Source organism: Coregonus lavaretus (assembly GCF_964263955.1).
Source record: "Coregonus lavaretus genome assembly, chromosome: 8".
Classification (NCBI taxonomy): domain Eukaryota; kingdom Metazoa; phylum Chordata; class Actinopteri; order Salmoniformes; family Salmonidae; genus Coregonus; species Coregonus lavaretus.
Genome location: NC_139995.1, coordinates 27,650,275 through 27,722,363, shown reverse-complemented (window position 1 = coordinate 27,722,363; position 72,089 = coordinate 27,650,275). Strand labels below are relative to the sequence as shown.

Below are 72,089 nucleotides of genomic sequence, written 5' to 3'. Positions count from 1 at the left end.
CTAACTTCATTTACTTGCATTTGATGGGTTGTGGTAAGATAGCCACCACTAATGGATAAATTGGGGACATAGGATATAGGAATAAAAATTGGTTTTAATTATTCATGATTTTTATTCGGAGTTTATTTGGATTTATTTGGAGTTATTAGGTTTATATTAATAATTACAGGGGGGAAGCCTTAGGCTATACAGTCTAAAATAAGATAGTTCACGAGGAAGGTGATTACACCGATTGATATAGGGGTAAAATAGTAATCCTTTAATTAAAGTAGGGTTAGAAAGTAGGGTTAGAAAAACTAATGGCAGAAGTTAGTACACCTTTCTCACATACGGATTCAGCAAAAAGACACTCACCTTACGAGAAGAAAAAGTACAGCTTAGGGAGGTTTATCCTCAGCTTTCAGTGATTATCCAGCAGCAGTGGCGGCTCCTGAAAAAATTCTCAGGAGGGGCAATTTTTCTGATGATTTAGGTGACCTACACACATTTAAAAAAAGATATGTCCAGCAACAACATGAAGACAGGGGCAGCATATAAGTCAATACCAGAAGCATTTATTGACTGATCTCAAAAGTGTTGGCTTACCAGGGTTGGTGGAGCCCTCAGTTTCATCTTTGCCTCGCAAAGCTAACTCAAACACTCCGCAAAACTTCACACACTGGATTAGCCGGCTGAGGATGTGGCGGTTCTTGCTAATGTCGTAGTAAATATATTTGTTATAGTGAATATGGAATATGATATGTTGAGTAATATGTTGTGCTAAGATCTATTTAGGTCAGGAGCTGGTTATAAGTTCTGTTCCTATCCAATAACAATGGACAAAAGGGTCCTATCTTGTCAGCCTTGTCAGCAGGTGGCCAAGGACAACACCCACGCCATAGGCCTCTCATTTCTTCCAACTCACGAGTTCTTGCTCTGAGGACACACACACACACAAACACACACACACACACATCATCACTGTTAAACACACACACACACACACACATCATCACTGTTAAACACACACACACACACACACACAAAAATCCCCTCTCTTAGGCTGAACATTTGAAGACAGAGAACCCGACTCAGAGCCAATGCAACAGTGACAGTAGCCTGCAGGGGACCTCGCCCAACTCATCAGGACCAATCAGAAGATCAGAACTACTAGATTGAACCTACTTCATTTATTGCATAAAATGTCTGCACACAATGTTTCGGGGCTCTCTTCAGATAATAATAATAATAATAATAATAATAATAATAATATGCCATTTAGCAGACGCTTTTATCCAAAGCGACTTACAGTCATGCGTGCATACATTTTTGTGTATGGGTGGTCCCGGGGATCGAACCCACTACCTTGGCGTTACAAGCACCATGCTCTACCAGCTGAGCTACAGAAAGTGGATACTCATGGATGCGCATTGCAATTGTAAAATGTCAACACAATTGGAGACACCACGTCGTTTTTGGAGACATGTTATTGACAGTAAACTATTGTAGATGCGACTGCTAACTAACTAAAACATTTTAGCTGGCTAGCTAATCATCTTAGCTAAATGTGGGGCAAACAATTCAGTTATTTACCGTTAATTTGAGGGATTGGGGTGAAAGAAATCGAGTTACATAGTGATACTTTACGATATACTGTATTGACAATATCGCAATATTTTAGCGCTAGTTGGCTGTACCTGCACCAAAACACCATTATTGTTCCTTCATAGCTTGTTCTCAATCTTTTCACATTGGGAGCCAATTTTTTTTTCAGCACTTTTATTTCCATGACTGATCAAAACTCGTTCTCATGGCTTTCTGATCCCTCTGCAACAGACATATGGTGCGCAATAAAATCACAGTATCGAATCGCAATACGTATAGAATCATGAGACTCGCAATGCTGATGCATATATCTTATCGTGAGGTTCCTGGCAATTCCCAGCCCAAGTTCATTTGCCACAACAAATCTCTTCGCTAGCAAACGCGATGTCTTCTCCAAAACGGCAATGTGTCTCCAGCAATGTTTACTTTTTTGACGTTCTATGGCATCTCCACTTTCCAAGCATATATGACCACATGTAATATTTTGGTAAGTGATGCAAATAGTGAACTATGTAGGGCCAGGATGTAAAATATATGTAGCTGCAGCAATTTCTCTTATCTGATATGGTAAGTAATGGGGCTTAATTTATAGCTCCCTAAGAGTTTGACGAACGGGTCCGTGAACGCGATTCCAGATATATTTACCTCTGAATAAACTGCCTTTATTACACCATATCCACATCCAGTAAACTTGTGATTATCAACACTAACCTCATCGTTGTGGCGGCGGACAGCTAGCCTGTATCCCTCGTCATCCAGTTGAGTGAGTGGCAATGTCTTTTTTCGTTCGTACCAATTTTTGGAAAATCCTCGGGTGTAGGACTTTCCGCCTTTAGTAGAAACCTGTTGAATTATTAAATTTGGTCTGGGAGGTCCTAATTGTTTCGTTGCCAATTTATCTTCATTTGTTCGCCGACAAAAAGGAACTTCTTTCAAACAATCCACTCTTTTCTCAGTTACGTTCATGGTTACGTAACGTATGACGAAAGCGCGTAAGTGCAAGCCCACAGACACCCATTGAGATTGTATTGAAGGCTCTGAAATTTGAAAAAAATAGATTTTACATGGGAGTCTATGACAGAAGTTCTGGGCGATTTTCAATCTGACTGAAATCGCCCCAAAAGGGGGTGGAGCCATTTGAAGCACGACTTTAGCCTGATTCGACATTTAGTGGCAGTGTGGCACTGTGGCAGATCAGACGTATAGATTACAACACTGATAACTACTGTTGCCGTGATATAATTGATTAGAAAAAAAATCCCTTCCTTTTCCCGTTTGGCAGTGCGTCGCCCATATCGCCCTATTGAACAGGCCGTCCCTGTCCAGCAGGGTGATTGTTGATTCAGAGATGAAGACGAATAATAGATAGAGGACAAGCAGAAACGACGATGAAGATGAATCCAAAACTCCAGAAGGAAGAAAATTAGATGTCTGGAAGAGAAGAGTGAATTTAAAGAAGACGAGGAGGATGAAGATGAGAGTGATGATGAAGAGGTCATGCATGGGTGGATATGACTCTGTGATCAGAAGGAAGTTGGCAAGAGGAAAAAGAAGGATACACGAGATTTGATCTCTGATGGAAGTTGAAGATGAAGAAATCGATGAAGATTTGGAGATTAAGGGTGCTTTATGTTCAAGAGGATTTTATCCTACAATGACTAGCAAAGAAGAAATAGAGATATAGACCGATGCTTATCATGCCTGGATAAAGCAAATAGTTTAGAAGTAACACAGCTGAAGATACAGAAGAGGAGAAACTGCTGAGAGGATCCCAAGAATTGGAGAAGAAGAAAGAACAGGACGAAGAAACTCTGAAAACTCAATCATACAACGGGTGGAGAAGATAAGTTTTGGTTATGAAGAATCAGAGTGAACCAAATCAACAATCACTGTTACAGCTTCAACTGAACAATATCAAATGCAATTGTATCAGCCACCAAGGGGGGTACCAGATGTTCCATATCCACAACCAGTTTTTGGACAGACACAGAATTGAAGAGGACGAGAAGAAATAGGAGGAGGAAGATTTCAGCTACACTTCCAGCAACTTTCAGAAGACTGTTATAATTGTGGACAGATTGGGTCCTTTACCTGTGATGAAAATGAGTCGGGAGAAAACAACAGAGGAAGATGAAGGAGCAAGTGAAGATCACCTGTTAGTGTCTAGAAGATCCGGAAGGGGGGTGCATTGCTGAGAGCATCGATTAGAGAAGAAGAGAAAATAGCTAACAGTTGAAACAACCGACCATTAGAAGTGATAAGTGAATAGTGGGAAAACTTATCTGGGTTCAGCCTAAAGAGGTTAAACATCTCACTAATTGATAACTAATTAGGATAGGGATTTGAGGTAGTAAAACAGTTAATTACTCTTAAGGTACTAATATTAGAAGATACTGTTATTGCAGTGTTGGGAAGAGATGCATTGTTTAAATTGAATTGTACAATAAGATGTACACTAGACGACTGTCTATTAGACAATCTGTCTGAAAAGTTAAAAGGGGTGACTGTTTATTCTGGGTGACCTTCTTACACTAAGAGATTTCAGGCTAGGCTAAAAGGTGTTTAGTCGTTTTGCCAAGTCTGTGTGTAATGAGTCAGAAGCAGGTGGGGAACTTTCCCAATCACATATTCTAAACATTTGGTGGTAAGGGATTTTGTGAATAAATCAGGGGGAAAAAGTTTTAAATGTTATGAGAGAAAAGATTAGATTAAAATAAGTTAGGAGTAGATTAGGGTTGAAGGAACTCTGAGACAGTAAGCTAAGTTTCAAAGTTAGTAGTAAGACAGAGAGAGAAGTGGTGAATGACATTTTTAGAAGTTTAGTGGGAAGATATGGTAGGAGGTTAGATCTGTTAGGGGCAGATGCATTGAGAAAGTATGTGTTGCTGAATGATAAGAAAAGATTGAGGGTGATTGAGTATCTATAGTTACAGTTCCCAGCAGGGAGATCAAGGTAATTATAGGGGTATTTTGTGTAATCAAAAGTTTGAAAGTCAGGGATGAGAGAAAGGACTGAGATTTGGGGAAAAAGTGACACTAGTGGTGATAGATGGAAGTACAAGCAAAGACAACTTTTTTCTTTGGGGAAAAAAACTAGGAGTAACTAAGGACATTAATACTTCAGTCTATTATAACAACAGTGAGAAGCAATTTAACTCTTTCAACATTGATAGGTATTAAAGCCATAAATATATCGCATTTGATTATAAGGGAACCAATACAGCACCAATTTTAGGGGAAAGAATACTTATTGGGTTTAGGATGGGGACGTTCCTCCCATATGGAGAGATAATTATGGAGAATAAGTATTGTTATCAGGACCAGATGTAGAAGCGGTGTCCCCTAGTCAAAGGAGGGATAGTTTGTACAACGATATGAAGTGGAAGAGGTTAGGAGTGACTGTTCACTTATTTTGCGTAATGTTACAGAGAAAGGTCAGGGAGAATATATGTATGTTTATTTAGGGCAAGCATTAGAACTTGTTCTGGTTAAGAATTATTGGTTAAAGGGCTATGTAATTCGTAAAGTGATGCCTATAATGGAAGATTTGAAATCGGTTGAAGCTTCCGCAGTCACCGAAGGAGTTCAGGAAGAGTAGATTACAGTAGTCACTCCAACAGTAGATAATACACAGAGGATAATGGGAACTGTTGCACTAGAAGTAATTAGGGTTGATACAGCAACTGAGTCAACTACTTTAATGATAACTTTGGAAGGGATTAATGATACGATGGCAATAGCAAATGTAGGGAGACATCGACAACAACTTTTCTGAAATTAAATGGGGAATTTTAGACTCATGGGTTATGTTACGGATGGAGAGTGCTGTCAAGGATAGTATGAATAGGGTTAAAATAGGAGAACAGATAATAGTAGAGAGAATATAGATTCATCATGGAGATACAGGATGAGGTCTTTGATTTTAATGACAGACAGGGAGAGGTATCTGATCAGTACCGCTCGTTCTTCTGTTGTGGAAATTAGAGATAGATTAACTCATTCTGTAAGATCAGTGAGGAATCTTGAGGGTCCATGTCTGTTGAGAATTCCAGCACCAAACATGTTAGACGGTCGCGCGGCCTCTATCAGGTATGGGTCAGTCTTATGCTTTGTCATGACTGTGGTATTGGCAACAGTCATTGACAGATAAAATAATGTCGTTGTCAGAACAGTGGTTTAAGCCTAGGTTTAAGTGTTCTTGGTTAAATGAATTACCCTATGGGAATTGTTAAATGGGAAAGGAAAATCAGGTAACAATGGAACTCTGAAGTATTCAGGTGAAACATTGAGGGCTAAAAGTTGTTTTTGTTCTAATAAAACATATGAGGTAAAGGGTATGTTTATGGGAATATCAGATTGTGATGATTATATGATGACTTTGAATAAGCATGAACATAAGGTTAGAGATGACAAATATAATGTAATTTTTATGTACCAGTAAGTAGGAACAGCAGGACTTTGATGGTTGAACGATTAGCTTTTGACTGACAATGTAACTATTGGGAATTTTAGAGATATTTAGAGGGTTTGGGGTGATAAAGCATATATATATTCTTACATTAGGGATGGACAGGATTTGGTTACATGTCAACGTTGAAGCTTCCATATGAGGCTTTTACTATTAAAAGAGGAGTAGCACCGAACACAGATCAATTTGAAACTAGAGTTCAAAATAGGATGAAAAGGGACATGTCATAGGCTTCAAGCCTATCATTGAAGGATAAGTCTAAGGGAGAAGGGGGGACTTTATTCATGGTATGGTGTAACATTTGGGAAGATCATATTGATAAATATTAGTTATACTTTGAGTCCAGATAGTTCAGATAATATCACTGGGGTTATAGATGCATTGAAGGATTGGGGAATCTGAGAAGACTTGGTTGCAAAATCAGTTAGGCCAGTAGGGGCAGTGATGGGTCAGATTTTAGTTTCAGCTTTGATAACACTGTGTCATGTTTGTAATTTGTTACTGACCTTTGAGAAAGCTATGATATTGAGATAGGTTGGAGAGTGATTCCTGGAGACAACACTCAGATGCCGGTGTTGACTGTTCCTGATCTGGATAAAGATGGACAAGTGGAACTGATGGATAAATATCATTTTTGATTATTTGATCGTTTTTCAATTTTTTTATTATTATTATTATTTTTTTTTTCAATATTAGGGTGATGTTGGTATGATTTATGAATCAAAGGGGGGAATAGGTTTATGTGATTCATGCATCATTTATATATCATTGTTATATTCCTAGTGGATATTGATGTTTAATTTGAAAGGGTTGTTTTGCAAAAGATACTGTTTGGTCGTTTCTTTTCTTTTCATTCCAGAAGCATTTGGGAGAACATATGGAGATTGAAATACTCAAACAAAGACAATATGAAGGGACAATATGACTGGAGGAGATGAAACAAGGAGGGTGTGGCCGATTCCATCATCAACAATCCATTGGAAGAGGAGACTACAGGGAGAGGAAGTGTAGTGGACTACATTCCAGTGTTTGCAATGAAATATAGACATGTGTAATACATAATTGTGTCATATTCTCAGGGATTAATTTTGTAGAATGATGTTTGATGTTATTGAATACATGTGAGGAGCTTAGATGTTTTTGTTTATTTCGTGAATGTTTAGGGACAGAAGGTCTAGGCAGGGAGAGTTCCACTTGTACGGTCCAATGGGTTGACCAGCGTTGCAAGTGGATGTTTATGGATAGGATTTTGTTTGCAGGGGCTTACATGTGTATTTAATTGCATCATAGTTTCAAATGCATTTACATGGTTAATGAGGTTATCTGGAGTACCGACGGTGGTTGCCTGGGGCAGAGGGACCGTGAGAGAATTTTACTGTCTTGATTGATATGGATGGAAGGTTGCCGGACAGTTTTTCGCTCTTACACTCCATAGAGATTTGTTCATATTTCATAGTAATGTATTCACACTTCATAAACAGTTATTTCATAAGAAAGGTATTTACACTCTAGAGAAGAATGTTTTTGGTTTAATGTTAAAGATACTCAATAAGATAAATTGTTACTAGTCATAATCCTATTCTGTTTGTTTTCGAGACGTTTAGTTCGTCTCGAAGGGGGGAATATAGTATCTGAAGATTATGCCTTTGTTAAATGTTTTTCATGAAGAAATGGAATGTTGGTTGTGTTAGTAGCAAGAGGGAATGTTTTGGGTGTAACGCCACATCCAGCAGACCGGAAGTGTCTTGGAGACTGGGGATTGGCCAGAAGAGGTCAGCTTCGTTGTTTATAAATAGGGGGGTTAAACGAAGAAGAAGTCAGAACGGCCATGGCAATCGGGGGAGCCGTTCTCCGGGTGTCATGTCACCTGTCATTTATGCTGTAACCTCGTGATTTTAATAAAAGCCTCTAACACGATGCAGCATAAAACGGACTCTTTGTTGACAGCAATAATGGCCACCATTCATCCGATACGACACTTGCTAGGCCTAATTTATCCAATAAGAAGGAAAGCAACCAATGGTACACAGAAACAAACTAATCTGTAGTTTTGCTTCACTGTTTCATCAACCATACACTCTGTACACAAACCATTCACATGCTTGCTAACCAAATATAATGACGAGTTCAATGTACAATGTCCTAGACGCAACCGAGCAAACACCACCTCTTCCTTCCTAATCTGACCCTTGGTCCACGAACCTTTCTTAGGAGGGCATATAAATGCCCCCACTTGCGCTCTGAGTCCCACCTCTTCTGCCACACATCTATCATAATGGCTCTAATCTTACATTAGGCCTCACCTCTACCCAATAATAATAATATGAAATGCCATTTAGCAGACGCTTTTATCCAAAGCGATTTACAGTCATGTGTGCATACATTTTTACGTATGGGTGGTCCCGGGGCTCGAACCCACTACGCTGGCGTTACAAGCGCCATGCTCTACCAATTGAGCTACAGAGGACCACAATGGAGCAATGACTATAAATTATATCTCGTTTTAAAGACCTTTTGGCTACCTGATCTACTATTTCATTCCCACTCACTCCCGAATGGGCTGGGACCCAGCAGAATCTCACTCACTACTACAGCCTTTCGATTCTCGCGGAGTTTCCAAACAGCCATTGCTGTATATATGGGGCTCGTCAGTAGTTACCACAGCCACAAAGTCATAAACCCCGCCACTTTCAACAATTGATCTTAAAATAAAAGGTGATTTTAAACTGTCGTGGTAAATATATTATGTTAAAGCTTGGTCTGACTAAAATCTTGTGCATAACCCATCTTGTGTTGGGGCCTTGGGACTTAATACAATGCACAAAGACTTCTAGCTTGTTGGCCTTATCAGCAGGTGGCCATGGGGAACACCCACGCCATAGGTCTCTCAAGTCCTCCCAAACTCACGAGTTATTGCCCTGAGGACATACCCACACCCCCCCACACACACACACATCATCATTGTTAAGCACACACACATACACACACACACACATACACACACACACACATACACACACACATACACATACACACACACACACATACACACACACATACACACACATACACTTACACACACATACACACACATACACACACATCATCATTGTTAAGCACACACACACAAACAACCCCTTCTCTTAGGCTGGAGACAGAGAACCCGACTCAGAGCCAATGAAATGGAGATGACCTCGACCAACTCATCAGGACCAATGGGGAGATCAGAACTACTAGAATCAACCTACTTTATTTTATTGTATAAAATGTCAGCACACAATGTTTAGGGGCGCGCTCTCAGATATCTCCCTACGAGGTTGACGAACGCGTCCGTGCACGCTATTTTCAGATATCTTTACCTCTGAATAAACTGCCTTATATTATACAATCATCCACCTTGTCCGAAAGTCTCTACTTGGTCTCCGTTCTCCAGTAAACTTGTTTTATCAACAAACTTGGTAGCAAGAGGATGGTTTTCTAACTCTGAATTCGGTCCATACAAGTTGATAGAGACAGGAGACAAGTAAGAGACGGATCTGAAAGGACGGGTGACCTGTCCGCAGGAGCAGCCGGGAATCCAGCTCGCCTCAGGAAACTGATCTAGACGGCCGTCAATACAAAGGTAAGCAGAACCTGTTAAAACAAAATCTGCATATTGTATTGTAGGATAAACCCAAATTTTGATCAGTAGTACTGGGCGTGAGTATGGATTACTGTGAAATTTATAACATATCTATTATGACTCAAAGGCACATATGTAAAGATATCTGAATTCTTTAGGTTTTTACTGTTGAAATGTGACTCTCTAGAGAGGAGTCTAGTTACAGTGGTTCACAAGAGATGGACCGACTTTTATTTCCTGTTGAATTGTGATTCTCTAGTGAGGAGTCTATTTACAGAGGTTTGGTTCACTAGAAATGAACCCTTTTATTTTTTGCTGTTGATATCTGAAATCTTAGGTTTTTACTGTTGAAATGTGACTCTAAGAGAAGAAGTCTAGTTACAGTGTTTTTTTTTTCCTGTTGAAATGTGGCTTTCTAGTGAGAAGCCTATTACAGTTTTTGGTCCACAAGCGATGGACCATTTTATTTGATCCACAAGAGAAGGATCTGGTGACTTGATAAAAAGATTCAGATAGTCGGGTTGAGTTAATTCCGTGAGAATCCAAGTCCAGAAAAGGTTCTCCCGACTAGACGCCAGTTGAATGGTTTAAACGACTGGGAGTCTCCTTGAGGAGAATCAAAAAAATAAAAATAAAAATACAAGTTCAGATAGTCGGGCAATTTGGTTGACGTGGCACTCAACTATATGTACTGTGAGGAACTCAAACTGAATTCGTGTGTTGATGCTGATATGTAATAAAAAATGTAATTGTTGAAATGATAACCTGAATGTTGTGTAAGATTGGCCGTTTCATGAGACTAACTAGTTGATAACTTTTAAGAGGACCACCGAGTCCTATTTTGCCTGTTATGTAGCCGCTGCGCTAAAAGCTGACTTGAACTTTTTCCCTCTTGTGGAGTTGGTATTTCCTTAGTTCCTAAAATTAGATTGATAATTATTTTGGAAGCGCTCGAGTTTGTTAATATATTGTTCCAAAAGGGCGATTCTGATACCTTTTGGGAAAATATATAATAACTCGAATACCTGAAAAACAATAATAACTTTTGCCAAATAATTCCTAGAATTAAATTGATAATTGTTTTAGGAGCGCTCGAGTTTGCTAATATATTCTTCCAAAAGGGCGATTCTGATACCTTTTGGGAAAATATATAATAATTCGAATAATTGAAAAACAATAATAACTTTTGCTAAATAATTCCTAAAATTAAACTGATAATTATTTTGGGAGCGCTTGAGTTTGTTAATATATTGTTCCAAAAGGGCGGTTCTGATACCTTTTGGGAAAATATATAATAACTCGAATAACTGAAAAACAATAATAACTTTTGCTAAATAATTCCCAAAATTAAATTGATAATTATTTTAGGAGCGCTTGGGTTTGTTAATGTATTCTTCCAAAAGGGCGATTCTGATACCTTTTGGGAAAGTATATAATAGCTCGAGTACCTGAAAGACAATAATAACTTTTGCAAAATAATTCCTGGGATTAAATTGATGATTATTTTGGGAGCGCTCGAGTTTGTTAAATGTATTGTTCCAAAAGGGCGATTCTGATACCTTTTGGGAAGATATATAACAACTCGAATAACTGAAAAACAATAGTACCTTTTGCAAAATAATTCCTAATAATAAATTATTGAAAAAATTCTTTGTGTACGAGGGTGGGACATCAGAGATAAATCTCAGTCAGCGCCAAGAATACATTGCTGGATTCGGCCAGTGACGGGCTAAGAGCACCAAGATAGTCTAAAAAAACTGTATAACCATGGCAACCACTACCGTCCCAAAACTCAAGTTTAATGAATATCTAGATCAAAAAATACAGGATAGAGCGGGAGGGAAAGAACAGTATAAGACAGTAAAGAAAGTGTGGGAGGGAGTGAAACTCAAATGGACACAGGCAGGTTACTTTAGCGGGGGTGCCCCGTCTAAAGGGCAACTCACCTTTATGAAGAAAGGACTAGAGGTGGCAGTTGAGAAAGCTGAGGAAGAGCTGAGAATAGGGACATGGGCAATAGTGGAGAGCAGGAGGGTGCAACCAAAGAAAACAGATACGATGTGTGTGGCCACTGAAGCAGCTTCCCCAGAGGCCAGTACCAGCACCACTCCTGGCCCCACCTCACTATACAGCCTAACAGGCACCATGACTTTTGGCCCACAACCACGACCATGGCCTCAGCAGGGCACCCCATTAGGTCCTCCAAGAGGAGGGAACTACCTGTGTTACAATTGTGGAGGAGCTGGACATTTTAGGCGTGATTGTAAGGAACACCCACAATTTAACCATCAACCCCAATGGAGGGGAAGAGGCAGAGGTACACCACAATGGAGAGGTAGAGGAAGGGGAGGACCCCCACAATACCAGACTCAATGGAGACGGCCAAGGCCACAAGGTAATGGGGGGGCCTGTTACAATTGTCATCAATATGGACACTCTGTCAGATGGTGTCCATTACCACCTAGTCCGCAACAACTACACTGGCTGGCAAACAGGGGTAGAGGTTATGCCTTCAGATCAAGAGGAGGCCCAAGACCGATGTACCAGCCACATGCTGCCCTACCAGCATATAACCACCCACAACAAGACCCAAACCAACAGCCTAACCAGCAGCCAGCTCCTACCTTCCAGGGCATGTCAGACGAATATCCTCCCTGGCCCTGAAGCTGCCCACCACCACAGAACGGGAATGGGGGTCAGCATTTTCCACTTCATACTGAACCAACTGTCATGTGTGAAGTGGAGGGAGTTACCCACCAATTTTTGGTAGATACAGGATGTACGTACTCTGCCATAAGATCTCGTCAACCACTCTCTTCGGAATCAATACAGGTGGTGGGGGTATCAGGAACACCCGAAGCACAAAACAAGACCATACCATTGCTCTTCCAATGGGGCCCTTCCAATTTGAAGCATCAATTCCTATATTGTCCCAACTGTCCAATCAACCTATTGGGAAGGGACCTATTGTGCAAACTGAAATGTTCAATCTACCTTACCGAAAAGGGTGTGGAGGTTTCCATTGATCCCATTACCTCCACACCAGTTCATCCAGTTAGGGTGCTGATGCTACCCATCATCCCAACCCCAGTGCTCTCCCTGACCCAAGAAATATACTGGTTGAAGTGCATCGAATCCGGCCAAGGAACCCCTGAGGTTCAATTCAAGTTCAACCAGCTGAGACAACTCATTTACACATTTCACCCATACAAGACTCCTCAAGCTGAAATCCACTGTACACTTAATGTGACTGATAATGATGTCAACCCATATACCGATGACTGGGATGAAAACATGATGCACCTGACACCAACAATCAGATGTTGTACCATAGTGTGTGGACAGGAAGGAGTGGCTGCTCCGGTTATCCTACCTTCCCATTTGAAATCCTGGTACCTACTGGGCGAAGAATCTGCTCCCCATGTTACACTGGCAGTTGGAAACGGTTTTGAAGCAAGGAGCCTTGGGCCTATGATCAGAAGAGCATCCAAACTCCAGTGGGAACCCACCCAAACTCCAGGAATAACCAAAGCCACCACTGAGAACATGTGGAGGTTTATGACAGTTGACACAGAGGAACATTGCCTTCCTGAACGTTTGACTCTCCCAAGACACCATGGTAAACCTTACACAGACCACCCCTCATCACAAGCACTGCTTTCCACCATTGATGAAGGCATATGGACACACACCCCATTTGATGTTGGACAACTACAGGTGGAACCAGTCACCATCACCTTACTCAACCCTGATCAAATTCCTATCTACCGAACACAGTACCGTCTGAAACCTGAACAGACCAGGGGGATCAAACCAACCATAGATGGGTTGTTGGGAGCTCGTGTCATATATCGCACTGTGTCTCCATGGAACACACCAATCTTACCAGTCTTGAAAACAGGAGGCGAAACATACCGGATGGTACAAGACTTCCGAGCAGTGAACGACGTCACTGCACCCATTGACCTACCTGTCCCTGACCCTCACATTACACTGAGTAATCTCTCACCAAAACACCAATACTTCACCGTTGTGGATCTGGCTAATGCCTTCTTCAGCATTCCACTGGATGAGGCTTCACAGCCTCTCTTTGCCTTCACATATGAACATCAACAGTATACGTATTCGGTTCTTCCACAGGGTTACAGGTGTTCTCCCGGAATCTTCAATCATATCTTGAAGACACACCTGACTGAATTGAAAATCCCTGAAGGAGTGATACTCATCCAATATGTAGACGACCTTTTGCTGGGGGCTCCCACATCTGATCTCTGTCTACAAATGACAAAAACCCTACTTGACTTCTTGGCTGTCAAAGGCTACAAGGTCAAAATGAGCAAAGTCCAGTCCTGTCGCAGAACTGTCCTTTTCCTTGGCAGAGAAATCTCAGGAGAAGGTGCTGGTCTCTCGAAATCCCACCGAGATTCCATACTCCATCATCCACGTCCCATCACAGTGTCAGGCATGTTGTCCTTCCTGGGGTTGACAGGGTACAGCCGTACCCACATCCCTGACTACACATCCAGGACTGAACCACTGAGAGAAATAGTGAGAGAAGCAGGACCAAGAAACTTACACTCCTCACTTACCTGGACACCTGAAGCATCAACAGCATTTGCTCTCCTAAAAACCGATCTCTCGGTGGCAGCAGCTCTGACAGCACCCGACTACAAAAACAAATTTCATCTTGATGTTTCTGAAAAGGAGGGGTTCACTTCTTCCATCCTTTTTCAGAAACAAGAGGGGGAGAGAAGAGTACTGATGTATCATTCCTCTAAGTTGGACCATATTGAAGCAGGTCAGACAACATGTTCCAGGTACGTGGCTGCAGTGGCAAAAGCTATTGAAAAAACCGCCCACCTGGTAATGTGCCACAAATTGGAAATCCATACGCACCATGGGGTTGCAGCATATCTGATGAGCAAGGAATTCACGTTCAGCGCTGAAAGAAAGAACAAAATCCAGAATAAATGCACCCAATCACACATTACTTTTGTCAACACCGACAAAAACATGGCAGACGCACTCAATGCAGAAGAAGGGTTGGCACACTCCTGCGAAGAGAGGGCGGCACAGGAACTGAAACTGCGACCAGATTTGGGAAACGAACCCCTTACCAATCCTGATCTATGGTTGTACACCGATGGATGCTGCTATAGAGGAGAAGAAGGGAACATAGCAGCATATGCAGTGGTACAGCAGCTTCCAGACGGGTCACACGTGACCCTGGAATCAGACATCATCCCACAACCTGCCTCAGCCCAACTAGCTGAGATCATTGGTTTGACTCAAGCCCTGGAAAAGGCTGAAGGAAAGACTGTGAACATCTACACTGACTCAGCATATGCTCATGGAGCAGTCCATACAGATGGACCACAATGGGTCAGACGTAACTTCACCACAACAGGAAACCTTCCGATCAAACACAAGGCACAAATGGAGAGACTGATAAAAGCAGTCTCACTACCTGAGCAGGTGGCCATCATGAAGTGCAAAGGACATCAGCAACTCAAGAACAAAGTCAGCGAGGGAAATGACGCAGCTGACAAAGCAGCCAAGAAAGCTGGGGGCTACACTCCAAGACAGATGGTGCTGCAGACTCAACCAGCTAGAACAGAACTCACAGACCAACACATAAAGGAACTACAATTCACAGCGGGCCCGTATGAGCACTCGGTATGGGGACAGATGGGAGCCACCAAAGGACCTGATGAACTTTGGAGATGCCATGACGGCAGGTTGGTGGCCCCAGCTAATCTCTGCCCCGAGCTGATACGGGAGGCTCATGGGCCCACCCATGAAGGGAAACTCAAAACTTTACAGAAGGTTTCCCATATTTGGTGGCACCCACACATTAAGGACATGACAGACTTGTTTTGTGATGAGTGCAGCATTTGTGGCAGCCACAACCCAAAGAAACCTTTCCAAACACCCATGGGTTCATACCCAGTACCTAATGCATGTTTTCAGGACATTAGCATAGATTACACTGACATGGGGGCTGATAATGTAACTAGTGGGAAAAGGTACTTATTGGTAATGGTAGATCGATTCTCCAAATGGGTTGAGGCAATACCAACAGCACGTGAGGATGCTAGGTCAGTTATTAAGTGGCTGCAGACTGAACTCATACCAAGGTATGGGGTTCCAAGACAAATTCGATCCGACAACGGGTCCCATTTCAGTAACCAACACCTGAGACAGGTGGAGGAGAGGTTCGGCATTGTGCACAAGTTTGGGTCTGTGTACCGGCCGCAATCTCAGGGCCTCGTGGAACGCGCCAATCAAACTTTGAAGGCTAAGATAGCCAAGGTATGTGCAGGTTCAAAGTTGACGTGGGTTGAAGCTCTGCCCCTGGCGTTGATGGCCATGAGAGCCTCTCCAGGAGCAGGCACCCATCTCTCTCCACATGAGATTATGACTGGTAGAGTCATGCCTGGTCCACCAAGGGAGGGAGGTCATATGCCCGCCCTTGATGTACAACAAATTGTAATGTCTGAATATGTGAGAAAACTAACGGAACTCTCTGCAGCTCTCTCCAAACAGATTCACAAGGTCCAAGAGGGGGAGCTGACGGGAGATCCGGCGCTGCTGAAGGTAAAAGTTGGCGACTGGGTAAGGATCAAGGTTCACAAGAGAAAGTGGCAAGATCCCAGGTGGACTGGACCGTACGAAGTGAAGGAGGTTACTTCACACTCAGTCCAGGTCAAAGGTAAATCAGGCGCACCTTGGCACCACTTGACACATTGTACACCAGCACCAACTCCTTCCAGAACCCTGACTGAAGTCAGAAGTGATTTAATCACATTAAATTCGGATCAAATTCTTGACACCAACACTATCTGAATATGTGGAGGAGACTCCCATCTACAGATACTGGAGGGGAAAGACAGAGGAGGGACAGACCACCATGGGAGAGACTGGGGTGCTCTGCTCCACTCCTTGTTTTGCTGATTGTAACTATTGGGGTTACTCTAGGAATCATACTCTGGTCAGTACAGCACATGACACAGACACCCATTACACCCACTAGTAAGCCTAACGACACATTCAATGCCACAACCATACGTCCGACCAACCTGCACTCCGACACATTGAGCCCAGATCAGAATGTAAGCCACAGCCACCACGTAAATAAACGACAAGTTGTCTCTAACACCCTTTCCTGTAGGCCCAGACAATTGTATAGAAGCACCACATTATGTATACCCTTTAATGTTACCACTACTGCGACAGTGCCGTGGGTAGACTTCAGAGAACTTACCTACTACCGTGACTGGGACTGGTATATGACAGTGGGGGTCACCCATAGCGATTGGACTTGGACAAACTTGGTATGTGAGACTAATTATGACTGGTCCAGTTGCACCTCTACTACATTAGGAAAACAATGGAGGAAACTCTTGACTTTGACAAAAAACTCTAAAGGACTCAAATTTACTATCTATCCTGGTATTGCATTAGGCTGCCAGGACTTTAGACTTGCTCCTTATGTAAGCTGTACCACTGCACCAGTCTATTGGAAGGTTCGAATTTGTCATATTAATAACACAAAAGCACATGCTATTAATGAAAATGGTAATAAGAATAATTCTATTATTTTACTTACCACTCCACCTACTTTGGATGATGCAATCCTGACCGCTACAGGTGTCTCTGGCCTTTCTAACAACTGGCTCTTGTTGACTGAGGAAGCGGCAAAGGTGACTCATCAGAGTTGTGTGGTTTGTATGGGGGCACGGCCATTGCTTCGCATTATCCCTGCCGCCATTACGCCAGAATGCTTCCTGTCTGTCATGAAATATGACAACCCTTCCGCCAATTGTACACTATGGGACGTAGTTCATCCCTTGGTTACTAAAGCAACTAAGAAACCAATTTTTTCCTATCAGGTGGCTAGAGCTAACTTTACCTGTGTTAATCTCACGAAAGGTCTACCATTGTTGGGTATGGTACCTGTTGGATGGTGTCGGTTTATCTATACGTCTAATGCTGAGTTTAAACCTGTTTCCAGGGCTGATGTCTGGTGGTGGTGTGGAGGCGTTCATCTGTTTGATGGACTGCCTGGAAATGCCACAGGCACCTGTGCACTAGTCTCTCTTTTGCTACCAATTTCTGTGCATCCAACAGGTGTTCAGGAGCTGGTGACCCATGTGTCTGACTTAATTCCTACCAGGACCAGGCGCGCTGTGGGCCCTACTCATGGGGACCCAACCTACATTGATGCAATTGGGGTCCCTAGGGGGGTACCAGATGAGTATAAATTGATTGACCAAGTAGCCGCAGGTTTTGAATCTTCATTTTGCTGGTGGTGCACAATTAATAAAAATGTTGACAGAATCAATTATGTCCATTTTAATGTTCAAAAATTAGGCAATTGGACACAACAAGGTTTTGAGGCGGTGCATGGCCAGTTGGCTGCGACCTCTCTCATGGCTTTCCAAAATCGTATTGCTGTCGACATGCTCCTGGCTGAAAAAGGAGGAGTATGTGCTATGTTTGGTGAACAATGTTGTACCTTTATTCCCAACAATACAGCCACAGATGGCAGCTTGACTGTCGCCCTGGAAGGGTTACGAACTCTTAATGGCAAAATGAAGAGCCACTCAGGGGTGGATACTTCAATGTGGGACTCTTGGATGGATGCGTTTGGTAAATATAAAACGCTTGTTTCTTCTATACTTGTATCCATCTCTGTTTTTGCTGCAATTCTAGTGCTTTGTGGATGCTGTTGCATTCCATGCATACGGACGCTGACAACCAGGATTATAACCACCGCTATTGATCCACATCCTGCAGATAACGGTCAGATGTTTCCTTTGCTTGCTATTGACGATGCTGACCAAGGATATCTGGATGATGAATAGCATTTAAGCTTTATGTCACGTCTCTTGTGAGACGTGAAGAGGGGGAATTAAAACTTTATCTTCTGATAAAGTTTTCCCTATTTTGCCAATTACACTGTTAGCTTGTGTCACGTCTTAAGTTTTCCTTCTCTACTGTTACTTGGTCACGTCTCTGGGGAGACGTGAAGAGAGGGATTTGTCGTGGTAAATATATTATGTTAAAGCTTGGTCTGACTAAAATCTTGTGCATAACCCATCTTGTGTTGGGGCCTTGGGACTTAATACAATGCACAAAGACTTCTAGCTTGTTGGCCTTATCAGCAGGTGGCCATGGGGAACACCCACGCCATAGGTCTCTCAAGTCCTCCCAAACTCACGAGTTATTGCCCTGAGGACATACCCACACCCCCCCACACACACACACATCATCATTGTTAAGCACACACACATACACACACACACACATACACACACACACACATACACACACACATACACATACACACACACACACATACACACACACATACACACACATACACTTACACACACATACACACACATACACACACATCATCATTGTTAAGCACACACACACAAACAACCCCTTCTCTTAGGCTGGAGACAGAGAACCCGACTCAGAGCCAATGAAATGGAGATGACCTCGACCAACTCATCAGGACCAATGGGGAGATCAGAACTACTAGAATCAACCTACTTTATTTTATTGTATAAAATGTCAGCACACAATGTTTAGGGGCGCGCTCTCAGATATCTCCCTACGAGGTTGACGAACGCGTCCGTGCACGCTATTTTCAGATATCTTTACCTCTGAATAAACTGCCTTATATTATACAATCATCCACCTTGTCCGAAAGTCTCTACTTGGTCTCCGTTCTCCAGTAAACTTGTTTTATCAACAAACTCTAACCTTAACCCTAACCACACTGCTAACATTAACTCTAACCTTAAATTTAGACCAAAGAGCACTTTTTTGTTTTCATGAATTTTTACGACATAGACCATTTTGACTTTGCGACTGTGCTATCTAGTGGAAACCCCTTGGTACGTATGGTCAGAGAGGAAAAGACGAAGCGACAGGTTTCACTCTCGACAAAATCTGTACAAAATAAGCCCAATCCGTTTCCATGGTCTTATTTTGGACCTACATTTGTCGCCTGCCTTCCCGCCTTTGAGACAACGACTCAGGGCGGAGACATGAGCATCTTGTCATTAAATACTTATCTCTGATATGGTGCACAATATGTGGTGCAGAGATATGGTGCACAACATGTGGTGCAGATGTAAACAACACCATAGAGAATGATAGAGGCCTCCAGTGGCCAAAAGGCATATTAAAATGGGCAGCGCAATTGAGGGCTTACGTCATTTTAATGTAGTCAACTTGGTGGGACTTCCAACTTCATTGGCTGATCCCTCCTGGTGACCATGTTGAAGTCTTGTCCAACCGGGTCTTCAGGAGGGATCAGCCTATCGTGGAGAAGAAAATGGACTACTTCAAAATGGAGATAGCCTCAATGGCGCTGCCCATGCTGTCACAGACTCTACAGTGGTACAGATATAAAGATTAGTCCTCTATCTAACTCTATGAAACAACACAGCGACCTATTTCCGCTGTCTGACCGGAAAATTGCATTTTTGCCACCTACTGGACTGGAGTGTTTATTTTATTTTACTTTTAGTATGAAGGCACATTTAGTCATAAAATATTTTGATAACCAAATCAAACAGCATATGGAAATAAAATATGGAGATGGAATATTCTGGTTAAAATTAGTATTTTAGATGGGTTATTCTCTCTGTCTCTCTCTGTCTGGCTGTCTCTCTCTCTCTCTCTATCTGTGTGTGTTATGAGTATTTGCTTAGTTATAGACCTCTGTCAATCAGCAAGCAGGATCAGAAGAACTATCAAGAGAGACACTGTAAACATCAACAGTAAAACTTTACACAATAGTTTATGTTGCAGTCACTGTGTCCCAGATTGTAGAAGTGTTGGTTGGATAATGGTCAGGTAACCGTGTTGAGGACATAGTCCTGAGAGGGGAGACAGTGTTGTAATGCGTTTTGCATCTTATTCCAAGAACCCAGTTATGGGGTTGCAAATGGTGGAAATAGTGGTCATCATGCTGACACAGTCAGAGCTTAGTGTTTAATGTAGCTAACACAAAATTGTATATTTTTTCTATAGTGATCTTTTGGTCTCAATTCCATGCTTATCTGTCCATATGAAAGACACTGATTAAATGGCCGGTAGATATTTTTGGTGACACTTCACAGCAAAGATACAATCAGTTTTCAAACCACTATATTGATTCTCTTTGATATAGTACTCTGCCATCTAAGGGCATTTACATTTTAGTTATTTTGCAGACACTCTTTTCCAGAGCGACTTACATGAACATAGTACTATATTAAAGAGAATCAATATAGGGGTTTGAAAAATGATTGTATCTTTGCTGTGAAGTGTCCCCAAAACATATTCTGGCCATCTAATCAGTATCTTCCATATGGACAGATAAGCATGGAATTGAGACTAAAAGATCACTATAGAAAAAATATACAATTTTGTGTTAGCTACAGTAAACACTAAGGGGCACAGAGATTTTTCACCTTGTCAGCTCGGGGATTCAAACCAGTGAACTTCAGTTACTGGCCCAACGCTCTTAATCGCTAAGCTACCTACTATTGTATTGGAGCCCTTTGAGTAGTGGAGTAAAAATAATAATGATGGTCAAAATAATGCTCTTGTGTGAAGGCAATATTACTGTAAACACAGCTGTCCATATTCTCCCAATCACTATAGCAGGTGATTGCGAAAAGATGTAAAAGTCAGGTCTTCTCATAATTTGCATTACCACAGAGTAAGATAATACCAGTATTGTACTGCACTATTCTTACTAGGGAATATATTCATGTTCACTGTTATTGAAATGTAAGTCATTTGGAGTCAATCAATCAATTTTGCTATAAGTGATTTCTTATTAGCATGTCACGTATTACGTTCTACGCACGTGCCCCTGTACTTTTGACTAGAAAGCCCCTAGTGCGAACCTGCCAACGCCCGGCGCAGACACAAATAGAGAGGCTACGGTACGGAAAATGACTATTTTTTCATAAATTCTTTCTTCTCGTATAGTAGCTAGTTACTATCTGTGTTATTACTAACATGTCACTATCAACGTATGTATCTGGTTGTTTACTTCATTGGAGATAAAATGTTTGATTTTGTAATCTCATTCAACAACAGCATCCGCTTGCTAGCCAATCTAACGTCGTTAACTATGTATGGTAGCTACTGCAAACTAGCTAGCAAGAGGAAGCTGCTAGCCAATCTAGCTAGTTAAGTCAACGCTAATCAGACATTTTCAATTAAATGATAGCTAACGTTATCTAAATGAGCTAGGGGATTAACGTACTTTACATAAAGTAATCGATCTATCTGACAGGGTTTGTATGAAAACAATTAACGTAAATATGATTGACACTATTACTAGCTGTTAGCTAGCTAGAATGGCGATGTTCGCTCACTGCTGAAAACCGCCAGGGAGGGTTGTTAACGTTACTGCTGGGAGGAAGCCAGGAGGAAAGACTGAACGATGGTAGCCAGCTCAGAATGTTCCATTACTTCACAACGTAGCGTGTAATGTTCATTTACCTAGTTAGGTGTGTTATTATTTTAACCAGTTATTTTGATTGTCGACCATTTCCCTACCAATGTTTTAGAATTGTCAGACAGATAGATTAGGCCATCGAATAGTAGCTACGAGTCATCATTAATTAGCTAGCTGGCTAGCTCGTAGCTAGTTATTAAATGGATAGCTGTACATCGGGTATATGGTTGTGTAGAGCTGATTTCCCCCTTCCACAGTGCCATTGTCAGTGCTGATAGAAAAGCAATTAAACTGTTGACTTTCTGTGGTACATTGATTTCATTTGTTTGGTGTACTGTATTTATTGACAGACTAACGTTACACTCAGAAGAAGTCATAGACCTTTGAATGAAGTGTTTAAGGTTATGTGGGTTGGCTAGCAGTGCGTGAGTCAGTGTGTTTTCTATATAGGCTGTAGGAAGGAAACAGGGAGGCTGTGAATGATCACTAAAGCCTTTCAGAGTGCGTAAATCCGGTGTAATACCAGACACTGCCTTGCAGATAGAGCTGCTTTTGGTAGATTATACTGCACAACATTGTACTGTAAACCCAGATGGGAAAGTCCCTGAAAGTCATTGCACAGCTGCATTCTGTGTCTCCCTGCCCCTTCTGTAAAAGTGTCCTAGGTGGGAGAACAGATTTCACCTTTCTACACTAAATTTCCTGATGTTTCTCTTTACTACAGAGAACACCTGCATCTGCGAAGGGGTGGGATGGTGAATCTTCTTTTGACATTCTTGGAATATCTGGGCACCCGCTAGCATTAGTTCAACATTAGACATGTGTATGTGTGCGTGTTTGGAGATGGAGACAGCGCTTTACAGTTGTAATAATGACTGCATCAGCCTTGATCCACTCATTTGTGTTTGTAGGCCAGCCAGCACTCTGAAACAAGGCCAGCCAGGCAGTGAAAGTAGCTGACAGACAGAATCAATACTGCCCGAGCGGTGTAATCTGAGTCCACATTGCTAGGTATTGGTTGGCAACTATTGAAGTTGTTTCCTTTTAAGTCCAGAGGCCTACAGAAAATGATGACATTATGGAGAGATGTGTGTGTAACATATGCGATCCCATGTTCTCACGGGCATACATGCAACAAAGGTGGTGGCTGTAACCGCTACATGGACCAAACCCCACGGTGTTGTGGCTCGTTTGAGGGTCCATCCGGTTTGACTTGGCCGGTGCATTGGCCTTGGCAGAATTCGCTGTGTCTGTTTTATTGAAAACCATGACATCTGGGTTTGTCATGCATGTCCCCCATCTGGAAGCATCATAATTGTAGTAGGCATTAACAGTGTTGAGTCACAGTGTCAGTGCTGATTTAAAAGATGGAAAGATGGACGTACGGCTAGCAGTAGGCTTGGAGGGGCTGGATGTGGCAACGTTTGGACCACTGTCAGTTATTGTCAGGCAGACGACCTTAAACAGTGCTATCACTCTTTAACTTTGTCTCAGCATCACCCCAGCCAGTGTCCAGCTGCCTGGAGCCAGTGTAGGAGGAATACACCCTGATCAGGCTGATGTGTGTGTGCTGGAACGGGGGGATGGTCAGCCCCTCATCCTCAGGTTGTTGGTGTGTGGAAGGAAGATGTCCATCTGTGCATTAGTTTATGTTCTCTCACTCCCCCTCGCTCTCTTTCTCCCTTTCACTCGCTTCTTCCTCATTGCTGCAGAGCTTTGCGGAGGCTGCACACACACACCCATCTAGGGTCCCTCTGCCTGTTTTGCCAGCCCCCCACTCCCTTGCCTGGGGAAGCTGTGGCCTAACCTCTATGATGAATAGGCTGGAACAAGGGGTTCCGGAAGTGGATTCTCAATCCTAGTAACTCGTGGTGATATCAAATATATGCGATAGCGATATTACTGTGCAACATAAATGTTATTTTTTTTTGCAGAGATTGCATGTGCCGTCATGTGTTCACTAACAGATCACGTGACTTGTTTCTGATACAGACCGCAATGTTGTATGGAATAATTTGTTTGTTTACCCCCAAACTCTGGTATGTACACAGTCTTGTACCCTTGATGGTATTTTCCTCATATCACAGTTTTTGTAGTCCTTTTAGTCCCTGTCATCCCGTATACGGGTTGAAAATAGCAGATTTTGTCATTGATAAGTCTAAATTGGAACGCAGTGGCTGTACAGTAATATTCTACACGTCAGAGCTCAGGTTCTCTGCTTCACAGCGCTTTATAGGTTTTGACCGACAGCAGTTCTGAATGACAAGCTTATTCCCCCATCCCTCCCGCTAATTGTGCTACTTTTGCACATTTGTTGTTTGACTGAGGGAAATGCAGTAAATTGAGGAGTCGATGTGTTCTGAACGATGAGAGGTTGAGGATTATAATAAATACAGCTTTGATGTCATACAAGCTAACCACACACCCATGAGTCCAAATGTGCACTTCACATTTCCATATTTGAAAACTCATGTAATTTACAGTATCAACGTTTTATGATCGCTAAATTTGTTCCACAGTTACAAGGATGACGTGTTATAACCTGGGTTGTCCTAAACAGAATGAGCCTATGTTTGTCGAATTGTGATGAACATTTGCCACGGAACACGCACTTGAATGCACTCATGACTCCATTCTATGTGCACCAAAATCTGTTTGCAAGTGTGCTTGCTTCAGTTCCTCAATGGCAAAGCTAGGAGAGCTAAAAAAAAAAGAGCACCTTTTAATTGGGTAGTCGCTAAAAATACATTTGACTGGTCATGCTTATCGGTCTATAGGTTAATTAGCATAATTTAGTGGAATGAAATTGTTGCGTGTGTATTTTCGTTAGCCATGTATCTCATTTATCACACGTGCACAGCATACAGAGCCTAGTTTGAGGAGCGGAATAGCGATCACCTGTCAGACAGCGCGAGAGCAGCTCCTCTAAAAGCTGGTACTGGAGTGAAACGTGCTTTTGTAAGCCCAGACATTGCGCAACAAACAATTAAAAAGAGCGACTATTTTTATTTTTCAGTGTCAACTCGTAATTAAAGCTGGCCTCCCAGTGCATAGGCTATAGTCAACAGTAGGCAGACGATCAGCGCGTCACCCACCACTTTGCAATGTGAGTTTGAAGCAGTATAATTGTTTGAAACCTGAACGTTTGTCTTTACTTCAAATAATGAGGCGAGGCATGTCTTACCTTGCTTCAAGGTAACCTAGCCAAAATCCAACCATAAAAGCATGGAGGCAATTATTTTATAAAGACTTCCTCATGCCATTACCCAGAATTTCTCTCCTGTTCTGTTGGTTTTCATATCAACTTTCTTTCGTTGTCCAGAAGCCGAAGGCACAATCCTAGTCATATTAGCAACCCATCCTAGTTATTGCTATTAGATTCCCCCTCTTTCTAAGTTTTGTAACAGAGGTTTTCATCTCTCACATATGGAACCGCTCGCATTAGGTGCAGTGTTTAGAACATTTTGGCAAATGTTTGAATATGACGTTTTATTAGCTGCTTCATTACAGGAGGTGCATGTTCAATAATAGACTATAGCCTTTTGACTGTAAGACAATGTTTCCATTAAGCTTTTAATGAAAAATGTAAGTTCTTTGTATGGATGCATAGTACATTCTGTTGGTCATGTAATCTTACTGTTTAGAATTTTTATTTACAGTTTGTTGACCCGTTAATGAGGGTTGGTTAGTCGGCAGCAAAATTGACTGAAATGTGCATTCCTACACCTTATAGTTGAAGGCTCTTTCCTTGAGTCATAAAAAGCGCATTGAAATTGCTTAGGAACTGGGTACAGTTTGGAGAAGTGTGTGGACACCAGTTATAATAATAATATAAATAATATGCCATTTAGCAGACGCTTTTATCCAAAGCGACTTACAGTCATGCGTGCATACATTTTTTGTGTATGGGTGGTCCCGGGGATCGAACCCACTACCTTGGCGTTACAAGCGCCGTGCTCTACCAGCTGAGCTACAGAGGACCACACCAGTTAGACCTCTTATTCAAACCCTTGTAATAGTTATCTTGCACCTAGTCCAACATTTCAATGCATATTGTTATGTTACTGAATATATCCAGAGTATTTTCAGATTTTGTTATTGACAAATCCTGTGAAAAGTTTTATAAAATAAAAAAGGTAAAATGCACATGAAATCAAGTGTAATGTTTGGATTCAGTCTTGTGAGGTGAACTGTTGTGTCCTAACCTTTTGGTCTGATAATTTTCCCATATCCAAAGTGTTCTCTTTCAATTGCTACCATGGTCATTTAAATTAACTTTTTATAGTTCTTCTGTTAGGGCCAAATTGAAATGTTTCTATTTACACTGAACAGAAATACCCAACATGTCTAGTGTTGGTCCTATGTTTCATGAGCTGAAATAAAACATCCCAAAAAGCTTATTCCTCTCATTGTGTGCACACATTTGTTTACATCCCTGTTAGTGAGCATTTCTCCTTTGCCAAGAAAATCCATCAACCTGACAGGTATGTTATATCAAGGAGCTGATTAAACAGCATGATCATTACACAGGTACACCTTGTGCCGAGACAATAAAAGGCTACTCGAAAATGTGCAGTTTTGTCACATAACACAATAGATTTCTCAAGTTTTGAGGGAGCGTGCAGTTGGCATGCTGACTGCAGGAATGTCCACCAGAGCTGTTGCCAGTTAATTGAATGTTCATTTCTCTACCATAATCCGCCTCCAATGTTGTTTTAGATCATTTGGCAGTACGTCCAACCGGCTTCACAACCTCAGACCACATGTATGGCGTCATGTGGGCGAGCGGTTTGCTGATGTCAACAGTGTGCCCCAGGGTGGCGGGGGGTTATGGTATGGGCAAGCATAAGCTACGGACAACGAACACAATTGCAATTTAAATGCACAGAGATACCGTGACAAGATCCTGAGGCCCATTGTCGTGCCATTCATCTGCCGCCATCAGCTCATGTTTCAGCAGGATAATGCACAGCCCCATGTCGATAGGATCTGTACACAATCCTGGAAGCTGAAAATGTCCCAGTTCTTCCATGGCCTGCATACTCACCAGACATGTCACCCATTGAGCATGTTTGGGATGCTCTGCATCGACGTGTATGACAGCGTGTTCCAGTTACCGCCGATATCCAGCAACTTCGCACAGGCATTGAAGAGGAGTGGGACAACATTTCACAGGCCACAATTGACAGCCCGATCAACTCCATGCAAAGGAGATGTCGCACTGCATCAGACAAATGGTCACACCAGATAAATGGTCACACCAGATACTAACACATTTTCTGATCCACGCCTCATACTTTATTTTCAAGCTATCTGTGACCAACAGATGCAGATCTGTATACCCAGTCATCAAATCCATAGATTAGGGCCTAATGAATTTATTCCAATTCACTGATTTCCTTATGAACTGTAACTCAGTAAAATCTTTGAGATTGTTGCATGTTGTGTTTTTTATATTTTTGTTCAGTGTATACAGTGCATTCGGAAAGTATTCTTTACTTTTTCTACATTTTGTTACGTTACAGCCTTATTCTAAAATGGATTAAATAGTTTCCCCACCTCATCAATCTACACACAATACCCCACAATTACAAAGCAAAAACTGGTTTTTAGAAATGTTTGCTAATTTATAAAAAATAAAAAACATTAAATTTACATAAGTATTCAGACCCTTTACTCAGTACTTTGTTGAAGCACCTTTGGCAGCGATTACAGCATCGAGTCTTCATGGGTATGACGCTACAAATTTTGCACACCTGCATTTGGGGAGTTTCTCCCATTCTTCTTCTCTGCCGATCCTCTCAAGCTCTGTCAGGTTTGATGGGGAGCGTTGCAGCACAGCTATTTTCAGGTCTATCCAGAGATGTACGATGGGATTCAAGTCCGGGCTCTGGCTGGGCCACTCAAGGACATTCAGAGACTTGTCCCGAAGTCACTCCTGCGTTGTCTTTGCTGTGTGCTTAGGGTCGTTGTCCTGTTGAAAGGTGAACCTTGTTGGCTGCTTTTCCTTCACTCTGCCGTCCAACTCATCCCAAACCATCTCAATTGGGTTGAGGTCGGGGGATTGTGGAGGCCAGGTCATCTAATGCAGCACTCTATCACTCTCCTTCGTGGTAAAATATCCCTTACACAGGCTGGAGGTGTGTTGGGTCATTGTCCTGTTGAAAAACAAATGATAGTCCCACTAAGCCCAAACCAGATGGGATGGTGTATCGCTGCAGAATGCTGTGGTAGCCATGCTGGTTAAGTGTGCCTTGAATTCTAAATAAATCACAGACAGTGTCACCAGCAAAGCACACCCTCACCATAACACCACCTCCATGCTTTACGGTGGGAACTACACATGTGGAAATCATCCGTTCACCCACACCGCGTCTCACAAAGACACGGCGGTTAGAACCAAAAATCACAAACTTTGACTCCAGACAAAGGACCAAATATCCACCGGTCTAATGTCCATTGCTTGTGTTTCTTGGCCCAAGCAGGTCTCTTCTTATTGGTGTCCTTTAGTAGTGGTTTCTTTGCAGCAATTCGACCATGAAGGCCTGATTCACACAGTCCCCTCTGAACAGTTGATGTTGAGATGTGTCTGTGACTTGAACTCTGAAGCATTTATTTGGGCTGCAATTTCTGAGGCTGGTAACTCTAATGAACTTATCCTCTGCAGCAGAGGTAACTCTGGGTCTTCCATTCCTGTGGCGGTCCTCATGATAGCCCTTTCATTATAGCGCTTGATGGTTTTTGTGACTGCACTTGAAGAAACGTTCAAAGTTCTTGAAATGTGCCGTATTGACTGACCTTCACGGCTTAAAGTAATGGACTGTCGTTTCTCTTTGCTTATTTGATTGGTTCTTGCCATAATATGGTATTTTACCAAAAAGGGCTGTCTTCTGTATACCCCCCTACCTTGTCACAACACAACTGATTGGTTCAAAAGCATTAAGAAGGAAATAAATTCCCCAAATTAACTTTTAACAAGGCACACCTGTTAATTGAAATGCATTCCAGGTGACTACCTCATGAAGCTGGTTGAGAGAATGCCAAGAGTGTGCAAAGCTGTCATCAAGGCAAAGGGTGGCTACTTTGAAGAATCTCACATATAAAATATATTTTGATTTAACAACTTTGTTTGGTTACTACAAGAAAAAAGAAACTTCCTCTCACTGTCAACTGCGTTTATTTTCAGCAAACTTAACATGTGTAAATATTTGTATGATACAGACCAATGTTGTCACTGGGGGTTACCCGTGCTTACTCAGGAAGTAAACAAACTCAGCATGGCCGCTGAAAGTAAAAAAAATAAAAAAAAATGCATTGATAATGTTTAAGAATTTAAGACCTTTTATTATGCCATGTGATGTGATCACATGCAACGCTCTGGTTAGCAGAGCAGATTTTTCACCTAGTCTGCTCAGGGATTCAAACCAGTGACCTTTCGGTTACTGGCCCTACACTCTTAACCACTAGGCTACCTACTGCCAGGAAAATCAGGTTTTTATCTGCACTGGGCCTTTTAAGAGTCCATGTTACTGCAGAAACAGACAACCACAATGCCTGGCACAACCACAATGCCTGGCACAACCACAGCCTGGCACAACCACAGCCTGGCAGTCCCGTCTTCACTCAGCTGTTCATTCCACCAACCGTTATGCTGGTTATTTTATTTTCATGACTGTCTTCAACCATAACCCTTTGTTATACGGTCATTGTGCCAGCCCTATTAGGAGCTGCTGCTGGGTGCTCTGAATCACTTGTGAGTTGTCAGTGAGTGGCTTTGTGAGTTCTAAGCTGTGCGTTGTTGTGATCTAGCTGTGTGTGCCACATGTGTGCTGACTGAGCTGTGCTATGCTGTGCATCACTTCTAAACAGATGACGTTATGCCTCAGCTTAAAGCCGCAGTGACCCACTGTCTGCATGTGGAGCGCGAGGGGGAGGGGAAGGCTGGCTGGTCAGTGGGCGAATGGAGGGAGAGCAATAGAGGGAGGGGGGTGTAAAGGGTCGTCTGTCACACTGTTAATGCAGCTTGGCTGAGGATTCAGCCTGTTTCCCTGGGCTAGAGGACAGCCTGGCTCTCAAAGGGAGAGAGTGAGAATTTAGGCTAATTCAAATGTGTTGTGCCAATAACCTCAGACAGTCTAGTACTCTGTGCGTGTGTGGATATGAGCAATTGATTTGCTGCTAGATGTTAGTGTGCTAATGAAAAGCGTAATTTAGGCCTAGCTGTCAAATCAGTGTCTTACGTTTAGTTTGATCCGGGTTTTTTTCTCTAAAAGAAAACTGTCGTTGCTTACTGGTTTCCTCACAGTTTCTCTCTGTGTGTACTGATCCGCCTCCAGTAAAACAAATGTCAGCCATATTGTGACCTTGGTCTTGTTCAGTCTATGGGTACAGAGTAGATGGTTAAACTAAAGATAAGTGTGAGCTGAGAGGGATGTGCTGGATCAGTGTGAGGTGTGTGTGTGTGTGTGTGTGTTTAAAAAAAAATATTCTCTAGCCTCACAAAACCCAGCGTTCTCCCTCTCACTGACCGAGCCCATTTATCTATGCCAGCAGCCCAGCTCTGCTGTATGTGTGACCCTGCACAGCCCTGCCGTGTATGTGTGGAGAACACTACTCTATTTAAATGACCCAAATGTCCTTCCCTCTGTCTGCAGTTCTCTCCATTAGGGCAGTGTCTGGAGGTGTGATGTATAGTTACTGTACAGGCCCCTGTCCCTTCCCATCACCCAGATCTATCAGATGAGTGGATAAGTAATATTCCTGATGCGCCATTCAACCCATTTGAAGGCTATTGAAGCCATCCCCATAATGCAGAAGGGTTTGTCCTGGGAAAGGTGTTGTTTTACAGACCGGGCCTGCCTTGGCTATGGAACCAGAGATGTCTTGGTGTTGGCCCTTCTATAGTCACTGTTGCACTCCTTAACCAAAATGTATTTCTCACTGTACTGAGACGTGGTCTCTGTGGCTAGATAAAGATGATGAGAGGGGGACAGAGCATGTGTGTGTGTGTGTGTGTGTGTGTAATTAAAGCAGTGTTTATGTAATGAGCAAGTGTGTAATGACCGGGAGAGAAGAGTAAGGTGTGTGTGTAATGAGAGATGGAGTGTGTATTCAGAGAGGTTGTGTGTGAGGGTAGCGAAATAGAGGGAGGGAGATGGTGTCTGTTGTTTTAATAGAGGTAGGTACAGTGGGGAGAACAAGTGTTTGATGCACTGCCAATTTTGCAGGTTTTCCTACTTACAAAGCATGTAGAGGTCTGTAATTTTTTATCATAGGTACACTTCAACTGTAAGAGACGGAATCTAAAACAAAAATCCAGAAAATCACATTGTATGATTTTTAAAGTAATTAATTTGCATTTTATTGTATGACATAAGTATTTGATACATCAGAAAAGCAGAACTTAATATTTGGTACAGAAACCTTTGTTTGCAATTACAGAGATCATATGTTTCCTGTAGGTCTTGACCAGGTTTGCACACACTGCAGCAGGGATTTTGGCCCACTCCTCCATACCTTCTCCAGATCCTTCAGGTTTCGGGGCTGTCGCTGGGCAATACGGACTTTCAGCTCCCTCCAAAGATTTTCAATTGGGTTCAGGTCTGGAGACTGGCTAGGCCACTCCAGGACCTTGAGATGCTTCTTACAGAGCCACTCCTTAGTTGCCCTGGCTGTGTGTTTGGGGTCGTTGTCATGCTGGAAGACCCAGCCACGACCCATCTTCAATGCTCTTACTGAGGGAAGGAGGTTGTTGGCCAAGATCTCGCGATACATGGCCCCATCCATCCTCCCCTCAATACGGTGCAGTCGTCCTGTCCCCTTTGCAGAAAAGCATCCCCAAAGAATGATGTTTCCACCTCCATGCTTCACAGTTGGGATGGTGTTCTTGGGGTTGTACTCATCCTTCTTCCTCCAAACACAGCGAGTGGAGTTTAGACCAAAAAGCTCTATTTTTGTCTGTTCAGACCACATGACCTTCTCCCATTCCTCCTCTGGATCATCCAGATGGTCATTGGCAAACTTCAGACGGGCCTGGACATGCGCTGGCTTGAGCAGGGGGACCTTGCGTGCGCTGCAGCATTTTAATCCATGATGGCGTAGTGTGTTACTAATGGTTTTCTTTGAGACTGTGGTCCCAGCTCTCTTCAGGTCATTGACCACGTCCTGCCGTGTAGTTCTGGGCTGATCCCTCACCTTCCGCATGATCATTGATGCCCCACGAGGTGAGATCTTGCATGGAGCCCCAGACCGAGGGTGATTGACCGTCATCTTGAACTTCTTCCATTTTCTAATAATTGCGCCAACAGTTGTTGCCTTCTCACCAAGCTGCTGGCCTATTGTCCTGTAGCCCATCCCAGCCTTGTGCAGGTCTACAATTTTATCCCTGATGTCCTTACACAGCTCTCTGGTCTTGGCCATTGTGGAGAGGTTGGAGTCTGTTTGATTGAGTGTGTGGACAGGTGTCTTTTATACAGGTAATGAGTTCAAACAGGTGCAGTTAATACAGAAAAACTAACAGGTCTGTGAGAGCCGGAATTCTTACTGGTTGGTAGGTGATCAAATACTTATGTCATGCAATAAAATGCAAATTAATTACTTTAAAATCATACAATGTGATTTTCTGGATTTTTGTTTTAGATTCCGTCTCTCACAGTTGAAGTGTACCTATGATAACAATTACAGACCTCTACATGCTTTGTAAGTAGCAAAATCGGCAGTGTATCAAATACTTGTTCTCCCCACTGTAGTTTGTGTGTAACAAGCATGAGTGGTTGTTCAGAAGAAAATGGAGGGGGTGTTGTGTAATATAGGCTTGGGTGGTATCCAAATTGTCATACCTTCATACCAATCTTGTGCCATACCGGGATATTTGGTAATACCTGCACTGAACACAAGGGGCGCCATTTTCAAATCCCACTCCGCCTTTGTAATCCAAAAGTTAGCAATGCTAATAAGTACATGTCAAATCCCATAGAGAATGCTAATTCAATGCTAACGAGCGCATTGGGAACATTTTATACAATCTCTGACCTAAACTATTTTCAGGATCGTAATCTCAGCTCATAAAGTTATACAAGTAACACAAACATGTTACTCACAGTTTGCTGCACACACAAAATAAATATTAAAAAACAAGGCTCTTGATCCGGGAGAGGATTCTCTGCTGTCATAATGCGAAGCTTGATTTTTGGAAGAACCTAACCACTTAGCTAGATGGCTAACTAGCTACTAAATTAGCAAACCAAATGCACAACTACAGAGCGTTTAGCACATTTTAGACAGTTAACTTAATAGTTAAGATATCTAGCTGGCAAACATTTGGTTGTGAATTCCATACTGTAACTAAATCACCTGGCGCGTGCTGAATAAAAGTAAGTGACTCACAAGGCTCTGGTCACTTACCAGTAGTCCCCAGTCACAATGACAAGTGTCATAATTAAAAATTGTGACCGGTGAAATGAAGAACATGATCTTTATCTCCTAGCGTATTGCACAAGTTGACTTCAGATATTTACTTAAAGTAGCTACAAATATTCAAATTGATAAAACAATTCTAAGATAGTTTCAACTGTATTGACTGTATTGAAAAACCATCTTGTGGCTATTTCCAAATACCCCGGTATACACCCAAGCTTAGTTTAATAGTGACTGGCAGGTAGGGATGGGGATTTGAAATAATTTGACTATTCGAATAGTATCATTACTTTTTGTGAGAGATTCCCCCCCAAAAATGTGTAAGTATCTTTTTAAACTGAGCACTACCGCGCGAAGGAGGGAGGCTTGTGCACTATTGCTACAGCTGCGGAGGGTATGGGTCGGTGTGTGTGTGTGTGTGTGTGTGTGTGTGTGTGTGTGTGTGTGTGTGTGTGTGTGTGTGTGTGTGTGTGTGTGTGTGTGGCGAGCAGACGGAGAGAGAGAGAGACTCTAAGGGAACTTGGCTACTACCAAGACTAGCTAACTCGTAGCAACCACAATGTTTATCATCCCATATAACAGTGCCTGTCTTGAGTGGAGTAGCCTAGAGAAGCTAGCTAATTGAGGCCACATGCTGTGCTTTCTTCCCAATCCCATTCAGATAAAACAACAGCCTACCTGTTGGGTTGCTCATTGTAGCCTACTCCTTCTCATTTCGCGAACTTTTAATTCTGTAATTGTATTGCATTAGTGAACTCACTCCACTTTCTACACATTGAGCCTCTTTTCCGCTTTGATTGGCCAACATAAACAACAAGCTACACATGTGAAGGCAACCGGTCATCTACCTGTCTTTTTTATGGGGCACGCGGAGCTAGTCAAAGTTTGTTTTATTAAATTAATAATTTATAATGGTATATCCTTATGTAAGAATCACCTTTTTCACAAAAATGAATACTCCTACAAGTATTTGAATACTAACATCCGTTCAGATATTTAAATAACTGTGCACATCCCAACTGGCAGGCAGACTCCATGTTATCTGCAATAGTCAAGCAGAGCTCTGTCTCACCTTTTTAACTGGGTGAACATCAGCACATCATGATCCCAACTTGTCGTCTTCTACAACTCTGGTTCTCGCGTTCATTTAGGGGACATTATGCTGTCACTACCTCAGTTGCAGTCCAACCACAGTGCTTGGCATGAATGCGAATGAAGACAATTGACAGTGTTTTCCACTAGTGCCAGCAGTTGGCTATACAGCCGATTTAGTCATTTTCAGCCGGGTACTTTTTCTACTTAAATTATTTAGGATACTTTTCAGTTCGCTAGTCTGAAAAAAGTCTGCAGAGCCCTCTTCATCTGGAATGAACGATATGCATCTTCTAGCAAGCTATTGATATGAGAGGTGCCTGTCAGTCACAAAGTGAGGGATGACAGGGAAACACTGCTGGTTTGTCTGCTGTCTATCCAGCCTCTCTGTACCTGGGTGTGTGTTGTGTGCGCTGTGGTTGCAGTCAAATTTCTAAACTGAGGGAGAACGCATTCATTTGCACGTCCCATATAATGTGATTGAATTTGCACATCCCATATAATGTGGTAATGGTGAGTCGAAATCCGCTTAGCCTATTTGTTTTCTGGCACATTTATTTTATTTTGTGTGCAGAATCTGACATTAACGATGGCCCGCCGTGGCCAGTGGATCTCGTCAGTCACTGGCCTGATAGGGCCAGTACCTTTTTCAGTGCCTTTTTCCATTCCAGTTCAACATTTACCTTGGCCCGGTTTCCCGATAGTGATGGAATTTAGGCTTACGAGTGTTTTTTAACGATATCTTTCCTACAACGGCGGAAGATGAAACATGCGTTTCCCCAAAACACCAAGCAGAGAGAATGTTCGCTAAGTGCGTCGATACTGATAGGATCGAAAAAAACTGACTGCTTGCTCGGATCAGCTTTCTACATTCAAATCTTACCTTAACGTTAGAATTATTTCATAATACTGACGACGGATCTACTCTTAGAGAGATTACCAGCCACGGCTGCAAATATTGACGCGGCTTATTCTAAGCACTGATTTTGGCACATTGCGCACATGTTAGGCTACACGTCATTAAATATATTGTGACAAATTAGACAGTAGCCTACAAGTAGTAAAATATAACTAAATTGAGTAGCAAAATATAACAATTGATTGAACATTAAATGTATTTCAATATGATTGAAATAGGCCTAAAGCCTATACGGTTGATATTTTAATGCAGTCATTTCGGTTTTGATTTGAAGTATATTTTTATACGTCGCTTGTTTATCAATTGCAAAGGCATTGTCGACTATTTGTAGTCAGCTTTGTGCTGAAGTTATCAGCGGTCACAGACGGATAAACCATGTGTTTATGATTAGCGGAGGTTTGTGTATAAAGTGACGCTGGTGCGCAAAAAAGCAACTAACGACACACTTAGCTGTTCTAAGTTAGTTTCCAAACATTTTCAAGTGCAACATTAATAACAATGGTTTTGGGAAACCGCTTGGAGATTTAAAGATTGCTCCTACGAAGGTTCCAACAATGAACTTAGCCTTAAAATGCTTTTGGGTAACCGGGCCCTGCTCTATCGTCTACGGTTGAAGACTATGCGCGTGAATGTCATGCTATTTGTATTTGAGCAAAATGATTGGCTGTTCATTCAAGCACAATCACGCTCCCGCGAGTCAACTTCTCCAGCAGTACATAAATTGATGCCTTCACACCGCACACACGAGCTGTCGAGCAAAAATAAGCACCCATCAATCTACTTATTTATTTTAGGGTAAGTGATTTACAAATGTAAACCTTTAATAGTGAACATGCTAGCAATATGCTGGCTACTGTTGATAGTCTGCAAAAAGAAAGCTACAAAAACACCTAGCATTCGTCTTGGTTAGCCTACTGTAGCCATATCTATCTCTTTTGGAACTTTTGTCTTAAAGGGGCAGCATCCTATTTTCAAATCTTGTCAAAATGACATACTTTAGAAACAAATAAATGCAATTAAAACAATGCAAGTGCTTGTCAAATTCTGAATGAGACACTGATGAAGTGTGTACAGCCTGCGCAAAAAAACTAAGCAGAGCTCATGCCTTTCATGTGACTTTTCAAATCATCATTAGTCATGCAGCCTAAGAATGTATAAAAAATCAAAACATATAGCCCAACATTTGTATCAGAACTAAAGTTAAATTAACTCTAAATTAAGCATATAGGAGTACCGGTTTCTTTGTTAACCGCTCAACACAGAATAGCTGCATGTGCGCACTCCCTCAAATCGTTTGGAGAAAATATCCTTTCTATTTTATTCAGCTTTGTTCAATTGTATTCTTGATACTATAAAATAATTAGATGGAATTCTAAGCAAACCTTGTCTGCTAAATGAACTAGTGTAGCCCAGAACCATATGGCATAGCCAGATCAGGGCCTAACATAAGGACAACTCAGAGTATGCTATTATGTTCTTCTGAAGTAGACGATATTTTCTTCATATGTTTCTTTAGACCTGTCTAAAATAAATAATGGATTTATTGTGATTGTGTAGGCTATATTACATGGATTTATTAGACTTTTTAAAATGTAGATGTTTCATATGCAGCTACGGAGTGGTGGCGCATAGGTTATTTTCCTGTGTTTTGATTGACGAACAGCAAGCTTGACTACATTATAAAAGGTGTCGAACTGACTGAATAGAGTAAATCTCCTATATCCCTTTGCTATTCATAAATCATACATTTGTTATGTCCAGGGTATCGCATCGGGACAAGTAAGCTAAAGATCTTGTTTGTATTTTCAATATGAAGTCCATCAGGACTTGCCAGACAGTGACGTTGAAGTGAGTGACTTGTCAGTAGCCTACCGAGTTGCATCAGTAAGAGAGCTGTTCATTTAGCTCCCTAATTTGCATAATGGTAGGCTTTTTGGCGATTATCTGCAGATTAAATTATGAAAACATTTGATGAAGATGGTGAATCTTCCTCAATGCAGGAACAATATGTAGGCTAGTGGAGAGAGCTTCACTCTGGACCAAAATATGAAAGAAAACGATTTTTTTTTTTTTAAAGCTAATGATACTTGAATGGTATTTTCAAAGATATCAATATAGGTGTACTGATTTTAATCAGTGTTGACAATGGAGTGTTGCTTTCTGTCTAGCAAAGCCCATGTTTAACACCTGCTTCATTCTTCAATCATACCTGTATTGCAGATACAGTGCATTGGGAAAGTATTCAGACCTCTTCACTTTTTCCACATTTTGTTACGTTACAGCCTTATTCTAAAATGGATTACATGTTTTTTTCCCCCTCATCAATCTACACACAATACCCCATAATAACAAAGCAAAAACTGGTATTTAGACATTTTTGCAAATGTGTGTATGTGTATATGTGTGTGTATATATGTATATATGAAAAATATCTGATTTACATAAGTATTCAGACCCTTTACTCAGTACTTTGTTGAAGCACCTTTGGCAGCGATTACAGCCTTGAGTCTTCTTGGGTATGACGCTAAAAGCTTGGCACACATGTATTTGGGGAGTTTCTCCCATTCTTCTCTGCAAATTCTCGCAAGCTCTGTCTGGTTAGATGGGGACTGTCACTGCACAGCTATTGTCAGTTCTCTCTAGAGATGTTCGATTGGGTTCAAGTCCGGGCTCAGGCTGGGCCACTCAAGGACATTGAGACTTGTCCTGAAGGCACTCCTGCGTTGTCTTTGCTGTGTGCTTAGGGTCGTTGTCCTGTTGGAAGGTGAACCTTCGCCCCAGTCAGAGGACCTGAGCGCTCTGGAGCAGGTTTTCATCAAGGATCTCTCTGTACTTTGCTCCGTTCATCTTTCCGTCGATCCAGACTTGTCTCCCAGTCCCGGCCGCTGAAAAACATCCCCACAGCATGATGCTGCCACCACCATGCTTCACCGTAGGGGTGGTGCCAGGTTTCCTCCAGACCTGACGCTTGGCATTCAGGCCAAAGAGTTCAATCTTTGTTTCATCAGACCAGAGAATCTTTGCTTTAGTTGCCTTTTGGCAAACTCCAAGTTGGCTGTCATGTGCCTTTTTACTGAAGAGTGGCTTCCGCCTGGCCACTCTACCATAAAGGCCTGATTTTGGTGGAGTGCTGCAGAGATGGTTGACCTTCTGGAAGGTTCTCCCATCTCCACAGAGGAACTCTGGAGCTCTGTCAGAGTGACCATCGGGCTCTTGGTCACGTCCCTGACCAAGGCCCTTCTTCCCCAATTGCTCAGTTTGGCCGGACAGCCAGCTCTAGGAAGAGTCTTGGTGGTTCCAAACTTCTTCGATTTAAGAGTGATGTAGGCCACCGTGTTCTTGGGGACCTTCAGTGCTGCAGAACTGTTTGGTACACAATCCTGTCGAAGCTCTACAGACAATTCCTTCAACCTCATTGCTTGGTTTTTGCTTTGACATGCACTGTCAACTGTGGGACCTTATATAGACAGGTGTGTACCTTTCCAAATCATGTCCAATCAATTGAATTTACCACAGGTGGACTCAAGTTGTAGAAACATCTCAAGGATGATCAATGGAAACAGGATGCACCTGAGCTCAATTTCGAGTCTCATAGCAAAGGGTCTGAATACTTATGTAAATCAGGTATTTGTTTTATTTTTAATACATTTGAAAAATATTCTAAAAACCTGTTTTTGCTTTGCCATTATGGGGTATTGTGTGTAGATTGAGGGGGGAGGGGGGAACAATTTAAATCATTTTAGAATACGGCTGTAACATAACAAAATGTGGATAAAGTGAAGAGGTCTGAATACTTTCCGAATGCACTGTAGCTGAGAAAGTGCTTCTTAAAAGGAAGCTTAACCACTACGGGATCGGTGTCCCATATACGGGACTGTTGAGCTAATGTGCGCTAATGTGATTAGCATGACTGTTGTAAGTAACAGCAAACTTTCCAGGACAATAACATGTCTTATAAAGCTTAAATTCTGGTTAATCAAACGGCACTGTCCAATTTACAGTAGCTATTACAATGAAGAAATACCATGCTATTGTTTGAGGAGAGTGCACAACAACAAAAAACGTATCACGGCAACTGGTTTGATACATTCAAAAAAGTATTTAGTCAGCCACCAATTGTGCAAGTTCTCCCACTTAAAAAGATGAGAGAGACCTGTAATTTTCATCATAGATACATGTCAACTATGACAGACAAATTGAGGAGAAACATTTCCAGAAAATCACATTGTAGAATTTTTTATGAATTTATTTGCAAATTATGGTGGAAAATAAGTATTTGGTCACCTACAAACAAGCAAGATTTCTGGCTCTCACAGACCTGTAACTTCTTCTTTAAGAGGCTCCTCTGTCCTCCACTCGTTACCTGTATTAATGGCACCTGTTTGAACTTGTTATCAGTATAAAAGACACCTGTCCACAACCTCAAACAGTCACACTCCAAACTCCACTATGGCCAAGACCAAAGAGCTGTCAAAGGACACCAGAAACAAAACTGTAGACCTGCACCAGGCTGGGAAGACTGAATCTGCAATAGGTAAGCAGCTTGGTTTGAAGAAATCAACTGTGGGAGCAATTATTAGGAAATGGAAGACATACAAGACCACTGATAATCTCCCTCGATCTGGGGCTCCACGCAAGATCTCACCCCGTGGTGTCAAAATGATCACAAGAACGGTGAGCAAAAATCCCAGAACCACACGGGGGGACCTAGTGAATGACCTGCAGAGAGCTGGGACCAAAGTAACAAAGCCTACCATCAGTAACACACTACGCCGCCAGGGACTCAAATCCTGCAGTGCCAGACGTGTCCCCCTGCTTAAGCCAGTACATGTCCAGGCCCGTCTGAAGTTTGCTAGAGTGCATTTGGATGATCCAGAAGAGGATTGGGAGAATGTCATATGGTCAGATGAAACCAAAATAGAACTTTTTGGTAAAAACTCAACTCGTCGTGTTTGGAGGACAAAGAGTGCTGAGTTGCATCCAAAGAACACCATACCTACTGTGAAGCATGGGGGTGGAAACATCATGCTTTGGGGCTGTTTTTCTGCAAAGGGACCAGGACGACTGATCCGTGTAAAGGAAAGAATGAATGGGGCCATGTATCGTGAGATTTTGAGTGAAAACCTCCTTCCATCAGCAAGGGCATTGAAGATGAAACGTGGCTGGGTCTTTCTGCATGACAATGATCCCAAACACACCGCCCGGGCAACGAAGGAGTGGCTTCGTAGGAAGCATTTCAAGGTCCTGGAGTGGCCTAGCCAGTCTCCAGATCTCAACCCCATAGAAAATCTTTGGAGGGAGTTGAAAGTCCGTGTTGCCCAGCGACAGCCCCAAAACATCACTGCTCTAGAGGAGATCTGCATGGAGGAATGGGCCAAAATACCAGCAACAGTGTGTGAAAACCTTGTGAAGACTTACAGAAAATGTTTGACCTGTGTCATTGCCAACAAAGGGTATATAACAAATTATTGAGAAACTTTTGTTATTGACCAAATACTTTTTTCCACCATAATTTGCAAATAAATTCATAAAAAATCCTACAATGTGATTTTCTGGATTTTTTTTCCTCATTTTGTCTGTCATAGTTGACGTGTACCTATGATGAACATTACAGGCCTCTCTCATCTTTTTAAGTGGGAGAACTTGCACAATTGGTGGCTGACTAAATGCTTTTTTCCCCCACTGTAAATAATGTACCTTCAGTAATCTTGCTCTGATTTGTCATCCTAAGGGTCCCAGAGATAAAATGTAGCGTAGTTTTGTTTGATAAAATAAATTTTTATATTCAAATGTAGGAACTGGTTTCTACAGTTTGAACCCCTGCTGTCTCTAGCTCCTCACCCACCACGCCTGGCCATCTAGATGTGTGAAAATTAGTGTATAAGCTAATGATCCATCATGTATGGCATTCCTGGGAGTGTGTAAATATTTTGTATTACCATATCATGTTTGTATGTTCTCTATAGTTATGTACTTGAAAATGTATCAATTCAGCACATTTGGGCAGACTTGATACAAAATAGTCCAGTATTGCAATGCTTCACTGGATCAATTTGAAACTTTGCATACACGCTGCTGCCATCTAGTGGCCAACATCTAAATTGCGCCTAAACTGCAATATTATATTGTGGCCTTTCTCCTGCATTTGAAAGATGATGGAACAAAAATAAATATAAAATGCATGTCTTTTTGTTTGTATTATCTTATACCAGATCTAATGTGTTAAATTGTCCTACATTAATTTCACATTTCCACAAACTTCAAAGTGTTTCCTTTCAAATGGTATCAAGAATATGCATATCCTTGCTTCAGGCCCTGAGATAAAGGCAGTTAGATTTGGGTATGTCATTTTAGGCGAAAATTGAAAAAAAAGGGTCCGATCCTTAAGAGGTTAAAGCCTGTGTAAGTCAGCAGACTCTTACAGGATTCTTTAAAGGCCCAGTGCAGCCAAAACAAATGTGTTCCTTTTTTATATCATATTGTAAAACAGCAGATGAAACTAACACTGTAAATGTGTGATAAAAAATAAAAATTATCAGTGTTATTTCCTGATAGTTGCTGGTTGAAAATACAATCTAGCATTAGAATGTACCAGAGGCCACTAAACTAGAGCTTGTTCGGTCAAAAAAACGTAATACCCCTCCCCCCAGCCCAGGGGAGCCTGGCCGGCTACTTTTTCTATTTGGCTGGCTACTCCATGTGCTTGTGGAAAACATTACAATTGAATTTTCATTGAAGTTTAATCTTATTTTAGAATAGTTTCAACAGGGTGCTCAGGAGTGCTCATGTTAGCCTGTCGTTTTGACACTACTAGCTATCCCAACGGCTCTAAATCTGACTGTCACTAATCTTTCTCTCCCCCTTTCTCTCAAGATCTTGAATGAGTAAAGAGGATTCTAAAGCACAGCTATGCAGACGATCAAATGTGTTGTGGTGGGGGATGGAGCTGTGGGTAAAACCTGTCTGCTCATCTCCTACACCACTAACAAATTCCCCTCTGAATACGTACCCACGGTAAGTACCTTATGTTCACACTCACACTCACACTGACACTCACTCAGTCTCTAACCCCCTCCCTGTCTCTGTCTCTGTCTCTGTCTCTGTCTCTCTATCTCTCTATCTCTATCTCTATCTCTATCTCTCTCTCTCTCTCTCTCTCTCTCTCTCTCTCTCTCTCTCTCTCTCTCTCTCTCTCTCTCTCTCTCTCTCTCTCTCTCTCTCTCTCTCTCTCTCTCTCTCTCTCTCTCTCTCTCTCTCTCTCTCTCTCTCTCTCTCTCTCTCTCTCTCTCTCTCTCTCTCTCTCTCTCTCTCTCTCTCTCTCTCTCTCTCTCTCTTTGTGTTGCAGGTGTTTGACAACTATGCTGTAACTGTAATGATAGGAGGGGAGCCCTACACCCTGGGCTTGTTTGACACTGCAGGTACAGTATGCTCATCTTCAGTGCCCTGTCTCATTGTGTGTGTTGTGCTGATGAGTAAGGGTAGCTAGGTTCACTAAGCAGTAGTAAAGGGACTGGTATTGTTATAGAAACAGCCTCCCATCAGCTGTATTCCACACGTGTGTCCTTGCTATTTTAGACTGGCGTGTGTCCTGGTTTCTATACAGTGGAGAGTTTTGGCTCTGCCTCAGTCTGCTCAGAGACACACCCTGCCTTCTCTGGACAGCCTGAATGCTGATGCTAAAGTCCCTTAGTGTGTGTGTGTCTGTGTGTGCGTATTTGTGTCGGTGTGTGCATGGAAGTGCTTGTGTGTTTAGAGTGTACTTAACAAAAGTTTAAACCCATGTTGCGTTCCAGGTGTGTGTGTGTGTGTGTGTGTGTAACGTTGTGTGTTTTCTCTCCAGGTCAGGAGGACTACGACAGGTTACGGCCTCTGAGTTATCCCCAGACAGACGTCTTCCTTGTCTGTTTCTCCGTCGTATCCCCCTCCTCCTTCGAAAACGTCAAAGAAAAGGTGGGTCTCCTCTCATCCTCTTCTCTCCTCCTTCCCATATCACTCACACACACTCTAACCCATGTGTGTTCCAGTGGGTACCAGAGATCACCCATCACTGTCCAAAGACCCCGTTCCTGTTGGTGGGGACTCAGATAGATCTGCGAGATGACCCATCCACCATAGAAAAGCTGGCCAAGAACAAGCAGAAGCCCATCACTCCTGAGACGGCAGAGAAACTGGCCAGAGACCTCAAGGCCGTCAAATACGTGGAGTGCTCAGCTCTCACGCAGGTAAGACCACAGACTCGCATGCAAACCCACACACGATCCCCACACAGCTACGAGCAGAGAGAGAGATGCGTACGCAACACGCCCTAGCCTAGCACATAGGGGTGTAACGATCCATCTACTACATCGATGTATCGATTTATATTCCTATGATCCAACTACATCGATCTGTGCTCGGCGAGTTGGCACTTTGGACAACATATATCAATCTAACATCGTTTTAAAATGTAATAAATCGATTGTATCGATACTAGGAAATAACCCATTGGATTTAAGCACGTCAGACTTTATATGGATGTTTTTTCTTAGCACTTTTAATGATAAAGGCTTTAAACATTACTCGATTCAGTCTGCCTATCCGTGACGTCATCGCCCCGCGCCAGCAGCAGCGCAAAGACAACAAAACATAGCATGGCGGACGACAGAGGAGAAGCCGACGAGCGAGAAATTATCAAGCCACCATTGCGGTCCTTACAAGAAACAGGAATCTAGGAAACTTCACCCGCACTGTCCAGTATCCAGGTATTTATTTCAGTCACACTGGTTGAATTTTTGGCTAAAAGGTTACTGAATCGATTTCAAGTCACTGAATCGTTTCGGATCGTATCGTTCTAAATGAACCAATATCGTCCTTGAATTGTATCGACAACCACGAATCGTGTTACAAATCGAATCGTTGTTAAAACGAATCGTTACATCCCTACTAGCACATGTAAGTCACTTCCACACACACACAAACATTGTCTTCACCGAGGTAAGACAGCCTGAGACACTCCCACACGTCTTCACTCAATCTTGAAATGACACATGCCACCTGCAGGTAAGTGTTCTCTCTGCTCAGCTGAATAGATGCCCTATCTGTTAAATGCTTCATATCATCTGTCACGGCTCAAAGAAACAAGAAAGTGGAGGAGACTGCATGCTCTGGTCTGTGTGTTCATCTGATACGTTGTGTTTGATCTACCCAGACCTTTATGGAACAGGAGGTACGAGTACCCTGGAACCACATGGTCTCTGATTCAAGTCCCACTCTGGCTGTTCCCTTTGAATCGCTACAGTTGTAGAAACAGTGGTGAAATCTGTCAATATGCATATCGTTTTGCGATAAGTATTGATCCACGTATATGGCCTAGCCTGACTGAAGTGTTTAGTAGCTGCTGTCTGCAGTCTATCAGTTGTTGGGCTCATTCAGGAAGCGCAATATTCTGTTTTACGTTTTTTGTAGGTGTTGTTTTACGCCCAAAATTCAACATTTCCATCAGCTTGTGGTACAGGGGTCTGCTTGAGCTGCACCAACAACAAACATAGAACTCTTGGCAGTCAAACAAAGCGTATTGGCAAACAGTATGTTATAATAACGGGCTGTCCTTCACCCGGTTGAGCTCATAAGAGATAGATGTCCATTTCTAAGATGGAAAGAGAAGGAGAAAAGCTATCACCTCCATCTCAGACGGCCATCTTGTGTCTGATGGTGTTACTCAGTGGGAGTTGGGCTGTACTGTGTCTGGAAACAATGGGCACAAGTGAATGTGAGCTGTGGCCCAGTTTAGTTTAGGTCCCCTGCTCCCTCCCCATCTTGTCTTTCTTTCTCTCCTACACTGGCCTGGCGTCTTGCCGCCTTCCTTCCTCTCTCTAGACCAGCTTCCACTGGTGTAACAGATGCTGATGCAATATCTTGTTTCCTGTGTGACTGACTGGCTCCCCTGTAGGCACAACAGAAGTTTCCCCTAACCACTGGACCTGGGTCAGATGTTTTATCCACATGATGGTGAAGGTTGGAACAGGGGGAGGTAGGGTAATCTGATCCTAGATCTGTGGGTCAGGGAAACTTCTATCTCAAGCTCTTCAGCTCCTATTTCGCAGGGTGGTATCTCTCTAGTCTAGAGGCTTCCTCTCCTCATCTCCTCTACCACCTTTAATGTTTTACAGTAGATCCATCTTCTAATCCTCTCTCTAGTCTCCTAATGCTCTGTCCTTAGAATTTCTAAACAATGTTGCCTGCACTCCTCTCTCTTTCTCCCACCCTCACTCGCCCTCATCTGTATTTTGCCCTTTCAATTACTTCTTGCCTCTACTGCTATCTCTCCTCCACTGCCTCTTTCGCACTCCTCTTCTCTTCTCTCTGCTCATCTCCCCCCTCTTTCTCTCTCTGTTTGCTGTGCTAACTGTGCTGTCATTTTCTCCCCTCCCCTTTGTCGTTATAGCGAGGGCTGAAGAATGTATTTGATGAAGCTATCCTAGCCGCCCTAGAGCCACCAGAGACGCAAAGAAAGAGGAAGTGCTGTATATTCTAAAGTTTCCCCTCCTCCTTTCTCTCCAATTGTCTGCTGTTAACTTTTAGTTTAAACCTGTCGTTGTTTTACCCAATCAACCCAGCACCTCTTAAAGCAATCCCCTGTATCCACTCCCCCTTTACGACAGTGTTACTTTCTAGTGTGTGCCATGGCTCTTCCTTCCCTCCCTTTTTTTGTTTACTTGTCCTCATGGGCCTTATTGTGCCTGAAGGACTGTGTCCGTTGCTCATGTGTTTTCTCAGATGTAACTGCTAATATTGGACTTGGTTTGGTTAATCCCATCACTTATCCTCCCTGGGCAAATCTCAAATGACATCCTGTTACCTATAGAGTGGACAAAGTAGTGTACTTTGTGGGAATTGGGATGTGATTTGAGACACAGCCCATGTCTCTCTTCTCCTTTGGTTAGTGTTTCTCCTCCTCCTCCCCATGTTATGATATTTTTTTGGAGAGTCCAGATCGAAGGGAGTGTCTTATTTACTTGGCTCCACAGCATTGTGATTTAAGCACCAATTCTACGAGCTTACATGATTCCTAATGTTCATGTATTTTTTGTACTACTACTGATGTATGACAAAGACTAAGGTCTGACCATCATTTACATTTAGGGCTGTCTAGTGCCTGAGCGACATACAGAGACTTTGGCTATTACGGTTTCAACCAAAAAGCATTACAACAATGCTCTTCCAGTAAATCACGGCAGCCATGTTGGAACCTTTTGGGCATTACTGACCGACGAAAGACCATGGAGTTAAACAATTTTTTCAAAACAAACTTGTAAAGGCGACCATTAGAGCTAGAACCTAAATAGTAGGGGTGTAACTGTACACGTATTCGTACTGAACCGTTTGGCACGAGAACCTCGGTTCCGTCCGCACTGTGAACCCGAATGAATACATCAAGCATATTTACAAAATAAAACCCTAGGCCTATAGGCTATGCCTACGCTGCGTTGTAGGCATATGCATCTTAAGTAAATCTGAGCTGAAAAAAACATTTGTCTTCCATTAAATCAACTAAAGCTTATGCGCACGTTGTAATAAAAATTATAATCTTAATTGGCACATTTCAAACTGTCCTTTTTGTGAGGCACAGCCAGGAACTAATTGGGTACGATGGCGAGTGGTGTGGTCGATTTAAAACCGAATTGGAGGATCCTCCATCATTTAAATCTCCAGTGTGGGAACATTTTGGCTTCCCAGTAGATTACAACAGCGATGGACAGAGATAAAATGTTAACGGTATGTCGCCACGCTCAACGAGAATATCCTATACAGCTGCCAACACAACGAAAGTATTCACCCCCCTTGGCATTTTTCCTATTTTGTTGCCTTACAACCTGGAATTAAATTTTTTTGGGCGTTTATCATTTGATTTACACAACATGCCTACCACTTTGAAGATGCAAAATATTTTTTGGGGGTGAAAAACAAGAAATAACACAAAGAAACTGAACTTGAACGTGCATAACTATTGCCCCCCCCCCCCCCCCCAAAGTCAATACATTGTAGAGCCACCTTTTGCAGCAATTTCAGCTGCAAGTCTCTTGGTGTATGTCTCTACGCTTGGCACAGCTAGCCACTGGGATTTCTGCCCATTCTTCAAGGCAAAACTGCTCCAGCTCCTTCAAGTTGGATGGGTTCCGCTGGTGTACAGCAATCTTTAAGTCATACCACAGATTCTCAATTGGATTGAGGTCTGGGCTTTGACTAGGCCATTCCAAGACATTTAAATGTTTCCCCTTAAACCACTCGAGTGTTGCTTTAGCAGTATGCTTAGGGTCATTGTCCTGCTGGAAGGTGAACCTCCGTCCCAGTCTCAAATCTCTGGAAGACTGAAACAGGTTTCCCTCAAGAATTTCCCTGTATTTAGCGCCGTTCATCATTCCTTCAATTCTGACCAGTTTCCCAGTCCCTGCCGATGGAAAAACATCCCCACAGCATGATGCTGCCACCACCATGCTTCACTGTGGGGATGGTGTTCTCGGGGTGATGAGAGGTGTTGGGTTTGCGCCAGACATAGCGTTTTCCTTGATGGCCAAAAAGCTCAATTTTAGTCTCATCTGACCAGAGTACCTTCTTCCATATGTTTGGGGAGTATCCCACAAACGTGTTTGCTTATTTATTTCTTTAAGCAATGGCTTTTTTCAGGCCACTCTTCCGTAAAGCCCAGCTCTTTGGAGTGTACGGCTTAAAGTGGTCATATGGACAGATACTCCAATCTCAGCTGTGGAGCTTTGCAGCTCCTTCAGGGTTATCTTTGGTCTCTTTGTTGCCTCTCTGATTAATGCCCTCCTTGCCTGGTCTGTGAGTTTTGGTGGGCGGCCCTCTCTTGGCAGGTTTGTGGTGCCATATTCTTTCCATTTTTTAATAATGGATTTAATGGTGCTGTTCAAAGTTTCTGATCTTTTTTTATAACCCAACCCTGATCTGTACTTCTCCACAACGTTGTCCCTGACCTGTTTGGAGAGCTCCTTGGTCTTCATGGTGTCGCTTGCTTGGTGGTGCCCCTTGCTTAGTGGTGTTGCAGACTCTGTGGCCTTTCAGAACAGGTGTGTGTGTATATATATATATATATATATATATATATATATATATATATACTGAGATCATGTGACACTTAGATTGCACACAGGTGGACTTTATTTAACTAATTATGTGACTTATGAAGGTAATTGGTTGCACCAGATCTTATTTAGGGGCTTCATAGCAAAGGGGGTGAATACATATGCACGCACCACTTTTCCGTTATTAATTTTGTATAATTTCACTTCACCAATTTTGACTATTTTGTGTATGTCCATTAAAAATCAATTTAAATTACAGGTTGTAATGCAACAAAATAGGAAAAACGCCAAGGGGGATGAATACTATTTCTAGGCACTGTATGTTGACACATTTACACCGACATCACCACTGTGTATACCGGAGCAAGACGGAAACACAAACAAAAAACAACATCTTCTCCCTTCTGCATTCAAGCAACCCTTGGCAGCTGATTCTGACCAGCCCAAAGAAATTACAAGAGCGATAGGTAGGCTATGTTTTTTTTTACAGTCTTTAGTTTATAGCCGTGGATATGCACCCATTCTCGGTGGTTGAGAATAGTTTTTTTTTGCAGCTCCATGAAAGTGCTCGAGACACGTTACCAACTTCCCTTTTGCACCGATTTCAGCAAATGTGTAGTACCCGCTCTATATAAGCAAACCAAAGCCGACGTTTTCAATGAATTGGCCAATGCACCCTGTGTTGCGCTTACTTAACGGCCCTCAAACTGGTAATTACCAGTGGGAAACTCGTCTATCATCCTGAGCACCCACTTCTCCCACATGGTGACCTCTGACGTCACCTACTAATGAAATGACCTCTAACTGCATTTTCGGCAGTTAAATGCAACAACAAAGCATTATTTATAAAGTGCAATCTATTCATGTGGTTTTTGAACTCTAAAATATGTTTACAAGAATGATCGCTGTACTTTTAGTTTATGGTTGACACAGATTATTGACCATAATCCAATCAGCGTTTCTCAAGTTCAAATCACATGAATGCATCCAACTTATATTTACGACTTCACAACGGGTTAATTCCCACCTCCCACATGGTTACAAACGCAGCATCAGAGTGGAAACTTGAGACCCCTAACAAAACAATCCAGTCACAACAAACAAATCAAGGAACATTGTGATTGCTGAACGTTGTGAATGGCATTTAATTTTCCCGCTGTACCGCAACCAAACCGTGACCCCAAAACCACAATATGTACCGAACCGTGGGTTTGGTGAACCGTTACACCCCTACCAAATAGTCATCCTGAATGGAAACCTCAGAGGCAGCACCATGGCATCCAGCTCTAAAACTGGCCAAAATCTCTATGTACCGCTCTGTAATGTGCCGTTTTGCTGCAGTTCAAATCTAGCCGTCTTGGAGTTTAAAAAAAACTAAAAGCTAAAATAATCATGTGAAATGAATAAATAAAGGACAACTGAAATTGCTATCCTTTTTCTCCGCCTCTCTTTTCCTCTATCTACGGGGACAGATGGAAAGCAGCTCGAGTGCTACGTCGTATTTCTACATAGCCTCCTAGACCAATTGTAATAGTTGTTTGTTCCATATATAGAGCCTGATCTCTGGGTAAAACATGTCTTGCCATAGGTTGTTTCTACAGGGTTCCTAGAGTTTCCTTAAACAGAGGGATACAGGGGTTTCCTGCTCTGTTCATAGAGCTGTGTTGTACCACTCTCCCCTCACATGACATGGCCTGAGGCAATCATTCCTATCCTAAGCTGCTCTACAAACAAACAACAATGAGAGCAGAAACACGCTGCTCGGACTAATTAGATGTTAATCAGCAAAAGCCATGGGAAGTTCCAGCTAACAGTAGGCTCTTTAGTGATCTGGTGAAACCAGTTTGTGTCAACACTTTTGATTTGTGTGGTCTGGCTTGGTGTACAGTGGGGAAAAAAAGTATTTAGTCAGCCACCAATTGTGCAAGTTCTCCCACTTAAAAAGATGAAAGAGGCCTGTAATTTTCATCATAGGTACACGTCAACTATGACAGACAAATTGAGGAAAAAAAATCCAGAAAATCACATTGTAGGATTTTTTATGAATTTATATGCAAATTATGGTGGAAAATAAGTATTTGGTCACCTACAAACAAGCAAGATTTCTGGCTCTCACAGACCTGTAACTTCTTCTTTAAGAGGCTCCTCTGTCCTCCACTCGTTGCCTGTATTAATGGCACCTGTTTGAACTTGTTATCAGTATAAAAGACACCTGTCCACAACCTCAAACAGTCACACTCCAAACTCCACTATGGCCAAGACCAAAGAGCTGTCAAAGGACACCAGAAACAAAATTGTAGACCTGCACCAGGCTGGGAAGACTGAATCTGCAATAGGTAAGCAGCTTGGTTTGAAGAAATCAACTGTGGGAGCAATTATTAGGAAATGGAAGACATACAAGACCACTGATAATCTCCCTCAATCTGGGGCTCCACGCAAGATCTCACCCCGTGGGGTCAAAATGATCACAAGAACGGTGAGCAAAAATCCCAGAACCACACGGGGGGACCTAGTGAATGACCTGCAGAGAGCTGGGACCAAAGTAACAAAGCCTACCATCAGTAACACACTACGCCGCCAGGGACTCAAATCCTGCAGTGCCAGACGTGTCCCCCTGCTTAAGTCAGTACATGTACAGGCCCGTCTGAAGTTTGCTAGAGTGCATTTGGATGATCCAGAAGAGGATTGGGAGAATGTCATATGGTCAGATGAAACCAAAATATAACTTTTTGGTAAAAACTCAACTCGTCGTGTTTGGAGGACAAAGAATGCTGAGTTGCATCCAAAGAACACCATACCTACTGTGAAGCATGGGGGTGGAAACATCATGCTTTGGGGCTGTTTTTCTGCAAAGGGACCAGGACGACTGATCCGTATAAAGGAAAGAATGAATGGGGCCATGTATCGTGAGATTTTGAGTGAAAACCTCCTTCCATCAGCAAGGGCATTGAAGATGAAACGTGGCTGGGACTTTCAGCATGACAATGATCCCAAACACACCGCCCGGGCAACGAAGGAGTGGCTTCGTAAGAAGGATTTCAAGGTCCTGGAGTGGCCTAGCCAGTCTACAGATCTCAACCCCATAGAAAATCTTTGGAGGGAGTTGAAAGTCCGTGTTGCCCAGCGACAGCCCCAAAACATCACTGCTCTAGAGGAGATCTGCATGGAGGAATGGGCCAAAATACCAGCAACTGTGTGTGAAAACCTTGTGAAGACTTACAGAAAACGTTTGACCTGTGTCATTGCCAACAAAGGGTATATAACAAAGTATTGAGAAACTTTTGTTATTGACCAAATACTTATTTTCCACCATAATTTGCAAATAAATTCATTAAAATTCCTACAATGTGATTTTCTGGAGAAAAAAAATATCATTTTGTCTGTCATATTTGACGTGTACCTATGATGAAAATTACAGGCCTCTCTCATCTTTTTAAGTGGGAGAACTTGCACAATTGGTGGCTGACTAAATACTTTTTTTCCCCACTGTAGTTGTTTAATTTGACTTCCCTTGCACTCTGTGTGTGTGTGTGTGTGTGTGTGTGTGTGGGAGAGTGAGTGATGCGGTATGTGTGTCTCTGAGCCCATGTTCTCTCGTACCTCCACTTTCTTGTTTGCCCGGCCTTTGTTTTGAACGCTCCTCACTTTGATATGAATGAATGCAGGTTGATTATATCCCTAGCTGCTCTTGACTTTATTTTCACCTCTGTCTGTGAAGATGAAGTATCCTGGGTTTTCATTTCCGCCAATGCTATGTATTTGTTTGATCATTGAACCCTTTGTTGTTTTTTCGCTTTCATTGAGCCTGTGTGTGTAACTGTGTTGCCCCTTCATTGATCCTGTGTGTGTGTGTGTGTATGCTGCCCCTTCATTGAGCCTGTGTGTTTGTATCCACAGAAAGGCCTAAAGAATGTGTTCGATGAGGCGATACTGGCTGCGCTGGAGCCTCCTGAGCCCAAGAAGAAACGCAAATGTGTGCTGCTATGAGTGACCCCACCCCTCACACATGTACACACATCCTCCCCCTTTGCCCCCCCATCCGCTCCCTTGCTCTGCTAAGGCTGATTGATAGCCATTTACTCTAAAGCAAAATATAGAAACAAACATAACGAGTTTCCGATTAGATTGCAATAAACCAGCGGACTGACGGATGGAGAGACAGAAGAGAACCTAACCCAGCTTGTAACCGTGACTACCATGGCCACACTCCCATTTCAGTTAAAACAGTAAGTCAGAGCTTTTAGATGTGTTTCAGAGACAGCCCAGTCCTGTGTGATCAGTGCATCTCAGTAGGCTAAAGTTGCTTCCTCTCCTCATCTTATCTTAATCTAAACTGATCTCACAGTAAAGTTAGTGAAAGCAATATGATGGATGCCCGCTGGGCTTTGACTTTTAACATTAGTGAAGATGAAAGGGAAGGAGACAAGGAGAGGCAGTAACTATAGACTATTGAGATTCAGCCCTGCACTCAAGGGAAGGCCAAGACCATGTCCCTTTTTACTCTCCAAGGGGTTTGAACCATGCCGGTGGTTAAATAAAAGGGGCGACATACAGGTGACATAGGCTCTCATAAAAGTGTCGTCATCTCTCATTGGTGATTTAGGAAATCAGGCTCATTTAAACTTTGACTTTTAAACTGTCTTTGACAGATTGCCCTGTCAGTGATGTCGATTTGCTCTTAGTCACCCAGCTTCTTTGTGGCCATTGGCCAGTTAGCAGTTCTGATAGACCTATGCTCCACCCCCAAATGAAATGGCTGCCTGAGTGACAGCTAGTCACGCTGCTGCATTATTAAGCCCCACCCCTCTTGATGAGCACATCAAGCGCCCAATCTCGCTGCTCCACCTCCAAAACCACCTGAAGAAGTGCTGATAGTAGCCATTTTTCTTGTTTTCTTTGCCATTGTCTCCCCTCCACGTGACAGAACAGAAGTCTGAAGCTTTTTATGATCAACCTCAAATCTGCCCCTATCCCCGGGGCACTTTTGTAGATCTTAATAAACTGGATAGGGAAACATTCTATTACCATTACTAAAGATCTAAACTAAAGGCATCCCGTAGCAATGGGTCTTGATGCAGGAATTGGCCTTTTGAAGCAGGGAACATAAACAGTGTTAACAAGTGGTGTGTTCTTAATGCGTTGCTAAGGTCCAAGGGAGCGGTAGCCGATCATTGTCAAAACGTTATGGTAACCATAGAACTAGAATTAGTAGAGCTGACATTCCCTGAACAAAGCAACGTTCTGTAGTAGGTATACCAGCGGCCATATTTTATGTCCCATTTGGATTGTTAATGAATTGATGCTTATCGCATCAGAATTCTGTGCCACATCAGAATTCTGTGCCTTTCTCAGTGTTCCATACTGTCACGCTGCAATGGCAATGCTATGGTGCCGCCATGCTATGTCTACCTCCTCAAAAAAAAATCTGTGGTCTGAGGAATTGTCTGTTCTATACTTTTAATTCTATGGATTTAACGTTGTGGTAATGCATGTAGGTAAGCCCCTGGTCTCTGAGATGATTGGTTAACAGATTTAATAATAATGTAAGATGGCACACATGTTGATATAGGCTCCAGATATTTTTACCAAAATCTGTTTTATTGTATTTTTTTTTTCTGTTGTGCGGTGTTTGATTTTATAAAAAGGTTATTTCCTCTCCTTTTACATTTTAGGGGCAGGAACTCAGCTGAACTTTGACCCACCAGCTAGAAACGTTCATTGGTGGAGTGAATTTAAACCCTCCAATGTCAAACCTGGATCGTAATTGGTTGATTTGACTGGTGGCTCAGAGTTGGGTTGACATCCAGCCCAAGTCATTTATTATTATTATTATTATTATTATTATGATTGTTATTATTATTATAACAATTTGTTTTGGTGCAAAACCAAATGCTTTGTCTGACGTCTCTGTTCTTTGTATATGCATTCTTAAAAAAAAAAAAAAAAATTAAACTTATACCTTAATTGCCTTTATTCCTTTTTCCTTGGCCATTCTTATTTATCAGGCAGTTTACAGAAAACAAGGTGGTGCTCAAGGGACAAATGGCTGCAAATACCCATTGCTGCTCTGTGGTTTACATAGTAAAACTATACTACCCTCATCTCACAGTCAACCATGATGTAGGAGATATCCATTCCCTTTTGGAGGAAAACATTAAAACGTTTTTTACTTTATCATAAAAAATCTATAACTAAAGTGATGTCACTACCTAAAGGGTGGGCTGAGAGTGCAGGAGGTACATGTGTGTGGCATGTCAACACATCTCTGGTGGAGTGACTGATGATCTACCACAGCAAATGTGATACTATGTGATCCCCATGGATACTAAATAGAAGAAAGGAAAATTAGTGCAGTCTCAAGTGAAGAGGAAATTCAGTAACTCTTGGAGGACCGTGGATGTTGATAAGAGCTTAAGTCCACTGACCTCTATGGCTGCTTTTACAAAGGCAGCCCAATTCTAATCTTGTTTTCATTAATTGGTCTTTTGATTAATCAGATCACCTTTGAAAAAGATCTGATTGGTCAAAAGACCAATTAGTGGAAAAAACGTCAGAATTGGTTGGAGAGCGAGGTAGTGTGTTCCCTTACAGATGCAGTCTCAGCCAGATCACATATTTTCTTAGCGAGTGTATTCCTTCAACCACCAGGGAGCGCTATTTGATCACAGGTGACCTACTGCTTCCATCTGCTGGAGAAGGACAGGACAGACATCCAGATAACTGACTTGTCGTCTTTCTATTATGGATCCATACTTCTAATACATTGAAATAATTTTCAGAAAGATTTAAGTATCAGGTTCTATGGTCTTGGTGATTTATGGTGATATACACACACACACACTCATTCACACATGCACACGGATCATCTGCCCCTGAGGGGGGTTGAAATATGCCCCCTACGCACACCTCCACCCCTGCGAGGCCTTCACACATTCCGTGCGTTTCTGGAGTGCTGTCTGTCGGTGCCTTCTTACACTAAAGAGCTGCTGAGACCCATTAATTATCCCACAGGCTGAACTAAGGGCATTCCTGTGCGTGTGTTCGCTAGGGGTAACCACCTGCAGAAGAGAAATTCAGCTAACACTGTCACTATCCAAGCATTTCCATACAAGCACACAGCTTAGTGGGCAAATGGCTGTACAGTGGTCATACCAAAAGCTGCTGATATGCGCACTAGCTACCATGCTGTTTTTCAAGTTCCAGGCCTGTTACACTTCACATTGCACAGACAAACTAGAAAAATAAGTATTTTCTCCGTTACTCTCTATGATATACTGTGGACTGTTTGCCAGCACAAGTATAATCTACTCTCCAACTCTCCCATAACTCATAAGATCAGAGCCCAATGGGCACCATTACTCCACAGCCGGATTAAAGCTGAGCTGGTGGTCTGTCTGAGCCAGGCTCTCTCTCTCCATGTTAGTGCGGTGTGTGTCTGTGGGGAGTATGTCAATGTGTTAGCAGAGAGCTGAGAAACTGTCTACAGAGAGAGAGAGAGTGTATTCAGCACTCTGTGTTAATGTAAAGTTGAGTGAAGAGTCCCACTAGACTACATCGCTCCTCATTGACAGACTGGCTCTCCCAGAGGAGATACTGAAACCAATCAAGATCAAGTCTGTTTAAATGGCCTCTTAGGGACAGCCAATCACTATCGAGCATGTTTAAACATCTCCTCTGGGACAACCAATCATAACTGGGAAGAACAAAAGGAACCCTTCAACTTGGGACACACATACACTATATATACAAAAGTGTGTGGACACCCCTTCAAATGAGTGGATTTGTCTATTTCAGCAACACCCGTTGCTGACAGGTGTATAAAATCGAGCACACAGCCATGCAATCTCCATAGTCAAACATTGGCAGTAGAATGGCCTTACTGAAGAGCTCAGTGACTTTCAACATGGCACCGTCATCGGATGCCACCTTTCCAACAAGTCAGTTGGTAAAATTTCTGCCCTGCTAGAGCTGCCCCGGTCAACTGTAAGTGCTGTTATTGTGAAGTGGAAATGTCTAGGATCAACAATGGCTCAGCTGCGAAGTGGTAGGCCACACAAGCTCACAGAACGGGACGGCCGACTGCTGAAGCGCGTAGCGCGTGAAAATCGTCTGTCCTCGTTTGCAACACTCACTACAGAGTTTCAAACTGCCTCTGGAAGCAACGTCAGCACAATAACTGTTCGTCGGGAGCTTCATGAAATGGGTTTCCATGGCCGAGCAGCTGCACACAAGCCTAAGATCACCATGCGCAATTTCAAGCGTCGGCTGGAGTGGTGTAAAGCTAGCTGCCATTGGACTCTGGGACAGTGGAAACGTATTCTCTGGAGTGATGAATCACGCTTCACCATATGGCAGTACGACGGACGAATCTGGGTTTGGCGGATGCCAGGAGAATGCTACCTGCCCGAATGCATAGTGCCAACTGTAAAGTTTGGTGGATGAGGAATAATGGTCTGGGGCTGCTTTTCATGGTTCGGGCTAGGCCCCTTAGTTCCAGTGAAGGGAAATCTTAACGCTACAGCATACAATGACATTCTAAACGATTCTGTGCTTCCGACTTTGTGGCAACAGTTTGGCGAAGGCCCTTTCCTGTTTCAGCATGACAATGCCCCTGTGCACAAAGCGAGGTCCATACAGAAATGGTTTGTCGGTGTGTAAGAACTTGACTGGTCTGCACAGAGCCCTGACCTCAACCCCATCGAACACCTTTGGGATGAATTGTAACGCCGACTGCGAGCCAGGCCTAATCGCTCAACATCAGTGCTCGACCTCACTAATGCTCTTGTGGCTGAATGGAAGCAAGTCCCTGCAGCAATGTTCCAACATCTAGTGGAAAGCCTTCCCAGAAGAGTGGAGGCTGTTAAAGCAGCAAATGGGGGACCAACAAATGGGGGACCAACAATACTTTTGGTCATGTAGTGTACACCCACACACACACACAGCTGGTGGAGAGCCATGTCCCAGGACATGAATACTGAGAGAAGTGCAGTGCTGAACACTAGAACTGCATGTGCTATACAGCGTTATATGACCTGAGCGTTTTATGATGATCTCCACAGAAGATGACTTATGATGAAAAGCACAGTCAAGGTTTTAACAGTTTATTAAAGCCTTACAGTAAATCACTCTACAGATGTCTAGGAGACGCGTGGGCATGCCAGCTCAACCTTGTGTGTGCGTGTGACGTGTGTACGCGTGCACAACTGCGTATTTATCTCTGCCTGTCTGTCTCTATTGCATTAATTGACTGTCATTAAACAATCCCATGTCATATCTGAGCCTCCAGGTGTCAGGGTTATTCATTTAGCCATTATGGTATTCAGCCCTCTATCTCTTTACTGTCTTTTGCCAGACACTCCTGCCAACATAGGGAAGACAATGTGTTTTTCATCAAGGGGGAGGATAGAAACATGCGTGTAGGTATGCTGACTGTGGTGTCTAGGTGCGTGCACTGCCCATGTTGCCATGGTAAAGATGGCCGCAGGGATGGCAAAGGGAAAGGAAAGATTCGGACTTGTGACGCTATATTTCATCTGGAGTCTGAATTCTTTTGCAATCCTTGTACAATCCTTCTTTGGTTGCTTGAAGTAATCACATCTCATAATCTCACTATCTCACAGGTCAGTGACCACCTCAACAAATGGAGGGAGGGAGTATTGAAGTACTTGAACAGGTCCAGCATGTCTCTATCTGTATATCAATATTTCTGCATATTGGTTCTCTTTAATTGACCTGGTTTTGGGTTTAGGCACCAGGTTGTTGAGTGTATTCCAGGAAATAAATATACCAAGACAAAACATCCCCACCACACTTGATGTCATTTCCTGTCAATTCCATTACTAACTCAGAATTTTGGCAATAATATTTTTTTGTTTGCCTGTGAGAGAGAGAGAGATATGTGGCTGAGGTGTGGGTTGGCAGCTTGGAGACCATGGATACCACGCTCCTGGCAAAGCACAGCTTGTTGTGACACGGTAAGTCACCACCGACTAACAGATTCATGTAACACACTCATGGTACGTCTCCCCTCAGCTGTACTACACGCACGCACGTACACACAAACACACACACACACACAGTCCATCTCACCTGCCGCACCACAGATAAATTCCCACAGGTGCTAGCACTGTCCAGGTGTGAGGAACATCTCACACGTCTCTCCTCCACCCATATGATGTGCCGACAAACCGTCCTGCCTGAGATGGTCGTCACAAATTCACTGTGTCCACAGCTGTATGTGTGTACATGTGTGAGAGGGAGAGGGGGAAAGAGAGGTGGTCGTCATGCAGGCCAAGGGGAGCCAACACTGAGTCCAAACCCCCATAGATAGATCTACCAGCATTAAGAGAGCTAGTGCAGCTGAGCCCATATAAACAGTGCTGGCCAAGCCAACAGCCGGCAGCCCACATGAACACAGTGCCTGGAACGCTCTGGCCCACCACACGCCTGTCACTTTCACTCCCTATCTGATCCATGCTGTTCTCCTTATCGGATTTATCCAGTCAGGGATGAGATGATGTTATCAGTGAGGTCACTCACCATCTGCCACACTGATGCAGTATGTCCTCTCTTGCTCTCTCTTTTCTTCTCCTCTCTTCCTTGTTCTCCTCTCCATTCCCTCGCTCTCCTCATCTCCTGGTTGATTCCCTGAGTTCATGGAAAGAGTGAGGTCAGCAGTACTGTCCCTTTAGAACATCGCTTCCCTAATGTACAGGGGCTGTGACCCATTTAAAGCCCTCTAGAGATTCTTGAGGCCCAGCAAATAGACAGAACCATGTTTCTAACTAACCCAACAGGGACTCGTTACAATCCAAATCCATGATCTACAATGATCAATCAATTTGTCCATGCAGCCTCGGCCTCAGACTTTATATTCTTTATCATAGCACTGTGTGTGTGCACGTGCACATGCGTGCACACGCGTGTATGCATCCAGAGGAGTTTACCAGGTAAGGCTACGTCACATCCCATATGCCTCATGGCAGGAGCTAGGTGGAGCTATTGCTTATACATGTATAGATCAGTGAAGCTGGAATGAACAAGGGCAAAGAGATTGAGACTCAGCCCCTCACACTCCAACCTGTTGGTCCAGACAAGGGTATAGCTTTCTCTCTAAATGGAATGAGTATGTCTCTCTACCTGTGGGTCTAGTGCAGGCTGCTCCCTGTGAGGAGAATTGGGTCAGAGGGGCAGCTGTAGGCCTTAGGCTGTAGAGGGAAACATCCTAACCCAGCCTTAGCCTCAGAGGGTACAGTATAACACAGAGCAGACTAAAGGGAACATTAGAGCATTGCTAGGCTACTACCTTCTACGATAGGAAGAGACAATATGGTGGTGTGAGTATTTATATTTGGAGGATATATATCCATCATTCGTGGCAGACCTGGTCAATTTTAATTTATTTGAACATTATTTATGGTTCTTGTAAAGATACTGTATTATAAATATATAATCAATGGACAATGTTCTTTGTGACTTCTTACATAATATTTCTGGTGAGAATCCATACTGATCCTTAGGCCTTGATTCAATCCGTATCCGTAAATTTAAAGGCAATGTTCCCACGTTCGCGGCGACTGCATTCACGGTAAACGCTGCATATGACAGCTCAATCAGAAATTACCTTTACATTTCAATCATAATATACCGCGGACCTTTCGCAATATGAATTGAATAGAGCTCTTAGTTTACTACCCAAATAGATTAATTGAAATACAGATACAGAAATCTAAAAACCAGGTCTGCTAGGTGTTGCATCCTCGAGGTGTGGGGTTCAGCGCTGGGTTTTTGTCAGTCTCTGTGTGTTGCACAACTTGGTGCTCCTCAAACAAAAAAATTGCAACTGTCATCACAAACAAGAACCATCTGTCTCATTTGTGTAACTTGTTTTCTTTTAATATGAGAAGTATGCTGGTGAGATGTGAGTTAGAGAGAGGCCTGGGAGGGCATGGCTGAGAACTAAAGCCTCCATACTCTCTTTCTCACTCACAGAGCATGGCCTTTGCCTGGTTATCCCCCAAACCTGACCTGTTAACCCCTCACACACAAACACACATACTCACGCACGCATGCACAAGCACACAGGTGTATGTGCATGTGTATGTGTGTGAAACCTAGTAGGCACAGAGAAACAGGTGAAAGAGAAAAGGGCTGTATCCTAGACGTACATATGTAACGTAACCTAAACATGCACATCATGACATCAGTCCATGATTTATGTGACAGGTTGAATTACATATGTGTGATTTAGCCCTGAGTGTACAGTAGCATGTATTCTTGATACTCCTGTCGTTCACACTGCTTAACTCCTAATGTGCCAAAGGCAGCATTCCAATGAACTATCCAGTATAGCAGGTTAAACACCATGGATACCCAACCTATAACTGTGTAGCTGTAAACTTTCTGGGCTGATCCAATAGATGCTGTAGTGTCCTCTCGAGTGCCCAGGTTAGTCACTAGACGGCCATGTTGGAGAGGACTAAACAGCTCAGAGCCTAGGTTAGTCACTAGATGGCCATGTTGGAGAGGACCAAACAGCTCAGAGCCTAGGTTAGTCACTAGACGGCCATGTTGGAGAGGACTAAACAGCTCAGAGCCCAGGTTAGTCACTAGACGGCCATGCTGGAGAGGACCAGGTGCCCAGGGCTTGCCGGCCCCCATATTAAGCCCAGCTGAAAGCCGAAACCTCCCACCTGTAAACTCAGAGCCCTCTCACTGGGCTGGGGTCCATGGTTACGGTATGTCCCAGAGAAGCCTGTCAAAATGTGAAATTGCAGGCAAGTATTTTCATCAGGCAGGCGGTGTCACACCCTGATCTGTTTCACCTGTCTTGTGCTTGTCTCCATCCCCCTCCAGGTGTCGCCCATTTTCCACATTATCTCCTGTGCATATATACCTGTGTTTTCTGTTTGTCTGTTGCCAGTTCGTCTTGTCTTGTCAAGCCTACCAGCGGTTTTCCCCATACTCCTGTTTTCGCTCTAGTCCCTGTTTTCTAGGTTTCCCGGTTTTGACCATTCTGCCTGCCCTGACCCTGATCCTGCCTGTCGTTTTGTACCTTGTGACACTGCCCCTAATTACTGACCTCTGCCTGACCCTGAGCTTGCCTGCCATTCTGTACATTTCGGACTCTGCTCTGGATTACTGACCTCTGCCTGCCCTTGACCTGTTGCTTGCCTGCCCCTGTTGTTGTAATCAACTTTTGTTACTTCGAACTGTCTGCATCTGGGTCTTATCCTGAGGTCTGATAGGCGGTGAGAGGGAAGCACAGGGAAGCATTTGTCCCTGGGAACATTGTAGGAACGCTGTGGGAACACCAAGCCCCGCGGCCCACTCATCTTGCAAAACCGGAATATTTACTGGAATATTTTCACACCTCAGATGGTTCTCAGATGGAGTGACCAGGGGGCCTGCCTGAACCCTCTCACAGTGTCACACAGGTACAAACAGGTATGCTGAGTAAGTACTACTAGAACCAGCCAAGTCCTAAACTGTTTCTCTCTTCACCATTGCTCTGCTCCTCCACACACAACACACACACATGCACAAATGCCCACAGCCCCCCCCCCCCCCCACCCCCTCCCCCTAGTGAACACAGTACTACAGCTCTTAGGCCTCAATATCTCTGCCTCCACAAACACAGGAAGGAGAGGTTTTACTGATACCCCTCTCCTCCCCGTCTCCTCCTCTCTCTTCCCCCTTTTCTCCCTAGCTGACTGTGTACGGACAGGAGCCCTAAGAAATGCCCCGGTTTCATTGAGGAAAATTATCAGCCAATCACTGTGGACACCCACTCCCCTCTCTCCAAATCATCTGGGACATCAGAGGGCCTGCCTTATTGGAGGCAGACGAGAGAGAGAGAGTGAGATCAGTGATGCCATGTGGTCTGCATTTCAGGGTAATCCCTGCTCTCTGGTATGCTGGCCTTCTTACCGTCTGATTTGAGAAGAATCAGAGAAGCAGGGAAACACGAGCCTCTGTGCTGTTTCTTCCCAAACCCACTGTGACTGCTCCCATCATCAGGGGATATGTGCCCTGAGTTCTGGGATGATAGATATGCTGATCTATGGCACATAAATTGTGTTTATATGTGTCAGTGGTGGATGGAAGACCCTGGGGGTGTAATGTACCTAACACACACAGACAGTTTCCATAGAAATGTGTGTCCTGTGGCGACGGTGTGGGTGGAGGGTGAGGGGTGTCAGACTGCAGGGAGGGTCCCGTTGTTAAGGCTTATCTCTGGAGATCCAGTGACAGTAAAGACAAAAACTCATTGTATAGATTAGATGCCCCAAGTACTAGCCTTCTCTTTTCTATATGTGTAGGTTTAACGTAGACGTTCTGTTCCATGTATACTGTGTCTCTGTATTTCTCACAAACCGATAAGGTAAAGTCTCCATATAAGTGTTAGCGTTTACTCCATACCTGTATTTTCTTTCCTCTTTAGTACTTCTAGTCTATGTATTTGACAACGTGGAAATCAACACAGAGAAGCTCTCCCCCTCTCCCTCTCTCTGGGCATGGGTACAGACAGACTGTAGCAGGACTCTGGAGCTCTCCCTGGTGACACGTCTACACATGTGGGCAGCCAGCCCCTGGTCCATGCCATTCATCCTACCTGCCTGCCACTACTAAACACACACCTGGAAGGAATCATGCCTGGGTTTGGCTTCAAGGCACAACTAGCTGGACTCAGGATATTGACAGGATATTTAAAACATTTTATGTTGGTACCTAGTCAGCTGCAATTATTTTAATGAATGATATTAAGCCACACGCTCTGTCTCACACACACACACACACAGACAGGCAGACAAAGAAAGAAAGAAAGAAAGAAAGAAAGAAAGAAAGAAAGAAAGAAAGAAAGAAAGAAAGAAAGAAAGAAAGAAATATGCAACCCTCTTATCTATCTGAGTTATTTTCTTTTGTCCAAAAGAGACATGTCAAAAGAAATATGACAAACAAGAGTATAATCTTTGACACAGCATATATTTCATTTTAACATACATTCATACTCAGAATAGTCTTCTTCAGTGTATAAGTCTTTACAGATCTATGTTTCTATAATGAATAGCATGTTACTATAGAAAAGCTTAGGTTTATGTGGTTGTACATGGTAGCCATACATAGGTCAGTCCCTGTGCCCTGGCAGTAGCGTATGGTACACTGTGTGTGGAATATGGTTCAGTGAGTGTGTGGCTAGTGTGTGTTGTATGTTATCGATTTAGTGTGTGTGCGTGTGGTGTATGATTTGTGTGTGTTGGCTTCTTTGTGTGTGGTAAGGTGTAGGGACGGTGATGTGTGTGTGTGGTACATGCGTGTTTGTGTAATAAGGTGTAGGGACGGTAATGTGTGTGTGTAGACTTCGTTGTATGTGGTAAGCTGTAGGGACGGTGGTTTGTGGTGTGGTATGTGGTAAGCTGTAGGGACGGTGGTTTGTGGTGTGGTAAGCTGTAGGGACGGTGGTTTGTGGTGTGGTATGTGGTAAGCTGTAGGGACGGTGGTTTGTGGTGTGGTAAGCTGTAGGGACGGTGGTTTGTGGTGTGGTAAGCTGTAGGGACGGTGGTTTGTGGTGTGGTATGTAGTAAGCTGTAGGGACGGTGGTTTGTGGTGTGGTATGTGGTAAGCTGTAGGGACGGTGGTTTGTGGTGTGGTATGTGGTAAGCTGTAGGGACGGTGGTTTGTGGTGTGGTATGTGGTAAGCTGTAGGGACGGTGGTTTGTGGTGTGGTAAGCTGTAGGGACGGTGGTTTGTGGTGTGGTAAGCTGTAGGGACGGTGGTTTGTGGTGTGGTATGTAGTAAGCTGTAGGGACGGTGGTTTGTGGTGTGGTATGTAGTAAGCTGTAGGGACGGTGGTTTGTGGTGTGGTATGTGGTAAGCTGTAGGGACGGTGGTTTGTGGTGTGGTAAGCTGTAGGGACGGTGGTTTGTGGTGTGGTATGTGGTAAGCTGTAGGGACGGTGGTTTGTGGTGTGGTAAGCTGTAGGGACGGTGGTTTGTGGTGTGGTATGTGGTAAGCTGTAGGGACGGTGGTTTGTGGTGTGGTATGTGCGCTCGGAGAGAAAAGTGCTTAAGTCATCTTGCACAGCATCCCTGCTCCACCCAGCCCTGTCTGTCTGTCTGTCTGTCTGTCTGTCTGTCTGTCTGTCTGTCTGTCTGTCTGTCTGTCTGTCTGTCTGTATCTGTATGGGCAAACTCCCCCTTGGTCTGACACAGACTAAGGATGGGATTCAATCCTATTTCTGATTGAGCCAACATATGCAGCGTTTACCGTGAATTGGATCTTGGCGAACATGGAAACATTGCCTTTAAAAGCCACAATGCCTATAACTCGCGATCGGGCAGAATCCCGGCCTGTGAGTGATTCTGTGAGTGATTTTGTGAGTAATTATTTGACTTGGTGAGTAATTCTGTGAATCTGTGACTGATTTGATGAGTGGAGCAGTATCAGGGCTTTACGGGGACAAATGGCCACACAACTAAACCGCTACTCAACCCCAACACAACATGGTCATGTACACCTGGACCGCAAATAATAATGTCTGTCTGTCTGTCTGTCGGTCAGCGTTCCTCCTCTGGGCGGTTCTCTCAGACTGACAGACAGGCGTGTCTCTCCCTTTACATCCAGCACTCTAGATGAGTCCCTAAAGCAGCAGCAAAGACAGAGGGCAAACTCAGCCCCCCCCCCCCCAAAAAAAAAAACCCTCCACCCCCCTTTCCCCACCACGCCATCCCCTTTTCCCCGGGTCCAATGTACCCCACCCTCAGTCCACTCTCCCCCTCACCGACCCAACCCCCGATTCACTCACAACAATGTCAAATAAGTTAAAAAACAAAACGAAAGTAAATGAAAAAAAGATATAACAAAAGCAACCAAAACAATGAGAACCAACTGCGAGTGAGACAAGAGGAAGAGAGTGAAAATACTCTGTTGTGACTTGGAAAACATATATATGTCTTTTTAGTTGTATACATCCTGTGCATGTGTATCATTTTCCTTTAACATTGTATGAACTGACTGGGAGCGCCCATGTCCTCTGTCCGTCTCAGTCTGTCTGTTCCCGTGGTCTGTTGTGAAAGGACTAGGGGTGGTTTTGAAACGGGGGAAAGGTAAACCACAAACACCCTCCCCCTCTCCCTCCCTCCCACCCTTCTGTGCAGGTGAGAAGGGAGGGATTGGGGTGTTTGTTTGGGTCTCCATTGGGGATTTCCATGGTGATCACCGGCAGGTGTGCATCTCCACCATCTTGCGGCACTGTTTGCACTTGACGTAGCAGCACCAGTGGAACTTACAGCTGCACCTGTCTACCACCTCCACCTCCTCTGTCTGGAAGCCCCGGCCGCAGCACATCAGCTCACAGCCGTCGATGGCCTTCGATGTCCGGTTACACTGCCGCCCCGCCGTACCCAGCATGCCTGGTGTGTGCGGGTCGTGGTCACAGAAGTCAGGGCTGGGGTCAAGGTAGACCAGGTCTTCGTCTGTGTGAGGTTTGAACTGGGAGTTCCGTGGCACCAGGACCTTGGTGGTGCCCACCTTGCGCTGCTCCACCTCTGTGGCGCCGTCAAATTTCTCCTTGATGGCGTTGCCCACCTTGCGGAATGGGGGCATGGCCTTCCAGCAGGTCTTCACCTCACAGGAACCTGACACGCCATGACACTTACACTCCACACGCATGTGGCTCAAGATGGCCTGCAGGGAGACAGAAAGAATCCATGTTTTTATCTCATATCTTTTTCTTTGCTGTTGACTTTGCTATGACATAGTTGATGGTTGTTATATGTCATACCTTCCTCCCGGCCTCATTGTTGTGTAGGTTCATGAGTGCTCTGCTAGGGGACTGTCCTTTACTCCTCTCCCTTACATCAACAAAGGATTGAGAGAAGGCCACTCCATAAGCTATGTTATCACTACAGCCTGACCACTGGAACCCTGAGAGAGAGAGAGAGAGAGAGAGAGAGAGAGAGAGAGAGAGAGAGAGAGAGAGAGAGAGAGAGAGAGAGAGAGAGAGAGAGAGAGAGAGAGAGAGAGAGAGAGAGAGAGAGAGAGAGAGAGAGAGAGAGAGAGAGAGAGAGAGAGAGAGAGAGAGAGAGAGAGAGAGAGAGAGAGAGAGAGAGAGAGAGAGAGAGAGAGAGAGAGAGAGAGAGAGAGAGAGAGAGAGAGAGAGAGAGAGAGAGAGAGAGAGAGAGAGAGAGAGAGAGAGAGAGAGAGAGAGAGAGAGAGAGAGAGAGAGAGAGAGGTCAGCAGTCAAACAGTGTGTACCTACCGTGTGTGTGTGTCCGTGTCCTACCTTCTGGACTGACTCCGTGGACGTTGTGGTCACAGCCACATTTCTCCAGCTCTCCGCTGCTGCAGGCCCGGGTCACAGCGAACGCCACACTGGCTGCTGAGATGGCATAAACAAAGGCTGCCTCCCGAGTGCCTGTCAAAAACACACAGGCCAACGTTAAACACACTGACTATCTGTCAGTCACCGTCTGCATGATGACCCTGAAATGCCAATGTTTTTATCCTGAGAAGTTATTAAGTAGATTTATTCTCAAATGAGTTCTTGATACTGAGCCGTACCCTGTGTGACAACCTTGCCGAAGACAGGCATGGTTTCAAGGGTGGAGCAGTTCCATCGGCGGTTCCGGAACTGAAACTGGCACTCGTCTATGGCTAGCTGAGCCCCACGCCGAACAGCATCCATCACTTCCACATTGCGCTTACAGATCTGCACCTGGTTAGAATAATGATCATAATATTACAGATCTGTATCTGGTTAGAATAATGATCATAACATTACAGATCTGCACCTGGTTAGAATAATGATCATAACATTACAGATCTGTGCCTGTTTAGAAGAATGATCATAACATTACAGACCTGTACCTGGTTAGAATAATGATCATAACATTACAGATCTGCACCTGGTTAGAATAATGATCATAACATTACAGATCTGTGCCTGTTTAGAATAATGATCATAACATTACAGATCTGTACCTGCCCATACAGAGAAAAAAATACATTTCAATATATTTAACGTCACGTAAAATGTATTTCAAAAATATAAACGCAACTTGCGACAATTTCAACGATTTTACTGAGTTACAGTTCATATTCAGAAATCAGTCAATTGAAATAAATTCATTAGGCCTTAATCTATGGATTTCACATCACTGGGCAGGCATGGGTGGGCCTGGGAGGGCATAGGCCCACCTGCTTGGGAGCCAGGCCCAGCCAATCAGAATGACTTTTTCCACCGAAAAGGGCTTTATTACAGACAGAAGTAGTCATCAGTTTCATCAGCTGTCTGGGTGGCTGGTCTCAGACGATCCCGCTGGTGAAGAAGCTGGACGTGGAGGTCCTGGGCTGGCATGGTTACACGTGGTCTGCGGTTGTGAGGCCGGTTGGATGTAATGCCAAATTCTCTAAAACGATGTTGGAGGCGGCTTATGGTAAAGAAATGAACATTGTGTCATGTATAGTAACCCTAGGTGTAAAATAGTAAATAATGGCTATTTCTCAGAAAGTTTTAAACTGTCAAGAGGAGTGAAACAAGGTTGTCCACTATCGGCATATCTATTTACTGTGGCCATCGAGATGTTAGCTATTAAAATCAGATCCAATAATAATATCAGAGGATTAGAAATACAGGGCTTAAAAACAAAGGTGTCATTGTACGCTGATGATTCATGTTTTCTTTTAAATCCACAACTAGAATCCCTCCACAGCCTCATAGAGGATCTAGATACATTTTCTAACCTCTCTGGATTACAACCAAATTATGACAAATGTACTATATTACGTATTGGATCACTAAAAAATAAAAATTTTACATTACCATGTAGTTTACCAATAAAATGGTCTGATGGTGATGTGGATATACTCAGAATACATATCCCAAAGGAAATAAATGATCTCACTTCAACACATTTTAATAGAAAGTTAGCAAAAATGGATAAGATCTTACTACCATGGAAAGGAAAATACCTGTCAATTTGTGGAAAAATCACCCTGATTAACTCTTTAGTATTATCCCAGTTTACCTATTTGCTTATGGTCTTGCCTACGCCTAGCGAACAGTTTTTTAAATTATATGAGAAAAAAATATTCAATTTTATTTGGAACGGCAAGCCAGACAAAATTAAAAGGGCATATTTATATAATGAATATGAATTCGGAGGACAGAAATTATTAAATATTAAAGCATTAGACCTATCACTAAAAGCTTCAGTCATACAAAAGTTATACTTAAATCCGAACTGGTTCTCAAGCAAATTAGTAAGATTGTCTCACCCAATGTTCAAGAAAGGCCTTTTTCCCTTTATTCAGATTACAACAACTCATTTGCAGTTATTTGAAAAGGAAATCATCTCCCAAATATCACTATTTCTAAAACAAGCCATAGAAAGTTGGTTGCAATTTCAATGTAATCCTCCAGAAACGACAGAACAAATATTGTGGTTAAATTCAAATATACTAATTGACAAAAAACTGAATGTTTAAAAAAGGTATAATCTTCGTAAATGATATCATCGGTAGGACTGGTGTAGTTATGTCGGACATGCAGCTAACAAAAACATATGGAAATGTCTGCTCTACCCAAAATTACAACCAAATAATTGCAGCCTTACCGCAAAAGTGGAAGAGGAAAGTGGAAGGGGGAGAAAGTAAGGAACTTGTCTGTCGGCCTTTCATTAAAGAACATAATTGGTTAAGGAAAACTGTGATAAATAAAAAAGTATATCAGTTTCACTTAACCCTCCCGTTGTCCTAGGGTCAAAATGACCCGCCACTGTGTTGAACCAACTTTATTTAATTTTTATATTTTTGGGATCATTTGTGAGAAGGAGGCAGTGAGACTTTAAAGAAAGTATCACTGCCTCCTTCTCACAAATGATCCCAAAAAAAAAATTGTTTTAATAAAGTTGGTTCAACAAAGTGGCGGGTCATTTTGACCCTAGGACAACGGGAGGGTTAAGGACCAAAGGATTGACAGCCGTCCCATATAGATTGCAAAATAGTTGGGAAGAGATCTTTGACGTACCGATCCCATGGCATAGTGTTTATGAACTGACACGCAAAACGACACCGGATTAAAAAATTAGAATCTTTCAATTTAAATTATTATATAAAATTCTTGCTACCAATAGAATGTTATTTATATGGGGGATACAATCTTCCCAGCTCTGCAGATTTTGCTGTGAAGAGACAGAATCATTAGATCATTTGTTTTGGTTCTGTCCATTTGTAGCTTGTTTTTGGACACAGGTCCAGGAATGGCTGAAGGATTGCAATATTTACCTGGAGCTAACCTTGCAGATAGCATTACTGGGTGATCTGAAAAGTCATAGCCAATCGATCAATAATATAATAATACTTTTAGCAATCTGTAGAAGCAATGAGAATAGAAAGGTTCAGAACTTTTGTAAAACATCACAGTACGGTTGAAATATATATGGCAAATAGAAATCCTATATGGATGGTGTTAAGAGATAGATGGGAGGTATTGAATAGAGTTGAAGGATGGGACTACTAACAAATAACAACAAATAATAACAAAGATAGCTAATAATGTAAGCATACTGTGTCCATAATAAGTATATAGGTTGTATGTTGGGAGCTTTTGGGAAAGAGCACAGTTAGAAAGATATGGCATATAGAAGCAAACCGGATGGACATCATGAAAATGATCGGAGAGGTTGAGAGTAGAAGTAGTTCAGGAGCAAAAAAAATAATAAAAAAAATATATATATAATAGAATTATTGTAAAATTAACTGTGTCCATAAGGTGTAGATAGTAAGTATAGACCGGAAGTAGAGGCCTGGGCATTGTTGTTCACTAATTTACTCCAAGTAGGGAAAGAATGGCGGGGTTGAAAAGTAATAAAGGGGAGTATATATATAAAAAACATGGGGGATTGGAAGTGATGCAGACAATTACATTGATAGAAGATACAATCTATCTGCAATATTAAGCTGATCCATCAAAAAAATTGAAAGAAAAAAAAAGAAAAAAAAAGAAATGAACATTAAATTATCTGGCAACAGCTCTGGTGGACATTCCTGCTGTCAGCATGCCAATTGCACACTCCCTCAAAACTTGAGACATCTGTGGCATTGTGTTGTGTGACAAAACTGCATATTTTAGACTGGCCTTTTATTGTCCCCAGCACAAGATGCACCTGTGTAATGATCATGCTGTTTAATCAGTTTCTTGATATGCCACACCTGTCAGATGGATGGATAACTTGGCAAAGGATAAATGCTCACTAACAGGGATGTAAACAAATTTGTGCACAACATTTGAGAGAAATCAGCTTTTTGTGCATATGGAACATTTCTGGGAACTTTTATTTCAGCTCATGAAACATGGGACCAACACTTTACATGTTGCGTTTATATTTGTGTTCAGTATAGATACATTTGCATCTTTGCTAAACTTCATGTAATGCCTGACAATATTCCAGAAATGCATAGCTATGACATCTAGTCTACAGGGTGGCCAAAGTGGTTCCTAGTTCAGCTTCTTAAATTACTCTTTACGTACTGATCAATGGAGATACTTTTTGGGCCACCAAGCCAAAACTTTGGCAGTGATATAATTTTAATTGTGATGGTGAGTAAAAAAAACTGTTTGATTTCACCTCATTTTAACATTCTGTCATAAAGAGAACAAGTTCAATGTCACACCCTGGTGTTGGGACTCATTATTGTTTATCCAGGGTGTGTGCAGGCTATGTGTTTGTGTTCTATGTTGGGTGTCTAGGTTGTTGTTTTTCTAGGTTTGTTCAATGACTCCCAATCGGAGGTAACGAGTGTCAGCTGTTCGGCTCGTTATCTCTGATTGGGAGCCATATTTATTTCTGTATGTTTTCCTGTGGGGTTGTGGGTTTTTGTTTCCGTTACGGTGAGTGCACCGTGGAACTTCATGATCGTGGTTTATTGTTTTGTCGTGCTTTAACTTAATAAAGTCTACGATGTTCACTCAACACGCTGCGCGTTGGTCTGCTCCTTCACACGATCGTGACAGAAAAACCCACCATAAGAAGACCAAGCAGCGTGTCAAGCGGCAACAGGACCCAGCTCCTAAGGATTCATGGACATGGGAGGAGATTCTGGATGGTAAGGGGCCTTGGGCACAACCGGGAGAATATCGCCGTCCTCGTGAAGAGCTGGAGGCAGCTAAAGCCGAGAGGCGGCGATATGAGGAGGCAGCAAGGAGGCAAGACTGGAAGCCTGTGGGTACTACCCAAGAATTTCTTGGGGGGGGGCTAAGAGGGAGTGTGGCGAAGTCAGGTAGGAGACCTGCGCCTACTCCCTGGACTGACCGTGGAGAGCGAGAGTACGGGCAGACACCGTGTTACGCAGTTGAGCGCATGGTGTTTCCTGTACGCAGGCATAGCCCGGTTCGGTACAGTCCAGCTCCACGTATCGGCCGGGCTAGATTG

At 43.0% G+C, this 72,089-nt stretch overlaps 2 protein-coding genes across 2 annotated transcripts in view; one reads left to right on the top strand and one right to left on the bottom strand.

Annotated features, from left to right (window-relative positions):
* Positions 1–21,565: 21,565 nt before the first annotated feature.
* Positions 21,566–54,630, top strand: cdc42 (cell division cycle 42). The gene is made up of 6 exons (XM_084167338.1): positions 21,566–21,631; positions 42,452–42,592; positions 42,924–42,996; positions 43,419–43,528; positions 43,603–43,800; positions 52,555–54,630. The coding sequence occupies exons 2-6, from the start codon at positions 42,488–42,490 to the stop codon at positions 52,642–52,644; spliced, it is 576 nt and encodes a 191-aa protein (XP_084023464.1). The 5' UTR covers positions 21,566–21,631; positions 42,452–42,487; the 3' UTR covers positions 52,645–54,630.
* An 11,241-nt stretch (positions 54,631–65,871) lies between these two features.
* The window catches only part of wnt4 (wingless-type MMTV integration site family, member 4), a gene marked incomplete at both ends in the record, with an annotated part of 36,165 nt that continues 29,947 nt past the window's right edge, over positions 65,872–72,089 (bottom strand). Inside the window, 4 exons of the mRNA XM_084167237.1 lie at positions 65,872–66,342; positions 66,440–66,582; positions 66,941–67,072; positions 67,219–67,372. Of these exons, the coding sequence (XP_084023363.1) occupies positions 65,872–66,342; positions 66,440–66,582; positions 66,941–67,072; positions 67,219–67,372 (900 nt within the window). The remainder of the gene's footprint in view (positions 66,343–66,439; positions 66,583–66,940; positions 67,073–67,218; positions 67,373–72,089) is intronic.

Bases quoted from the DNA above. Each gene is read 5' to 3' on its own strand.
- cdc42 (XM_084167338.1), top strand. From the start codon at position 42,488: ATGCAGACGATCAAATGTGTTGTGGTGGGGGATGGAGCTGTGGGTAAA. The intron at 43,529-43,602 runs GTGGGTCTCCTC...TGTGTGTTCCAG, and splicing joins TCGAAAACGTCAAAGAAAAG to TGGGTACCAGAGATCACCCA. The intron at 43,801-52,554 runs GTAAGACCACAG...TTGTATCCACAG, and splicing joins AGTGCTCAGCTCTCACGCAG to AAAGGCCTAAAGAATGTGTT.